Genomic DNA, 72,089 nt, shown 5'->3' on the forward strand with positions numbered 1-72,089 from the left:
ATGCCCACATGTCCGTCCTTGGCCTGCTGCATTGTTCCAGTGAAGCTCAATGCAAACTAGAGGAACGGCACCTCATCTTCCGACTAGGCATTTTACAGCCTTCCGGACTGAATATTGAGTTCAACAATTTCAGGTCGTGAACTCTCTCCTCCATCCCCACCCCCTTTTTGATCCCCTTTTTTCAAATATTTATTTTTAAATTTTTATATAAACTTTTTTTCGCCACCTATTTCTATTATCATTTTTAAAATTTATTCCCATTCATTGTTTTATCTCTGGCTTTTAGCCTATTTTGATCATTTCTTGCACACCATCCCCTCCCCCCCACCCCACCCCCACTAGGGCCATCTGTCACTTGCTCATCCTGCTGTCTACTCTTAATGTCTCCATTAGCACCTCCTTTAGCCAGTATCACCACCATCAACATCCCTTCGACCTTTTGTTTATGACATCTTTTGCCATCTCTTCTTTGCCTCTGCCTTTCGCTGGCCTTCTATCCAGCTTCACCTGTCCCACCTCCCTTAAACAGTATATATTTCATCATATTTCTACTTCTCTTTAGCTCTGAAGAAGAGTCATCTGGACTCAAAACATTAACTCTGTCTTTCTCTCCACAGATGCTGTCAGACCTGCTGAGTTTTTCCAGCAATATTTGTTTTTGTTTCAGATTTCCAGCATCCACAGTATTTTGCTTTTAGCCTGATTGATGCTCCTAGCTTGCAGTGAGTGAACAGCAGTCAAGGTGCGCTTAAAATATTGTGCCAGGACCTTCAAACACATGAGGTAATGGCAGAGACAGTGACTTCCTGCCCATCCCACTGCAAGATTTGCTGTTATCCTTCATGCATATGTAATGAGCTGCACAGTGTGTGATCATGCATGGCCAGACACCAAAAGATGAAACTCCCAAGGTGAGGTGAGAGCGATGGCCCTTGACATCAAGACAGCATTTGACCAAGTGTGGCATCATGGAGCCCTAGCAAAACTAGAGTCAATGGGAATCAGGGGGAAAACTCTCCACTGATTGGATTCATACCTAACACAAAAGAAGATAGTTGTGGGAGCTAGGGGTCAATTATCTCAATTCCAGGACATCAGTGCAGGAGTTCCTCAGACCAGCCATCTTCAGCTGCTTTATCAATGACCTTCCTTCCATCACATATCAGAAGTGGGGATGTACACTGATTATTGCAAAATGTTCAGCTCCATTTGTGACTCCTCAGATACTGAAGCAGTCCATGTCCAAACGCAGCAAGACCTGGACAATATCCAGGCTTTGGCTGACAAGTAACATTCATGCCACACAAGTGCCAGGCAACGACCATCCCCAACAAGGGAGAACCTACCAATCACCCTTTGACATTTAATGGCATTACCATGACTGAATCCCCCACTATCAACATCCTGGGTGTCACCATTGACCAGAAACTGAACTGGACTAGCTATATAAATACTGTGGCTACAAAAGTAGGTCAGAGGGATCCTATAGCGAGTAACTCACCTCCTGACTCCCCAAAGCCTGTCCACCATCGATAAGGCACAAATCAGAGTGTCATGGAATGTGCTCCACTTGCCTGGAGCTCCCACAACACTCAAGAAGCTTGACACCATCCAGGACAAAGAAACTCGCTTGATTGGCACCACATCCACAAACATTCACTCCCTCCACCACTGATGCACTGTCAGTATCGTGCAGCAGCAGCATTGTGTACCATCTACAAGATGCACTACAGGAATTCACCAAGGCTCCTTAGACAGCACCTTCCAAAGCCACAACCATTACCATCTAGAAGGACAAGGGCAGCAGATAAATGGGAACATCACCACCTGGAAGTCCCCCTCCAAACCACTCACGATCCTGACTTGGAAATATATTGCCATTCCTTCACTGTCTCTTGGTCAAAATCCTGGAACTCCCTTCCTAACAGCATTGCAGGTGTACATATGCCACATGGACTGCAGCAGTTCAAGAAGGCACCTCACCACCACCTTCTCAAGGGCAATTAGGTATGGGCAATAAAAGGCAGTGAATGGTAGGCAACCATTGCATGCAAAAACCTCGAAGTCCTGAGTGAAGTGCAATAAAAGCCAATGATGTCCACATCCTATGAATGAATTTAAAACATTAGTGTCTTCATTTGTCTTCACAAAGGAGGACACTAATAACATACCAGAAATGTTGGGGAACACAGGGTTTAGTGAGAGGGAGGAACTGAAAGAAATCAATATTAGTAGGGAAATGGTGTTGGGGAAATTGATGGGATTGAAGGCCGATAAATCCCCGGGGCCCGATAATCTACATCCCAGAGTACTTAAGGAAGCGGCCCTAGAAATAGTGGATGCATTGGTGGTCATCTTCCAAGATTCTATAGACTCTGGAAAATTTCCTACAGATTGGAGAGTAGCTAATGTAACCCCATTATTTAAAAAGGAAGGCAGAGAGAAAACAGGGAATTATAGACCAGTCAGCCTGATGTCGGTAGTGGGAATCCATTATAAAAGATTTAATAACTGAGCATGTGGGAAACAGTGGCAGAATCGGACAGAGTCAGCATGGATTTATGAAAGGGAAATAATGCTTGACAAATCTACTGGAATTTTTCAAGGATGTAACTAGTAGAGTTGATGAGGGGGAGCCAGTGGATGTGGTTTATTTGGACTTGCAGAAGGCTTCCGCCAAAGCCCCACAATAGAGATTGGCATGTAAAATTAAAGTGTATGGGATTGGGGGTAGTGTATTGAGATAGATAGAAAACTGGTTGGCAGACAAGAAACAAAGAGTAGGAATAAACGGATCTTTTTCCGAATGGCAGGCAGTGACTAGAGGGGTGCCGTAGGGATTGGTGCTGGGACCCCAGTTATTCACAATATATACTAATGCTTTAGATGAGGGAATTAAATGTAATGTCTCCAAAATTGCGGATGACACAAAGCTGGGTGGGAGGGTGAGCTGTGAGGAGGATGCAGAGATGCTTCAGGGTGATTTGGACAAGCTGAGTGAGTGGGCAAATGCATGGCAGATGCAGCATAATGTGGATAAATGTGAGGTTATCTGTTTTGGTAACAAAAAGAGGAAGGCAGATTATTATCTGAATGGCTATAAATTGAGAGAGGGGAATGTGCAAACAGACCTGGGTGTCCTTGTACACCAGTCGCTGAAGGTAAGCATGCAGGTGCAGCAGGCGGTAGAGAAGGCAAATGGTATGTTGGCCTTCATAGCCAGAGGATTCAAGTACAGGAGCAAGGATGTCTTGCTGCAATTGTACAGGGCCTTGGTGAGACCACACCTGGAATATTGTGTGCAGTTTTGGTCTCCTTATCTGAGGAAGGCTGTACTTGCTATAGAGGGAGTGCAGCGAAGGTTTACCCGACTGATTCCTGGGATGGCGGGACTGATGTATGAGGAGAGATTGAGTCGATTAGGATTATATTCGTTGGAGTTCAGAAGAATGAGGGGGGGGGATCGCATAGAAACCTGTAACATTCTAACAGGACTAGACAAGGTAGATGCAGGAAGGATGTTCCCGATGGTGAGGGGGGAGTCCAAAACCAGGGGTCACGGTCTGAGGATACGGGGTAGGCCATTTCGGACTGAGATGAGGAGAAATGTCTTCACCCAGAGATGGAGGAGCTGCATGCCATCTCCGATTAGGAGGACATCAATGGAATGAGCTCCTTTAGGGTAAGGATGCTGAAGCCCCACAGGGAGAGGCCATAGCACGGATCAGAGGTGGCAGACGTGCCTGTGAGATTGTTATAGCCACAAGGTTCCAGGACGATAAGGATGACTAGCTCATACAAGCCCCTTTTCACCTGTACCCTCCATGCAGGCTCCGCATTAAAACCTCCTTTGCTTCCTCAGCATCTCAACGAAAGGCGTCAAGCATAGAATGAGAAGTCACAAACTTGTATGGCAATGACCTCATCCTTGGAAGGCTAGCTCTATCAACATGCTGGTTGGACAATGCATACCTTAGAATTGTGTCAGAGGATCATATCATATGGCCTCATGAATTCAGATTTAGCAGTTTCGTTTATTCTCCTGGTGCTGCTGCACTGAAATCTGTTCTACGGGGGACATTATAGGTTTTACCGGAATCATTCTAACGTGGTGTGTTTTTCAATGGCCTCTATTTAATGACTGTCAGGTTTGGGTGTGGGTTACATTTCAAATAATAGTCGGGGCTGTACAGCTAGACATCACCCCTGTAGTAGTTCCCCCTTTCCATCTGCCTGATGCAGAGCTTTGGACTAGCCCTTGGTGACTGCTAAAATATCTGCTAGATAGGATCCTCAGACGAAGGTCTAGGAAGTGCATTGGCCAACCACGTTGTTAATAGAGCAACAGGCTTTGCGCGTGTCACTGCTGTGGTTAGAAAAGCAAATCACTGTACTGAGATTGTGCGAAGCACCATAGAACTGAGGCACATGGTGGGAGATAAGTGAGGAGGGGCGGGGGGAGGGGGGGAATGAGGGGTGCCTGTCACACTTGTATGACCTTAGAGCATGGCATCAAATAGAAGAGCCATTCAGTTAAGAGACATTTCAGTTAAGCAAAGTCTATACAGTGAGCGAACACCCTCACCGCCTTTGTGTTCCCAATATCTTTAATTTTTATTTTTTTTTTTTTACCCTGCTGCTGCGTCTAGGTGCTCCCCCGACATCCACAGCAGAGGCTGAGACAGCTTGCTGACTGCTATGCCCTGTTGTCTGTGACGACTTTGGCAGGCATCCTCTGGCGGTCTGAAGTCTGGAGAGCCCCAGCCTGATCCGGGTCTCCTACTTTGGGGCAGGTGCGTCCGCGTTGGCCTGAGCAGCTGGAGTTTAAGGGGTCACAGGCACGGGGGCTTGGAGTGGATGGAAAGCCCAGGAGATTACTGGGTAGATTTCCCCAGTGTGTCTGGCTGACACTTCTCCTCCCTATGGATGCCCAAGGGACCCACTCGGACTGCTTGAGGGGAAGGGGCTCCCACAGGGAGATGGTGCCCCATTCCCCACTTTCGCACAGCCACTGATGGATCTCATGGTTAGCAGGTCTGACGTATATCCAGCACAAACTGCTGGACCAAGATCTCCATGGCGGACGCCACCCTTCCAATGAAGTCCTCAAAGCAATGTCATGTTGGCATCACATCAGACAGAACGTGGATGGGCCCCTCTATCATCCGTTCTAATCTGCTGACAGCCACTGGCAACTCTGCCTGTGGTACCGCTATCTCCAACATCTCTCTGAGGACCGATTCCAGAGGCTCATCATTGGACTCGGACTCAGCAGGTGCCTAACCTCCAGCAGTCCTCTGTCACTGCCCCCGCATGTTATGGACCTGAATCTACGCTACGCTCAACGGATTGTGACCCTGAAAACTCGGTGCCACTGAAGTATGTGCCTCTGCACTAGCAGAGAGTGCAGCTCAATGCAGTGATGGGTCTACATTCAGTGAGTCCTCAGGTTCCTCATCAGAGGTGTTCTGGTGACTGGAGCTGATGGGCTGGCTGATGGGGTGTCTCCTCCTTTTCTTGCCAGTGGCTGTAATGGAGAGAAGCGGTAATTAATGATTGGTTGGATAGTCACCTACATTAAAGAGCACTCGCAGTTTCGGCAGGTGGGTGAAGACTACTGGCTGGGGCTTCACTGGCTTGTTGGACGACGCCGATCTTACCTTCAGCACTGGAACGGTCCCCATCCTTGCCAGCCAGCTCTGCTGCCTGCTCTTCAAAGGGGCTGATCGGTCTGAGCACCAGCATTTATGCCCCTCCGGTTTGGAATCTCTCCCTGTCGCTGTGGGCTATCTTGTCCTGCATAAAGACAGATTGACAGATTGTGAGCAGGATGGATGCCAAAGCAGATAATAAGCTTGCCTGCCTTCTGTGTGTGCTGAGTGGACCAAAAATCTGACTTGTACAGGACGTGACAAGAGGTGAAGATGTAAAAGTGCATGTGAGTGAATCAGTGATGATGTCCCTTATACTGCTAGTGTGTCCAATCCCTGCGGACTGTAACCTGATAGCCTTCTGAGATTGTGAATTGAGAGTGACGACAAGGTAGATTTCTAAGGACACAGGCACTGACTGCCCTGGTGACCTCCTCCCAAGCCTTGGTGGTGAGGTTGGTGGACTTCCCAGCTTCCATCAGGGGAATAAAGGACCTCCTTCTGTCCTCAACTGCTTGGAAGAATGTTGCCAATCCCTTGTCACTGAACTTTGGTCACAAAGTTTGTCTCTTCTGGGGGCCATTCTGTTGCTTGCCACAACAAGTTCTGGGTTGCAGAGAGTGAATGTGTGTGCGGGTGCAGTTTAGATGAAATATGACCCAGTGAGGTAATGGCCGGGTGTACGAATCCCAGCCTGCCCTGCTACAGATACAACCTGCAGCGTGTTTATGTACACATAATGAGGTGAAAAGCAGATTATCTAGCACAGCAACCCACCCTGCTGGCCAGTAGGAACCGGGCTGACATTGCTGCTCACCATTGCACTTAGGGTGAAATTTTCCGCTCCTGTTGGCAGCAGGTGTCATGGCGGGCATGAGCACATAATATCTCAAGAAGGTCGAAAATTGGTTTTACGCCGCCGTGAAACCAGTCAGAGATTGTCCGCCCCATCCATCGCTGGCAGGCTACAATTCCTGCTTCCGCATGTCAGGAGCCTAACTTCAAAATATTAGCATCTCCTTATAAGTCCTGCTCACTGAATCATCCCACCACACTGGATCATCTGACCGTGTTTCACAATCGTACATAAGCAACAGGCACCTGGTGAGCTGCAGGTCACTTGGGACGTGGAGGTTTGTTTGCCTACCTTGCTTCAGGCAGCACTCGTGGTCATCAGCGCCAGGCTTCACAGGCAGCACCTCATCACTTTTAATGGGGGCTCAAGGGCAGGTCTCTACCTACAAGACCAGCCATACGGTGGGGATAGCTTTTCAATGGCTGAAGGGCCAGGATACGCTTGGGGAAGGGGGGAAGCAGCCTCAGGCAAGGGAAGAGGCTGCAGTGTGAGGTCATTACTGAGCAAGGGGGTTATCCTAGGGGATGTGTGGGGCACATGTTGATCTGTACAAGTGGCTTCAAGGTGAGGGCTGAGGAAGCAGTGTTGGGAGGAGATGAAGCCAGATGGAGATGTGAGGGTGTGTGTGAGAGAGTGAGTGGTGATGTCCCTTGAGCTGTCAGTGAGTGAGATGCCAGTGAATGTGTGATGTGTGAGTTTAGAGTGATGAGATGGTTGCCTTACCCTGGCAGCACAGATGAGATCATTCATCCTCTTTCTGCACTGGATGGCCAACCACTCCTGTGCAGCATTGGCACTGATCACCTCTGCCACTGCCTCCCAACCCGGAGTGGTGAGATTGCTGGACTTCCTGTGGCCAGAGCACCCCTGGAGAACATCACGGCGGGCTTCCAAAAGGCATTCCAGTGACAGGTCACTGAAGCTTCTTGGCTTTCAGGGCCATGCCTTCACGGGAACAGCCCTGGGCTGCAAACATTGAGAAATGTGTGGCAGCTGCATTTAGATATGGCACCCGGAGTAAGGAAACAGTGAAGTAATGGTGTGGCAAGTGATGCAGAGGCTGCCCACCAGCGAGACAGCATGTTTCCTGTGGCTGAATAATTAATGACGCAGGAAGCAGATGACACCGCAGGAAAACCTGCCATTGCAGCTGACAGGTAAAATGTCTTTTTCCATGCCCATTACTGCACTTAGTGCAATTCTGGAACAATTCTGCCCCTAGTCTCTGGAGTGTAAAATCCCGCTCTACATTACAATACAGCACCTCGAGGAGCAGGCTCCACAAATGTCCCCATTCTCAGTGATGGGGGAGCCCAGCACGTCAGTGCAAAAGTTAAGGCTGAGGCATTTGCTACAATCTTCATACAGAATTGTCAAGTGTATGATCGATCTCAACCTCCTCTGGAGGTCCCCAGCATCACAGATGCCAGTCTTCAGTCAATTCAATTCACTCCATGTGATATCAAGAAATGGCAGAAGGTACTGGACATTGCAAAGGCTATGGGGCCTGACAATATTCCAGCAATAGTACTGAAGATTTGTGCTCCAGAACTTGCCAGGTCCCTTAGCCAAGCTGTTCTGGTACAGCTACAACACTGGCATCTACCTGGCAATGTGGAAAATTGCCCAGGTATGTCCTGTACACAAAAAGCAGGACAAATCCAACTCGGCCAATTAGCATCCCATCAGTCTATGCTGGGTTGTCAAGAAAATAAGAAGTTGTCATTTTTTTTTCGGGTAATAATCCTGGCATATTTTCTTATGTAATGGAAGTCAGACTGTAATTGGATGAAGAACCAGAGTGACGGCAAGAGTCTAAAGTCAACAATAAGAAGTTTTGTTGATATGTTAATGAACCAAGAGGAACTTCAATCAGAGTTTTACATAGAACAATAACAGGAGTAATATTGAATTATGTTGTTTTAGTTCAAAGGGGGATATATGCAGGTTGTAAAAGGTGTAACTAAGATAAAAATTTGGGTATGTTTTTTTTTACAAGTCTAAGAGCGAAAGTAAAGAATGAGTGTATCAGTTGTGGGGAGAAAGCAGTTCTGAAGAGACAGATTGAGACAATAGAGAGATCGATGGGAAGGAACAAATTTAAGGAAATACTGAAGCCTATGTGAGGGGCTAGTTACTTAGATCTCCCAGAAGACAGAGTGAACAAGGCCAGACTGAAAGAACCAATTGCTGTCAGCCTCAGGGAACACCCCAAGGAAAACGCACTGTGTGGTAAAATTACTGGATTTCTATAGATTTTAAAATCTAAAAGGATAGATCTTAAAAAGGATATTTGCTGAACAGAAAGGGAATAGGTTAGCTCTGAGGGTAGTTAAGTTAAGATTAAGTTAAGGATTTTGCACCAGACACTGAAGCATTGTCCAAATGCAGCAAGACCTGGATAATATCCAGGTTTGGGCTGGCAAGTGGCAAGTAAGATTCAGGCCATACAAATATCAGACAATGATCATCTCCAACAATTGAGAATCTAACCATCACCCCTTGACATTCAGTGGCACTACCATCACTGAATCTCTCACCATTCACACCCTGGGGTTACCATTGACCAGAAACTGAACTAGGTCAGCCACATAAATACTGTGGCTATAAGAACGGTTCAGAGGATAGGATTCCTGCAGCGACATCTCACCTTCTGGCTCCCCAAAGCCTGTCCACCATCTACAGGGCACAAGTCAGGAGGGTGATGAAATATTCTCCACTTACCTGGATGAGGGCAGCTCCTACAACACTCAAGAAGTTTGACACCATCCAGAGCAAAGCAGCCCACTTGACTGGCACCAAATCCACAAACATTCACTTTCTCCACCAGCAACACACATTGGCAGCAGTGTGTACCATCTATAAGATGCACTGCAGGAACTCACCAAGGCTCCTTAGACAGCACCTTCCAAACCCACGGCCACAACAATCTAGAAGTACAAGGGCAGCAGACACATGGGAATATCACCACCTGGAAGTTCCCTCTAAACCACACAACATCCTGACATAATTGTAAATAAATTTCCGTTCCTTCACTGTTGCTGGGTCAAAATCCTGGAATTCTCTTCCTAACAGCACTGTGGGTGTACCTACACCACATGGACTGCAGTGGTTCAAGAAAGCAACTCACCACCACCTACTCAAGGGCAATTAGGGAGGGGCAATAAATGCTGGCCTAGTTAGTGACGCCTACATCCCATGAATGAATTTTTAAAAGCCTAACACTGTTGTGATGATCTCGTTTATCGTTCATGTTAATATTTTAGAGGTAATGTTGAGTTCTGGGAAGATCATTGTTGTGAAGGTACGGTAATTACGATGGTCGACTTTAGTGATTGCCAGAATACCTGAAGAAATTACAGTTCAGAATGTTACCCATGTTTGTTTAATTGAGTCAGAATAGTAGAGATAGAACTATAAAACGGCAGGTAGGCTTACTTAGTTGGAGAAATTGTAAATGAGGGATAACTAGTTTAAAAGTCAGTTTGAGGATATGCCAGAGCAGACTACATCCTCATGGCAATGGATGGAGCTTGGAGAGGCTCTCTGGTTTCAATTCATCTACGTGTTTGCTGGGAGATGTTTTTAGCTGCAGCTTGGACCTCATATGGTTTTCAGCTCACTGAAAGAAGTTAGCCAAAATAAATGACAGTTAGGCATACCTGCACTATATGTAGAGTAAAACACCTAAATTCATCACTGACCATGGGGAATGTGGATGAGGCTCAGTCTCAATTTGAATTTTGCGAAGAACAGAAGCTTGAAGATTGCCTAGTTTGAAGTTCATGGGAAAATCTACATGGGGCCTCATAGTGTCTTATTTTAATACCAAGCAAATTAGCTTGGAAGCATTGAAGAAGTAACCAGAACAAGGAACTGAGGCTCCACAGTCAAGAAAGGGTAAATGAAAGTGTTACCTCTGAGAACAGTTGGAGCTGAGAAAAAATTCTCCAGAGGCCTGTGGCATATTTATGCTTGGTCCCTACAGGAGTAAATAACTTTAAGGTTGATGTATTTTATAAGAGAATTCTTGGGGGAAGTACGAAATAAACCTGAGGACGTAACATATATTCTTAACCATATATAACCATTACAATATAACCATATTGCTAAGTTCATGGTACTTGTCTTGTTTAAGTCTTTTATACACAATAAAGCTTGTTTTGTTAAAGAAAGTGAAACCTGGTGGCATAGTTCCATTTTTTAAAACAAGATATTCAGTTTTATTTTTAAATGTTAACGGTCCCTAACTGGAGCTTAATAATAGTGACAACTGATAATGTGAAAACACTTTTCACTTACTTTCCATTTTCTTCACAAACTGTCAAACCTGGCATACCTCAAATGAGCTTTCCAAACCCCGCACTACCAGACGAAAATGGCGTGTGGGAGAAAATCCAATTTATGTCCCCATTTACAACGGGGAACCCGTCCTCGGCAGAGCTGAGTGTGCGTTTCCCGCAGGAAGGCCGGAAGATAGTGGCATCAGGTCGGGAATACAGAGGAAAATCGGACTTCCTCCAAAAAAGAAATGTGACCAATCGTACACAGAAACCTGCCTCCGAACCCCACCCCCCCAAAAAAAATTTCAGCCCAAAGGGTACACTCTGATCTCGAGCTTCAGCTCATTATGACCATACATTTAAAACAAATAACAAACAATGCTTTCATTGCAGATGTGGTTCAGCATCTGGTATTGATTTTACAGCTTTCCTTAGTAATTGTATATATCTTCAAGAGAAAGCTTTACAGGTCAGAGACAAAGGCAGGCAAGCTGTTAAATTTATTTCACACAGTGTAGGCTGTTTTCCAGCAAGGCTGCCCACTCCTCTGCTTTCTCCTAAAACAGACACTATCATTTCTCATTTTTATAATCTTGAACACTTAGCTACAAATCTAAGTCTGGACAAAAGGTGTTGCATGTGCATTCTGCATTCACATTTCACCCTGCCAAATATTAGAAACTTTGGCCTCATGTCTAAAATCACAAGGGGGGAGACACATAACCTATACTTTCATGCCTTGTAGTAGAGTCTAGATTTACGACCACATATCTTAACTGCTTAAGCCTCGAGCAGAAAGGCTGTTTGCTTGGCCTGTAGGCAATTCGAACATATGCGATAAAACAATGTGTAACATCATAAATACTGCGCTAACCTTCAACTCTCTGTCATCCCCTGAGATGGAACTTTATGGTGAGTACGTGATAATGGCTTACTGTTACAGGAAAATGTTGGTGATGACTGTAGTTGTTTGGCTGAATATGTGAATTTTCCTTGGTGGAGGAGAATTCAACTTATCAGTATGTTAGAGCTAATACGTATGCTGATTGCTTATTGAGACATTTAAGTTACTATCAATGGATTGGGTGCTGCCCATGTTCCTAAATTTGCTTCCAGGTGGCAATACATGTATCCCATATTAATGCATTGGCCTGGCATTAATGTTTTCATGTGAAACACCAATTGGTGGGAACGGTATAAATTAACTCAGGATGTGCTTGATTTGTACATCACCTCAAGCTCCCACAATTTTAAATGACATTAAAGTACCAGAGGTTCCTGGGTTCAAGCCTCAATGCAGGCCTAAATGCAATAGTTTGATATTTCAATGCAGTCCTGAGGAAGCGTTGCATTGTCAGCTGTGCCACCTTTCAGATGAGGCACTAAAGAGAGCCTCAGTCATAAAAGGTCTCAAAGCATTTATTGAAGAAAAGTTCCATTAGTTGCCAAATTTTGCCTTTAATACATTGAAACTCACCCAACCCGAGTTGCCTACATCCTATCTCATGGAGCATCACAATCCATTGCTATGATTGTGAAGCTTCATAATTCTCCAATGCATCAATTTCAGAATCCTTGTCCTCATCTAATAATCTCTCTATGGCTTCATTCTGTCCAATCTCTACAACCTGTTAGAATTCAGGAGTGTTAGAATCAATTAACCCTTTCATTATCAAGTTCAGAAATTATTTGAAATGACATCTTTATTGGTGGCGTGGTTAAATTTCTATTCAGTATAAGTAAGGCCTGACACATGCTAATGTTTGAGTATCAAAGTACAAAAGCATTACTGTTACACCCTGGATAGATGCAGAATCTCTACATAAGTACTTCCTGGTGTGCCCCAGGCACCATGCCAGTAAAACATGTAACACTTACTTCTACAATCTCTGTGCTCAGGGTGCCCATTTGCTACTTACTTTATAGCAAAGGCTATGAAGACTGATATAACCCAATCAAAATATCGATATTATTTTGATGGCCCAATTACAAATTGATTCCAGTCTGTGGGGACTACAACTGTGCACCTTATGGTGGAGCATAGAATCATTGACAGCAATTCTAGATTTCTACATTTAACTGCACATGTGTGGAATCCAAAAGTTGCCATCAGCTTTAGAGGAGTAATAACAGTGAACACCAACAGTTTCACTGTCATTACTAAAGCATAATGTCAGCCATTATATCCAGCAGTGCTATTTGGTTAGTCTGTGTAAATCATACTCTTTATTAAAATTCATTTTTGGTGTCCTGGCTTATAACTGGGATTGTCACATTTCACTGCTACTTTTTCTTACATTTGAATCTTCCGTTTCATATTTTTAATAGCGTGTCACAGGCTTCAACTTTTATTTTCATTCAGTTTACATTTTGAGGCCGACATATGTGCAGTTAAATGCAGAAATACAGAATAGGTGCCAGTGATTCTATGCTCCTCCATATGGTGCAATGTTGAAGGTCCTACAGAATGTAATCAATTAGAAATTATTGAATTGACAGCAACTTCCACTTTTATGCTACTAATTTTGCTTTAAAAACCATGAAAAAGTTATACCTTGCTGAATGAGGTGTAATTGGATTTTGGCATTGTGCTAAGTTATAATTACTGTCAAACAACCTCTCTGGAAAAATAATTTTATATTTATGGAATATCAAATTTGTCCATTATGATAAGAAATTCTACTTTCTTAAAATAATGTTTTTAAAGTTTGTTTTGTCTGTACTTGTATCCCAAATGCATGAACCAATTTTTCTATGGTCCAATTTTTATATTGCTCTCTGAAAAATTATATTTTAAAGGTGAAGGATCATCTGTGCATTATACTTCCTGGTTAGCCGTATGAAAGAATTCTTCAGAAGGTAAAGTCGCACGGGATCATTGGTGAGCTGGCAGGATGGATACAGAATTGGCTTGGTCATAGAAGACAGAAAGCAGCAGTGGAATGGTGCTTTTCTGAATGGAGAGCTGTGACTAGTGGAGTTCTGCAGGGATCAGTGCGGCTATCCTTTGCTGTTTGTGGTATACATAATTGATTTGGAGGAAATTGTAACTGGGCTAATTGGTAAGTTTGCAGATTACACCAAGGTTGGAGGAGTAGCAGATAGTGAGGAGGATTGTCAAAGGATACAACGGGATATAGATCGGTTGGAGACTTGGGCGGAGAAATGGCAGATGGAGTTTAATCCGGACAAATGTGAGGTAATGCATTTTGGAATGTCTAATACAGGCAGGAATTATGCAGTAAATGTCAGAACCCTTAAGTGCATCGATGGGCAGAGGGATCTGGGTGTACAGGTCCACAGGTCACTGAAAGTGTCAACGCAGGTGGATAAGGTAGTCAGGAAGGCATATGGCATGCTTGCCTTCATTGGCAGGGGTATTGAGTATAAAAGCTGGGAAGTCATGCTGCAGCTGTATAGAACCTTGGTTAGGCCACACTTGGAATATTGCGTGCAATTCTGGTCACCACATTACCAGAAGGATATGGAGGCATTGGAGAGGGTGCATAGGAGATTTACCAGGATGCTGCCTGGTCTGGAGGTTATTAGCTATGAGGAGAGGTTGGAGAAACTCGGATTGTTATCACTAGAGCGACGGAGATTGAGGGACGACTTGATAGAAGTTTACAAAATTATGAGTGGCGTGGACAGAGTAGATAGTCAGAAGCTTTTTCCCAGGGTGGAAGAGTGAATTACTAGGGGACATAGATTTAAGATGAGAGGAGAAAACTATAAAGGTGATGTGGGGGCCAAGTTTTTTACGCAGAGGGTACTGAGTGTCTGGAACTCGCTGCCAGAGGAGGTGGTGGAGGCAGGTACGATAGTGGTGTTTAAGAGGCAGCTTGACAAATACATGAATAGGATGGGAATAGAGGGATACGGACCCGGAAGTGACAAATGTTTTAATTGACGGGCAATATGATCAGCGCAGGCTTGGAGGGCCGTAGGGCCTGTTCCTGTGCTGTACTTTTCTTTGTTCTTTGTTCTTTGTGATTGGCTGCTAACTCACTTCATACCACTGATGTTGCATGACAGGAGATCCCCTTGATTTGGTGCTAAATGCATCAGGACAAGTGAAGTCAAAGCCACTGAAATCAGTAGATCGGTGTGGATGTTACTTTCTTCTATTTGATATAAATGTACCAATCACATGACAAGGATTGGTAAAACAATAATGTGGGCTCTTAGAAGATAAAACTATATACAGATAGTGTTAACTGGGAGATTATGTATAGTGCATTTGACTCCTACTCTGTTGCAGTAGACTAAATACAACTCATGGGACTATTACATTACATTCTGTCAAGGTGGTATTGATTGGCAGCAGTTTAAGATATACCTCTTAAATGGTACATGTGCATCATATCACAACAATGAGCAGTTTACTTTGTGGTTAGCGGTGAGTGCTGTCGCTTGGCTGCTGACTGCAAAATCCAGTCCTATGTAAATCAATGGGCAGGATCTTCTGCTCTCTCTGGTGGTAAACTTGGAGGCAGAAAAGGCATTTAATTAGGAATGATGGTGACATACCTGAACTCCATGCGACATATACGGCAGTACAATGTGTGCAGCCAGCTTGTCACCTCCTGGGGCGAAGGGGGGGGGTCTCTCGATCAAAGGCACTCAGTGCCTGATCAAGGGGCTGGTCATCGGGAAGAGGTGGGGGCCACTGAGAGCCTGCCCTTGCTGTTGACTCCTCCCCCCCTCTCCTTGCTACTCCAACCCCGCCAATCCTCTGACTCACATTACTTATCTGTGACCTGGGTCAATCCACCATCCTGGGCCTCTGGGACCTGTCCTTCCAGCAGTGGCCATGACCTTCCCAGTGGTGTTGCTGAGTACAAGAGCTGGCAGTCTCTGATTGGTTGGCAGCTCGCGGTAAGCATGACTTCCATCTCCGGGGGCCTTGATTCCAGGGGAAGGCCACTGCTACCTGATTGGCATGTGGTTCAGCGGGCCTTCCCAAATTGATGCAGCGCGGGTCTCTCGCCAGCTCTCCAGCCAGCAGGAGAGAACTCCAGTACCTCAACAAGTTTTCACCCTATGTTAAAGTTCTTGTTCCTATTCATGAAATATTCTATGAAGCATCAATTAATGTTAGTTGTAGTTTCTAGAAGCAATAATAGTCACCAATGTTCTTCGGATTACTCGAGCGATTTGTTTAAGCGTGTGGCTCCTTTAAACTTTTTTCATGCGGCCCACGCATGCTTGATAACTTAAAGGGGCCACCTTGTGCACAGCCCATGTGGGAACGTTTGGATTCCTGCAAGCATACAGTTTCCAAAGAACATGGGTAGCCATTGCCCTTTCACCCAACGCACCCCAAATATCCTCAGCCCAAATGTGGGCCCCTCAATTGAAAGATCAATGCTTTTTATTCAGACTGACTGAAAAAGGATCGTTTCAGAGATTTCATACCTACAAAGGAATTATGTCTTCCAGTGTTCTTCACCAGAACACTACCAAAACATCGACATTTCTTATTGTCCTTTCACTACATGCTCACAGCATCAAGAGGAATTATTTCAATAGAATAATTCACAGTCTAGTTAAAATTCTTCTGTTCATAAGTCAAGAAGTAGAAATCCAAAGTGAGCATCAGCTGTTCTGTCTCTGTAGGTATGTTTCACAGGCCATTCATTTGATTTAACTTAGTAAAGTGTCAAAATACCACTTAAATATTAGAATTTTATTCACATGCCATTCATAATCAACAGTATTATTTGCTCTGTTATTGAGAGTGGTTTTGGTTAGACAAGTTTATTGCAATGTTACATAAAGCTATGTAGTTAGAGATAATTTATGGAATATATGAAAGGGTGTACTATTGGCTCCAGGCAGAAAGTATTATCTTTACATTTTGCCTTAGAGACATTTTGTTCAAACGGTTTAGGATTTTTAAATAATTTATAAAATACACTTTCTGTTCCATTCCTGAACACCTGCCACCTGAATTATGTAACCTATGAGGGTAAAGGTCATGAATTTTCAATTCATGAGATAGATGATCTGAGTTAAGCTCGAATTGTCACTGGATTAATTTGGGTTTGACTGGGGGATCTCAAAATTGGGTTGTTCCTGACATTTTTATCAGTTAAGTGTCCAGGAAGAAGACAGAAATTCAGCACATTTAGCATACCGACAGGACTCTTACAGTCAAGAAGAAAGTCTCATCCCTGTGTCTATATGACTGTCCACTTAATTCTGCTAAATATTTGTGGCATACTTAATGGAATCATAGGGATGAATTTTACAGAGATGGCAGAAGTCCCACTGCCTGAGCCAAAAGTGGGAGGTAACCCTACTTCAACTGGCAGTGGGACCCTGGGAGGCATATTCCCAGTGGCAGCCAATCAGAGGGATGGCAGCTCAACAGACTCCCAAACCCCACCAGGACAGGTGGGTCATCCCTGAGTCTGCAGCGTCATGAAGAGGTTGTCTCTATGTGTGTGCACCCTTGTAGAGGGATATGTGGGGTTGGAGAATGCTGGAGCCCGGCAGGCAGGCTCCACCAATCAGTAGGGTGGTGGTAGAGGTTGTGGTGCCATTGCTGCAACACCAACTATTGATGCTGAGGCAGAGCCCCTCCATGGGTCATGGCGTGGCCAAGAGACAACATGTAAAGGTAATAATTTTTTCCTGGAGACAATAGTACAAATTTCATTTATTCCATAAAGAGGAAGGGCCTCTCCCTGGGCACCATTTGGAGGTCACCAGGTTTCCTTGGGCAGTCTCCCCATGTGATAGAAGGCATGCCTGATACGGAAAGTATGCCCTTAATTGTCCGTGAATGTGGTTTAATTGGGCCTCTGAGTGGGTGGCAAGTCTAACAACTTTCCCGACATTGTCAAAATGGCCTTTCATTCCCAAGGGGCTGGTAAAATTCTATCCATGGATCTTAGAACAGTTACAGGATGTAAGGAGACCATTCCGTCCATTGAATAATAAATGCGATAGCCTCACAACAGATATAGCAGATCAAAACTAAACATCCATGAGATGTTGTGGGCCATCAACAGCGGGAGAATTTTATTCAACCACAATCTGAAACCTGGTGGCCCAACATGTCCCCCCACTCTACTATTACCATGGGGCCGACTCTAGTTCAATGAAGAGCACAATAGAGTTTGCCAGGAGATTCACCAGATATACCTAAATATGAGATTGCAACCAGTGAAGGTACAACACAGAGCTCCCTGCATGGTAAACAGCAGAAGTAATATGTTATGGACAGAGATAAGCCATTCCAGAACCATTACAACAGATAAAAAAAAAAAAATCTGCTGTCCTGCAACATCCAGAATGATGGTGGACAATTAAATAACAAACCAGAGGATGAGACTCCAAAAACACCACCACCCTCAATAATGGCAGAGCCCAGTACATCCATGCAAAAGACAAGCCTGAAGCATTTGCAACATCTTCAGCCAGAAGTGCCAAGTGGATGAAGCATTTCAGTCCCCTTCTGATGTTTTCAGCATCATCAAAGCCAGTCTTCAGTTTAATTCACTGCATATGATGTCAAGAAATAACCAAAGGCACTGGATATAGCAAAGGCTAAGGGCCCTAACAGCACCCAGCTGTAGTGTTGCAGACTTGTGCTCAGAACGGCCCATGCCCTTAGCCAAGCTGTTCCTGTACAGCTACAGCACTGGCTACAATCATGTGGAACATCATCCAGGTAGGTTCTGTCCAGAAAAAGCAGGACAAATTTAATCTGGTCAATTGCCAGTCCATTAATCTTCATTCAATCATTGGCAAAGTGATGATGCGATCGAGCTGTACTTATTCAACAATAACCTGCCCACTGATGCTCATTTTGGGTTCTGCTAGAGCCATTCAGTTCCTGACCTGATTACAGCCTTAGCCCAAACATGGACAAAAGAGCTGAATTTCAGAGGTGAAGTGAGACTGACTGCCCTTGACATCAAGGCACGATTTGAATGAGTGTGGCATCAAAAGCCGCAAGCAAAATTGAAGACAATGGGAATCCAGGGAAAAGCTCTCCACTGGCTAGAGTCATACCTACCACAAAGCAAAATGGTTGTAGTTCACGACAGAAGTTCTTCAGCTGCTTCATCAATGACTTTCCATCCATCATAAGGTTGGAAGTAGAAATGTTTGCTAATAATTGTACAGTGTTCAGTGCTATTCATAACTCCTCAGATGCTGAAGCGTCCAGCAAGGCATAGAAATTTTTCAAACTTGGGTTGGTAAGTGGAGGTAAAATTTGTGTCATGCAAGTGTCAGGCAATAACCATCTCTAACAAGTGGGAATCTATTTATCATTCCACTTGATGCTCAAAAGCATTAGCGTTGCCAAATTCCCCACCACCAACATCCTGGGCATCGCCATGGACCAGAATCTTAACTGGACCAGCCATATAAATACTGTGGCTACAAGAGCAGGTTAGAGGCTGGAAATTCTATGGCATGTAACTCACCTCCTAACTCTCCAAATCCTGCCTGCTATCTACAAAGCAGAAGTCAGGAGTGTGTTGAAATATTCTCCACTTGCCTGGATGAATGCAGCTCCAATGACACTCAAGAGGCTTAATATCACCCAAGACAAAACAGCATGCTTGATTGGCGCTCAATTCACCTTACATATTCACCCTCTTCACCACTACCGCACAGTGGCATGATTGTGTACCATCCACAAGATGCACTACAATAACATGGCAAGGATCCTTTGCCAACATCTTATAAACCCACGACAAAAACAAAAACAGAATTACCTGGAAAAACTCAGCAGGTCTGGCAGCATCGGCGGAGAAGAAAAGAGTTGACATTCCGAGTCCTCATGACCCTTCGACAGAACTTGAGTTCGAGTCCAAGAAAAAGTTGAAATATAAGCCCCCCACACACACACCTTAAACCAGCTTATATTTCAACTCTTTCTTGGACTCGAACTCAAGTTCTGTCGAAGGGTCATGAGGACTCGGAATGTCAACTCTTTTCTTCTCCGCCGATGCTGCCAGACCTGCTGAGTTTTTCCAGGTAATTCTGTTTTTGTTTTTGTTTTGGATTTCCAGCATCCGCAGTTTTTTTGTTTTTATCTTATAAACCCACGACCTGTACCGTCCAGAAGAACAAGGGTAGCAGATGTATGGGAATGCCACTATCTCCAAGTTCGCCTTCAAGCACACACTTTCCTGACTCAGAACTGTGTAGCCATTTCTTCACTGTCGCTGGGTCAAAATTCTGCAATTTCCTTGTTAATCGCACTAAGAGTGCACATACACCACAAGGATTGCAACAATTCAAGAAAGTGACACCTGCTCAAGGGCAACTAGAGAAGGACAATAAATGCTGCCCTTCTCAGCAACACTCACATTCTGAGAATGAAAGAGAAAAAGAGACCATGCAGACTTTCTACAAAAGCAATTTAACAAACCTCACTCCCTGGCCCTCTTTCCCATAGCCCTGGAAATTTGTTTCCCTGTAGATGCTTATCCAATTCCCTTTTGAAAGTCATGATTGAATCTGCCTCCACCACAATTTCAGGCAGTTCATTCCATATCATACACAACTGGCTGTTTAAAAATTTTTCTTCATGTCAATTTTGTGTCATTGCCAATCACCTTAAATCTGTGTTTTATGGTACTCAACCATTTTGTCAAGTGGAATGGTCTCCCCCTATCTACTCTGTCTAGACCCCTTTATCAAATCTCGTCTCATCCTTCTCTTCCTAAGGAGAACAGCCCAAGCCTCTCCAATTTATCCATGGAACCGAAGTCCCTCGCCCATGGAACAATTTTCTTTTCTGCACTTTGTCTAAAGCTTTCACTTTTTAAAGCCTAGAATTAGACACAATACTCCAGCTGAGGTTGAACCAGTGTTTTATCAATTTCATCATGGCTTCAGAGCAGGCAAAAAGAGGACCCAGAGACAGTAACCACCACCGAGAAGAGCTATCCAATCCAGTCCAATCTGTGGCTGCGTTGTGGGAGAAATCAAGGTGTGTCATCACAAGAAAATGGATAAATGATTTATTGGTGAATATTTTGCTCAATTATCTTTAAAACGTGTGTAATTTATTAGTAATTGTAAGGTTTTATTAGCCGTAGTTAGGCTTCCTAGCCATAGTAAAGAGTGTTGGGAGTATCAGTGTTTATTAATTACAAATATTAATTAACAATAAGTTTATTAATAATAAAGATGGTGGGGCAGGTGGTGTGTTGAAACTGCAGAATGTGGGGTTTCCTGGACACCAGGGTGATCTGGGACAAACACGTCTGCAGTATGCATCTGTGGCTTGAGGAGCTTCTGCTCAGATTCATTGAGCTGGAAGCCAATCTGCAATTACTGCGAAGCATCAAGGAGGGGGAAACTTACCTGGACACATTGGAACAGGAAGCAGTCACACTCCTTAGGATGGTGTTTTCGGATTCGCTCAGTGGTCAGGGACAGGAGGATGTGACTGTGAGTGAGGCAGGTATGGGGACCCAGAATGTAGAAGTGGAGGAGCCTCAGCCTTTGCAATTGTTCAACAAGTTTGAGGTTCTTGTAGCCTGTATGGATGAAAGCAGTGGCTGCAGGCTGGATGAGCAAACTGACAATGGCACCATGGTACAGGAAGCCATTCAAGTTGGGGGAGTTAATAGGAATGTGGTGGTAGTTGGGGAAAGTATAATCAGGGGGTTAGATACAGTTATCTGCAGCTGAGAGCTGGAGTCCAGGCGGCTGTGTTGCCTGCCCGCTGCCAGGGTTCAAGACGTTTGCTCTGGGCTGGAGAGGAACTTGCAGTGGGAGGAGGACGGTCCAGTGTTCATGGTCCACATAGGTACCAACAACATTGATAGAACTAGGAAAAAAGGTTCTGCCAAAGGAGTATAAGCAGCTAGGGGCTACATTAAAAAGCAGAACCTCCAGGGTAATAATCTCTGGATTACTACCTGAGCCATGAGCAAATTGTCATAGGGTGTATCAGATTAGAGTTAAATACATGGCTCAAAGATTGGTGTGGGAGAAAAGGGTTTCAATTCATGGGACCTACACAGGCACCAGTACTAGGGAAAGCGGGAACTGTACCATTGGAACAGTCTTCACCTGAACCGTGCTGGGATGAGTGTTCTGGCGAGTCATACAACTAGGGCAGTAGGGAGGGCTTTAAACTTAATAGTGGGGGCAAGGGATTAAGTTTGGGAAGACGTGATAAATTAAATAGAGAAGACAAGATAAGAGAGCAAGGTAGGAATAAGGGAAATGATGATCAGAGTGTGGCAGGAAGGGGCAGAAGATATAAACCTAAGGGTGCTTCAAGAGGCAAGGCTAGAAGTTGCAACAAAAGTAAAAAGACAGAACTAAAGGCTCTGTATCTGACTGCATGTGGCATTCATAACAAAACAGATGAATTGACAGCGCAACTATACATAAATATGTCTGATCTCATAGCCATTACTGAGACATGGCTGCAGGATGACAAAGACTGGGGCTTGAATATTCAAGGGTGCGTTTAGGAAGGACAAGGCACTCGGAAAAGCTGGAGGGGTAGCCCTGTTAATTCAGGATGACATTGGTGCAATAGAGAGAGATGATCTTAGTGCTGGAGGTCAAGATGTAGAATCAGTTTGGGTAGAGATGAGAAATATTAAAAGTAAGAAGTCATTTGTGGGAGTGGTTTATAGACCCCATAAAAGTTGCCATATTGTAGGATAGGATATACAGGAAAAAAATTGAGGGCTTTTGATAAAGATATTGTAATAATCATGGGTGATTTTAATCTACCTATGGATTAGGCAAATCAGATTGGCAAAGGTAGCCTGGATGGTAAGTGTTTTTGGGACAGTTTCTTGGAGCAGCATATTCTAGGACCAACCAGAGAGCAGGTTACACTTGATTTGGTAATGTACAGTGAGATAGGGTTAATTAGTGGCCTGATAGTGAAGGTACCCCTAGGTAGCAGTGATCATAATACTGAATTTCACATTCAGTTTGAGGAAGAGAGGAGTGAATCTAAGACTCAAATTTAAATAAAGGTAATTATGAGGGCATGAAGACAGAGCCGACTAAAGAGAACTGGGAAGTTAGGTTAAGGGATAAATCAGTAGAGATGTAGTGGCAGACATTTAAGGAGATATTTCAGAATACTCAGAAAAGATCATTCTAGTAAGAATGAAAGACTCTAAGGGAAGGACACACCATCTGTGGCTAACTAAAAAAGTTAGAGGCAGTATCAAACTGAAGGAAAAGTGTATAATTCCACAAAAATGAGTGGCATGTTAGAAGATGGCACAAGATATAAAGATTAATAAGGAGGGAGAAATTGGAGTAAGACAGAAAGCTAGCTAGATTAAAAAAAAATAAAAACAGCCAGTATGACCTCCTACAGGTATTAAAAAAGGAAAAGAGTAAGTAAAGTGAGCATTGGCCACCTAGAGGGTGAGAATGGGGAATTAATAATGGAAAATAAGGAATTGGCGGATGAACTGAACAGATATTTTGGCCAGCAATTTCCGTGAAGTACAGTAAGTGCATTAGTGGGTGTAAACAACGGCATTCAGCCCATTGGCCGCAATGATGGGTTTTTGTGCCATATCGTGCACTTCAGACTGCATTAATTATTCACCCACGGAGAACATGGCATTGTGCTGGTGGGTGGCATCTGATTCGCCTGCCCTGCCATGACCTCAGCACTTCCTAACTCCAGGCACCATATTTAAATGGTGCTTCTGAACAGCATTCACACTGTCTGCAGCCTATGGCACCTCCAATGAAGACATGGCTTCCAGAGGCAGAAAGCATGCTTCACCCAAATTCAGTGACACCTCACTGGTGCGCCTGCTGGACATAGTCACGGACCACCCCAATATCCTCTACTCCCGCTCTGGCCACAGGACTTCCACCGAGCTGACCAATCCGGCTTGGGAGTCGGTCACAGAGGTGGTCAGTGCAAATGCCCTGAAGAAGAGGTCAGCCACCCAATGCAGGAGGAGGATGAGTGATCTCTTCTGTTCCATCAGGGTAAGTCAACCATCTCGTCACTCTCAACTCACATGCACACAAGCCCATCACACCTTCGCAAGGAGCTCAGTTGCTGCCACCTCAAATGACATCACCACTCGCTCTCACATACCCTGACATCTCTATCTGGCCTCGCCTCCCATGGAATTTGCATCCAAATCCTGTCCAGGACTCCACTCACCACCCATACATGCCAAGCATCCTTATCATCTGCCCTCATATATGTCTTACTCACACTCTCCATCTGTCTTCATGCAGAACAAGCTGGCTCAAAATAAGAAGGAGAGGTCCCAGGCTGGTGGGTGGGTGGGGGGGGGGGTGCTGGAGTACCTGAGATCAAGGTTTTCACAGACTTCAAGGACAGAGTCATGGAGCTGCCTAGAGAGGACGTAGACTGTGCCTGTGTTGACAGTGAGGTTGGCGGCGTACACCCAACTGAGGATCCTGCACTGCAACATCCATCAGACAACCACACTGCTTGATTTCTCCTGTTTCAGAGGCACCTGCCATGCACTAATTTCTTTCTTTCGTAGGCTCCTCAGGGGACCTGCTGAGGGCATCCATGAGCCAGGCCCTCAACCCCAGCTCCAACAACACTTCAGATGTAGACCCTGAGGACAACACCTTTGAAGACCCATCACAGCTCTCACCAACACCCTCCACCAGCACAGCAACACTCATCTTGGTCAGACCTGGCTCTAGACTAGCTTCAGGGACACAATCTGGTAAGCACAGCACACCACCTGGTCCATAGCTGGCAGAGGCAGAGACGTCAGAGATCGCCGAAACTCAAAAGACTGCCGGAGGCCACAATTCTGCTGAGTCTGAATCCAATGATGAGTCTCCAGACTCGGTCCTAAATCAGTTGCAGGAGCTGCGAAGACAATCATAGGAACATCAGGAAGGGATTTCAGCTATGCTCCTCAGGTTGCAACACACGATGGAGGAGTCCATCCGCCTTCAGTCTTAAGTGATAGTACCAAGGTCAACACTGGTAGGATGGTGATCACCATGGAGACCTTGCTTCAGGGGACCAGTCCTGCACTGTTGCAGGAGCTGCACTCCATCACTGTAGCATCCATCAGTGTCAACGCAAATGGGCTGTGGGACACCTTGATCTCACTCCAGCTGCCCCTTCTCAAGGAGTCAGAGAGGGGCCCTCATGCGCCCATAGGGAGGAGGACCAGCAGCTCAACATCCTGGGGCCATCCACCCCAATGACTCTGGGAGTGTCCAGCTGATCCAAATCCCCTCTTCCTGTGACCCTATCGGCTCCAGCTCCACAGGCTGAGGAGGGTGCGCCTGCCCCATTGTAGGGCACTCAAAGCAGGCCAGGGCCCTCCAGGTCTCAGCCCTCCAGAGGACACCCATCAAGGTCATCACAGACATCAGGTGTAGCAGTCAGCAGCCTGCCTCCACCTCCGCTGTAGATATCGGCAGTGATGAAGTGGCAGGGTAAGGAAAGTGAACAAAATGTAATTGCGCAATGTTGGCATGGGTGTTAACCATATGTATATAATATTCACAAATGTAAATAGACTCACAATCATTTCATATCTCCTCCTGTCTATGCCTCCAACTTATGATGAACTGTGTTACTGTCAGTCACGTGTGATACCTTGGTTCCTGCATTGACTTATGAGAATGGTCCCTATCCTGGGTCTCTCTTCTGTGCAGTGTGCCATCACCTCACCACAGTGAGTGTCCCATTTCAACACAATGCTCCATATCAGTAATGCCTATACCTTCATGTTAAGTGTACTTGTGGAGCAAACCTCATTCCCATGCCTCATAGGGTCCTGTCATGTGCATTCTTGGTTCTGTACAATTAAGGCAGATGTGTGCCCCGATCTCATCTGGACTCTTGAAAGGTGGAGGTGTGGCTTTAAGGAGAGATGTGCTCACGCATGGAGATGGCTGATGTCCTGTCCAACTCCATCTGCTGCTGTCTCTCAGCAGGGTTTTGATGATATACTCGAAGCTTATGAGCACTGCCCTCAGCCAAACAGGTTTCTGATGTTCCCAGTGTCAATGCGCTGAGCCCAGCATCACCTCAAGGGGATGAAACAATGGCACGTTTGTGTGCAGGCACTGAGGTATCCAACCTTAAGCGGTTCTTGCCCTGTGGTTGTGACTATTGCGGGGAGAAGGACCTGGTCGCAAAGTTGGTAGACAGCGCTGTGTCCCATCGCCTTAACACTCCAGGAGGTTACTGATGCTACTTCCAAACAGTGATTTCTGGAGGCCAAAATTAGACGAGGGAAGTGAATGTAACATCGCCAAGTTTGCGGATGACACAAATACGTGGGAAGGCAAGTGGTGAGGATGACACAAAGGGTCTACAGAGGGATATAGTAGGCTAAGTGACTGGGCAAAAACTTGGCAGATGGAATAAAATATGAGATTATGCACTTTGGCAGGAAGAACAGAGGGGCTGAATATTATTTAAATAGAGAAAGACTGCAGAAAGCTGCAGCACAGAGGGATTTGGGTGTCCTCATGCATGAATCCCAAAAAGCTAACATACAAGTTCAGCAGATAATAGGGAAGGCAAATGGAATGTTGGCCTTTATTTCAAAGGGAATGGAGTATAAAAATAGGGAAGTCTTGCTAAAACTATACAAGAAACTAATTAGATCACACCTAGAATGCTGTGAAAAATTTTGGTCCCCTTATCTAAGGAAAGATATACTGGCTTTGGAAGCAGTCTAGAGAATGTTCACGAGGTTGATCCTGGGGATGGAGGGATTTTTTTATGAGGAGAGGTTGAGTAGGTTGGGCATGTACTCATTGGAGTTTAGAAGAATGAGAGGTGTTCTTATTGAAACATGTAAGATTCTTAGGGAGCTTGACAGGGTAGATGCTGAGATGTTGTTTCCCCTTGTGGGGGAGTTTAGGACCAGAGGGCATAATCTCAGAGTAAGGGGTTGCCCATTTATGACAGAGATGAGGAGGAATTTCTTCTCTCAGAGGGTAGTCAATCTGTGGAATTCTTTATCGCAGTGGGCTGTAGAGGCTGGGTTGTTAAGCATATTCAAGGCGGAGATGGACAGGTTCTTAATCAGTAAGGGAATCAAGGATTATGGGAAAAAGGCAGAAAAGTGGAGTTGAGGCTTATCAGATCAGCCATGATTTCATTGAATGGCGAACCAGACTCGATGGGCCAAATGGCCTACTTCTGCTCCTACGTCTTAAGCATGCTCTGGAATTGCACATCATTGCTTCAAGCAATGTGGAGGGGAGCAATGGGATAAGAGCGAGTATGTGATGAAGCAGAACAGTGCTCCTCATTAGCAATGACACGTGCCCTTGGGGGCTTCATATTGTCTGATCACCTTGGGCCTCGCAAGGGCACTGGTTATGTGTAAGAAGAGGCATCTCAAGATCAGACATCCAAGTATCTGACCTTGTCATGCTCAGGTATGCCGCCTACATTGTAAGGTTAGGATAAATGCAGCTCAGGTTCCCTAACTTAAACTGCTGGATATCACTTTCACAGCCGACTGAGTCACCTCTAAGTGCAGCCACAGTAGTGGTACTTCATCAGATACATTATCCCAAGTGTTATGTTTCTGCTTCACCATCAAATGTAACACATTGTGTGTGGCTGTGTTGGTTCTAATGGATCTTCTTGAGGAACCTTGCCAGATTGAAGTTCTGCAGGCACTGGGCCACTGAAGATTGTCCAAGTGCCCCTGCATCTTGTAGGGTGCTGCTGTGACTGAGATGCTGGATGGGTGTGTGGAGAGGCAGCACTTTCTGATGTCAGATGGCAGGACACCCTCCTCCAGCTAGCACCTCATCTCACCACAGACACGTACCCTCGAGGCTTGATCATCCTTCAAAGTATCAGGGTAATGCGAGTGTGCTGTGCAATGATGCATTGTCATCTGGAAGTTCCTGGGTGAAATTAAAAAAGTCGCAATGCTGGTGGTCATGCTGACCCTTGATGAAGGCGAGTTGTCCAGGAGGGTACTCAGTGCACTTTATCATCTTCCTCCTGGAATCTGTTGGCAATGAGGGTCTCACAAGCACATCTGCCTTGTCTAGGCCGTGCAATGGCCTCTTTGCCTGCATCCTCTGCTTCCACAACCTCATCGTCTTCATCCCCTTCAAGATCCTCCTCATCGGAGGAGACGTGCAACTCCTCTAACTCATCATCTGCCAAGTCCTCCTCACTTTGCAGCATCAGGTTGTGCAGCGCACAGCATGCCACGATGATGTGTGAGAACCTCTGGCAAGTGTACTGGAGCACTCTGCCAGATCTGTCCAGGCATCGGAATCGCATTTTCAGGATCATGGTGTGTTCCAATAGTTGTCTGGATTGCAGCAGGAACCTCGTTGTACCTTCTCTCAGCAGAAGTCTGAGGCCACTGCATGGTCATCATCAACCATGTCCCTTGTGGGTAACACTTGCCTTCAAGGAGCCAAACCTGCATCCTGTGTGGTCCTTCGAAGATGTCATGGACCTGATACCTACTCGTGTACGCTTTCTGGGTATCTGGAGCAAACTTGCACACCACCTGCATATTGAGTGAGTGATAGCCTTTTCCAGGTGATGTACTGGACTGCCTGTTGCCAGGGAGCTTTTATAGCCACTTGAGTGCAGTTGATGGCACCCTGCACCTGTGGGATACCAGCAATCTCAGCAAAGCTCAGTGTTCTAGCGCCCTGGCTTGCTTGATCTCTGTTGACGTTAACAAAACTGTGGGCCTTTACAAAAATGGTGTCTGACCTCCTGGATGCATTTGTGGGTGGACACTCGGAAGATCCTGCACAGATCCCCAGCGGAGCCCTGGAAGGAGCCCCTGGCATAGACGTTTAGTGTGGTGGCTATTTTCACAGCCATTGGCAGTGGATGCCCTCTAAGTCCGTGTGGCGGCAAATCCTCCAGAACGTGGAAAATGTGAATCATCAGATCCCTTGACATGTGGAGGTGCCTAAAACACTGGTTCTTACTCATCCGCAAATAATACATGCGACATCTAAACACATTGTGTCTAGCGAGGCACCTATGAATGACGGTTCTTTGAGGGTCAGGCTCTGCGTCCAGAAGAGGACCTGCTGCCTTTTGGTCTTGAAGGTTCTGCTCACCCCATTGACAAGCCAGGCACCTCTGTCACCTTCTTCTCATTCTTCTCTCTCGCCTATAAGCAATAATGCAGACAGCAATAACACCAGGCCCCACCTTCCTGATGGTGTCCTCGTTACAGTATCAATGAGAAACACGCAAGAGTCAGCATTTGTTTCCAAAAGTTCACTGTCTGTGATTATGGGCTTAAGGTTGTTTTATGCATGCCGGAGACTACTGGCCACTGAAATGATGCCCAGTGCAGGCTGTGTATGAACGTTCACCACAGCCCTATTCCCCCCGCCCACCCACTCCCAGCCCACATGACCAACTGCCAACAGCTTCAGCCAGGCAACAGGCTGTTCTACTTTCAGCCCAGAGGCTGGGATCATCCCCATCTGCACCCCAAGACTGCACTGTTTGGATTTAACATGACGGTGAATGTTCAGTGGTGACATGAGATTAATTAAGGGGCTCTGGAGGCTTCTCCTCTGTGAGTGGTCCATGACCACATTTCCCAGGGGGTTCTCAAGCTTGTCCATTTGCCCAATAGTTCTGCAGTTCCATAAAACTTTGATGAATTTTAAGGCTGCAAACAAGAGGTTAAACCACTTTGAGGAATCAGTGTTGCAAGAATAAGCCTCATTGCTTCACTTTCCTCACTCCCTGCATGTCAATTGTACAGCTGCTAACCTACCTCAGCGGTGCCTCTGTCCTTATTTTGGGACTATTGTTTCAGTTGGGTGGCCGTTTATTCCCCCCACCCCCACCCCCCCCAACCCCACCCTCCCAGTCATGTGTCTCAGTGCAAGTTTCCCCGCTCTTTGCCCACAGTGGAGCCCTTGCCCTGCAGCCCCCTCCCTTCCCTCAGTCTTGTCTGGCCCCTTCCCCAATGGAGCCATTGCCCTGCAGCACAGTAAAAGCCACCCCTGCCTTAACCCTGGTGTGGTGGTAGCAGAGAGTTGTCTGTGACACCCCACTTTGGGGGCAATTAGGGACGGGCAATAAATGCTGGCCTAGCCAGCAATGCTCACATCCCATGAACTAATTATTTTAAAAGCCCAAATATCATTCTGGTAAATCTAAACTGTTATTCAAGTGAAATAAATCCTTTGTAACATGGGGCACCTAAAACTTCTCACAATATCCCAGGTGCAGTCTAGTCAGGGTTCTTAGCTGAAGCAAGACTTCCAACACCATTTATTCTCATCCTCTAGATATAAAGAGCAGCAACACATTATTCATTTTGATTATATTCTGTCCTTTTCATCATATCTTAATAATCCATGTACCTGGACTCCCAAGTCTCTTAGCTTCCAGCTTTGCACAATTTAGAAACCACTTTGTTTTAATTATTACTTTTATGAGTAGTGGGTCTTCTGTAAAGTATTATTTTACGGGCCAGATAATGCGTGTCTGTCGTTTGACACATAGGGAGTGCAGAGAGCCGCACCATGCAAAAATTTATGATACTGTATACCCGAGGCTAGATTACATGGCTAAAATTTTAGAATACTAAGAAAGATTTATGCAGTGGTGTTAGCAGATCCTTTGTTTTTGTTCCCTGCCTTTAAAAAAAATGTTCACTCTGTCAAAAACGAAGCACGGGATTTTCTGGCCCCACCAGCCGCTGTTATCGGACCGTCCCACTGCAAGTCAATGGAGTATTGGCTGGGGCGCACCATCCTCCACAGAGGGTCCCACCATGACGGGGTCAGAAAATCCCGGCCTGGATCAAATATAAAGTTATTGACGTTTGTTCCTTAGCTTTTCTGCAAACAATTTTGAAAATTCAAATGGTCAAAAACTGCTAGAAGCTCAAAATGGATATTCCAGTCGTTCAGCTGTTGAATGGCACTGATGCATCCTGTGAAGTTCTACACACTGCTGAAGTAGACTGTAAGGCTGGAATTTTCCAGCTCCATTGGCGTTGGGCATCATGGTGGTTGGGGGGTTAGGGGTGGAGGGTGGGGTGATGGGGTTGGTCGAGGGACAGACAATATGGCAATAAGACCAAAAATTGGTTCTACACCGGCCTGAAAGTACAGCGGGATCTCTGATGTGTCCACTATGGCAGAACGCCAATCCCCCTAGAGGCTGGAATGAGCCCAATTTGCATCCTGGTAATTGGGTGCAAAGTAAAATCTCAGCAGAAGTCTGAGGCCACTGCATGGTCATCATCAGCCATGTCCTTTGTGGGTAACACTTGTCCTCAAGGAGCCGACCCTGCATCCTGTGTGGTCCTTCGAAGATGTCATGGACCTGATACCTACTCGTGTACGCTTTCTGGGTATCTGAATCGTTCCCCCATGCCAGCGGGAAAACACGCCAGCCCAGAATATGTCTCAACAAATGTGACATGCAGAAGTCAGTTCTTACTGTTAGAGCCTTGCTTAGACCGTGGACATCCGAGGAGCAGCAGACACTGCAGCCTTATAGTTATTGGATCCTGGAGGAACATGTGCATCACATGCTGGGTGGATTCCCATGGGTATGGCTCTGCTGCAAAGCAGTTCACGGAAGGTGGGAGGTCAGCTTTGGAACAATCAGCGGTGAGTGGAAGAGGAAGCTCTAGGTTTGACTGGGAGAGGAAGGTGTACCATTGGTGGGGGGGAGAGGTGAGGGGTGCGGGTGGGAAAGGATGGGTGAGGCTGGAAAGTGGGGTGGGTGGTGAAGGCGTCAGGTGGGGATGAGGTTGGGAGGGGAGAACAAAGTTGCCGGAGGGGATGAGGTTGGGAGGGGAGAACAAAGTTGCCGGAGGGGATGAGGTTGGGAGGGGAGAACAAAGTTGCCGAAGGGGGTGAGGTTGGAAGGGGGGGGCGGGGTACGATGGTGTTGTGGGATGACCTAGGGAGAGGGGAGGAGGGAGTACGGGGAGAGGAGGGTGTAATGGGGGAGAATGCGGCAAGTGGTGAGGTAGGGGTAAGGGGAAGGAAGGTGTAAAGAGAGGAGTTTTGAGAGGGGAAGTAGTTCGGAGGGGTGGGGGGATGTCCAGGTGAACGTGCAAGGGAGGGGAATGTGGAGTTAATGACTGACTCCTGAGGAGCGAATGGAGGGTAGGTGTGGTAGAAGGAAATGGTGAGTATGAGAGGGGGCAGAGGGAGCTGGAAGGGTGTCAGGGTCAGGGTGTGTCGGGAGCAGTAGAAGAGATGGCAAGGGTGGTTGATGGGGACTCGGAGGGAGACGGACTCTGGGGGTGGGAAGGAGGAGGTCGGGGAAGTCAATGTGGATGGGGATGGGATCCACAGGAAGGTAGGGAATGTGCACATTCACCTGGATATCCAGGAAAGGCAAGGGTTCATTGGTAGGTGATGGTGGGGAAGTGGACTGTGGTGCCTGGGGGGGTCAATGGTATTATGAAAAGGACATGGGTGACTGGGGAGGGAAAGGACGGGGAGCTGATCAGAAACTTAACGACTACTGTGACTGTAGAAATTGAAAGTGAGCAGAGCCTGGTATTGGACGGTCATGGGGGCTGCATGGGAGAGCAACCAGTGGGTGGGTGGGGGTGCAGGTCAGCTCAGATGGGCAACTGAAAGAGAACCCCAGCAGGCACCATTGAAAATGCTCAGGAAGATGATTGTGTTGGATGAAGGCTCCATGTGTGTGGGAGATTGCTTGAACAAGGCTCAGAAAGGCCCTGCCACACACACATTTCTCCCTCCAGAACCACCAGTGGTCCAGCTGTGTGCTGAACTGCTAGTGGGGGGGTGGGGGGGTGCAGTGGGAGGACTCGCAAAGCCTGTCAATGAAGCTGAAATACACCATTACACATAGTTCAGTGAAAGTGAATATATTTCCAGATTGTAAAGTGACAAAATGTGTTATCGGTGCTTGTGATCAGAATTTCTTAACTTTTCTAGGCCTACCAATTCTTCTAGCTGCTACCCTGACATCCACAGCAGGGGTGGGGACAGCCTATGCAACGGTTCACCCTGTTGCCTCTGATGACTTTGGTGTGCGTCCACTGGAGAGCTGAGGCCTTGAGGGACCCGTCTTGCTTTGGCTGTACTCCTGTGGGCCAGCTGCTCCCTCTGCGGTGACAGAGGATGAGTTTGAGGGGGGTCACAGGCAAAGTGGACTCAGAGGGAGAGGGCAGCCTCTGAGATTCCTGAATGATGAAGGATGACCCAGGGGTGTCCAGCTGTTGCTATTCCTCCCTTCGCTTGCCCGAGAGCCCTGACCCTTGAGGGGAAGGTGCACCTGGAGAGATGTTGAGGTACTCCGCTTCCCTCTCATGTTGCCACTGCAGGAACTTACCCATGGATACCACGATGGGGAGCAGGTCTGTGCAAATCTCTGCGTTCTGCTGGACCAGGGTCTTCATGGTGTCCCCCACCCTTCCCATGAAGACCTCCATGCATACACATGTGGGGACCACCTCAACAGAGAGCAGGCGGATGCACTCCTCTGACTTGCATGCCACTCTGTTGAGTTGAGGACCTGGCTCACGAATCCCCTTGGCTGCTTCCCAGATGTTCTTGCGAAAGCAAGGATAGATAATTAGTGCATGGGAGGGGACCATGGAGCAGAGGAACTCACTCACAGCATGGTTGTCTGATGGATATTGCACTGTTGGATCCTCACTTGGTTGAGCACTGCCAACCTTACCACCAGCACAGGAACGGTCCAAATTGTCATCAGACAGCTTGATAACTCTTTTTTCATAGTCTGTGAGGACCTTGAAGTCAGGCATTCCTCCACCAGTCTGCAACCTCTCACTTCTGTTGTGTGCCAGCTTGTCCTGCATGAAGTCAGATGGAGAAAGTGCAAGCAGGATGTCTACCAGGTCAAATGAGAAGGGTGCCTGGCACATGTAGATGGTGAGTGGTGCCATGGACAGGATGAGGATGCAATCTCAGGTGTGGGCAAGAGAGTGAATGGCGATGCCTCTTGAGCTGGCACTGAGTGAGGTCCCTGTGGATGTGTAATGGGTCTGTGAGTTGAGGATGATGAGAAGAGTGACTCACCTTGGCAGAACAGAGGAGGTCATTTACCCTCCTTCAGCACTGGGTGGTTGTCCTCTTATGCAGGTCATTGATGCTGACCACCATTGCCACCACTTCCCATGCTGGATTGGTGACCTAACTTGCTGGTCTTCACCCAGGGCAGGGGTAGAGGACTTCATGGCGGGCCTTATTATGACCCAGCAGTTGGTAAAGCTGTTAGTTAAAAATCCAAGGGGGAAACATGAAACAACTGTCTTAGCCTATATTATAAGTGGTATGTTTGAGATGAAGTTATAAGTTCAAGAATCAGTTCTCGAGAGGTTTTTGTATTAAACTAAATGAAACATTTTATTAAGTTACAACACATTAAACGCATACACATGGCTACAAATTACAACTATCATAACTTTTAACAAATTCCCAGACTAACATCCATTAAGTCAACAGCAACCCATAAACTTTCAGCAGAGACCAGGCAAAACGTTTCCACCTTACAAATTCAAAATGAGTTTCCTTTCACTTTGGTTCCTGTGGGGACAGTTGTACTTACAGCTACTTTGATCTTACATTGCCTCTGCCCTGCACACACAAAACCGCTGTCTGATATACCCAACATAGCTCATTAAGTGTAAATTCTCATTGCATCACCAGCCTCTTTGAACTCTACCTCTTCTCACAATAAAATCCCTTTCATAGTTTATTCGTAATATAAATGTATTGCTTGGTCTCTGCTAGCTAGGTGCCAGATTTCGCCCCCCCCCCCCACCACTTCTTGAATGATCTATTCAAAGAAATGCAAATCCACTCTACCTGTCTTACATCTCAAAACTAGTACACGTCAAAGCATCCAGAGTAGCTGGCTTTAATCCAATTAAGACACACCCATAGACTAAACCTCTATTTTAGAAGAAAAATATTTTCCAATAATATTATATACATCAATAGCTTCATGACAGGCCTCTACTATGCCCAGTATGTGCCCGAGGATGGCATCACTAAATTTGAGAGCAGCATATTTCCCCCCTTTGGCAGCCATGACTTTGCAGCAGCTTCTGATCCCTAGCTCAGTGAAGGGACACCCTTTAAATATGGAGTCCGGAATATTGAAGGCCTGAGGTGATGGCGGGGTGAGCAACTAAGAGGCTGCCCCACCGGTAACGCAGCATGTTTCCCAGGAATGCTTTATTAATGAGGCGGGATGGGCCGGGAATGGGACGATATGGCACAAGAAACCGCCATTGCAGCCGGCCAATAAAATGCCCTTTTTCCCACCGGCTACCGCACATTGTGCAAACCTGGGATGATTCCACCCTAAAGCAGAGTCATAGATGTGGTCAAAAGTAAGCCCAGGCTTACCTGAAAGCCCAGTGCATCAAGCCACAACTTGAAGATACCAAAGGACGCACAGAAACATTGCAATGGGTAAATTTAGTGGCACATATAATCTTTTGGAATTTCTGTTTGAAACTTTATTTGGGTATTAGAAATTTCATTTATTTCATCAGAAAATTTGCAGGTGATTTTTTTTTTTAGAAAGCGCTTTCAGTATTTTGTGGAGAAAAGATGACACATGCCAGCTGGCTATGTGATGGGCAATCACAAAAGAATATTTGAAACTCCTATTGGGAGTCACAGAGAAATGTGACAGCAAAGTGAAAACATTTTAACATGGCAATGTTAAGATAACAGTTTTCAATGAACTGAGCCAAAGACGTATTGATTTTAACACAGAGATTGCACCATATCTAAGGGCAGATTTTACAAATTCATTTCCCGGTGCTAAGTTTCATTCGCTGTGAAAATAGAACAGGTCAGCACATCCCAGAAGATGTTCAGTCAATCACTTTAATGGTTGGAATGTCCTGCAAGAATTGCTGCAGAACTGCTGCACCTGTATTCCTGATACCTGCTCCTGGTGCAGGAATTTCCATGTCTGGAATACAAATTGGTAAATCTATCTTATAGTGTTCAGCGTTTCATAAAATAAATTGACTGTAATATTGCATGTGCCATCTTTCAGATGAGATGTTAAACTGAAGAAACATTGCTAGTTCAGCAAAATGTTTGGATCCCATGGCATTATTTCAATAACAGCAGGAAGTCTTGGAGTTCTTTTAATGTCCTGACCAACACTATTGCCTCAATCTTCACCACCAAAAACAAATCATCTCCTTGCTGTTTATGGGATATTACTGTGAGCATTGAGTCTTGCTTCCAAGCAATTAATTGTGGATGGTTCTGAGACATATCATAATCTATATAAACATATTTTTTTTCTTTCTAAATACTAAGGCAGAAAAAGAGGCTTCCAGGGACCACACCTGAAAGTTATGTAAATAAGGTGCCTAATGCATGTTTGAGACCCCCCTTCACAAAGTTGATCTGCCCTGAAAACAGCCAATGCCAGGTTGACTACATTCAGGAAAAGCTGGTCTACTTGTGGCCTGACCTAGATGGTTACTGGTGGCTGACGCTAAAAAGGTGTTTGTTAAAAATACTTACCTGATATGGAACTGCCTCCACTGCAGTGCTGGCAGCCATTGGCGGCCCCTGTTCTCTCCCTCTCCCAATTGTTCCCTTCCCTCCAGATTGTTCACAGCATCTTTACAGTGCAGAAGGAGGCTATTCCCCCTCCCTACTCCACTTTAGGAAAACTCTGGCATGTGGTCTATCCATTAATTCGAATGATAGAATCACCCTGTGAGCTGTTCTCCCTGAAAAAACTGCTTTCTTCTGCGAGCACCAGATCGCAGAATCACTCTGAATCACACACTATGCAGCTTGTTCTAAGAAAATAACATATCCTCAAGGAGCTGACATTGATAATTTGAGAGGACAATGTTGTCTCAATCCCTTTAGCTTAAGACACACCAGCCTTCAATCTTATAAATATTCCAGCGCCATGCGGAACCACTGAACAACAATAATAGTGGATCGAGGCAAGAGAAATGTTAGTATAATGGGACTGCTGCTGCACTTTAGCAGCATTTGACCTGTCTATGGAGAAGATATCAAATGGCAGAGGAGCTTTTAGCATTTTGATAAAAATGGGAGGCATTGATGGGGGTGTTTGCTTCATTTCAAATCCTGTCATTATTTATTTCCTTTAGACAGACCTGTCAAAGGAATTCAAGCAGGAATGAATGGTCCATCCCACACCCCTCACTTCATTGCCAAAACTGTTACTGGATTTATACAAAATGGGCTGTAATGTTTTGAGCTTTCTTCCAACCTTTTCAGCCTTACCACTATTTGACATTATTCCTATTATATCATTTCTCCCTACTATTTGTCTTTCTTTATCACAATTCAAAATGCAACTAAAAAATAAATGATAAATGCAAAATGAAGATGCAAATAATATTCAGTTCTGTTGAAGGGTCATGAGGACTCGAAACGTCAACTCTTATCTTCTCCGCCGATGCTGCCAGACCTGCTGAGATTTTCCAGGTAATTCTGTTTTTGTTATGCAAATAGTATTGTTGGGTGAAGGTTTTAACAACAGGTCACAGGAAAACCAATTTTGCAGCAGATAATTCATTTGGATAACACTCTGTGGAAAATGGAACAGCATCCACGATCTAGGTCTTTTTATAATAAAAATTAAATATGCAGTATTTGTTACTATTCATTTAAACAGATAAAGGTACATGTAAAACGCCTTCAACATTGCCTGACAGTATTAAATGATGAGTGATCCTGCTGTAGATAAATTTCATGTTAGCATTAACCCTCTTAAATCAGTTGGAATAGATAAGTCAGATAGTTGTGACAGGAGATGTCTTTAATATCAGGCCAAGATGGGAGAGCACTAAAGCTCTTACTACACAATTATTTTTTTTTTAGATGAGGAAGGAAAAGACACAGGAAAAGACACATTTTAAAATGGACACAAATGACCTCCACACTTAAATTAAAAACTTATTTTTAGTTGTTTCAATGCCAATGCCAGCTATGAATCCTCACTCTCTTTGGAGGTGATGTGACCTGATGATTGCTGTTATTGTGGCGGATTTAAATGAAATCCTTATTGAACAAATAACCTACAGTTTTTTCAGTCAAGTGAATGGGAATGAGGGACAAAGCGCTCCACAGTAGGTCATAGGATAACTTCTGCTGCAGTTATTTTATTATTACAGGAGCAACTGTAAATGAATGACTGATGTTGTAAAAAAAAAATGGCACAATTGATTTATTTCTTTTTAAAATCAAATGCTCTGCACTTGCCATTAATCACCTGGACTAACAGTGACAGCTAAAAATGCTCTTAAATATGGCATAGTAATGATGGAATGATGATTACTTGCGAATATTACATTCAAATTGAGATCTTGCTTATAAGGATAGGCAGTGTCCAGTCTGCCGGACAAGTAACTCTGAGGGTCGAACAAAGTACTCAACCTTAGATAATGGCTATGGAAAAATCCTGTAACATTAACTTTGCTGTTATAGCACTCCAGAGAAAATTTGAAAGAATGATTGTTGGTGTGTAAAACATGCATTGACTCAGCATCCTTTTGGAGTGAAGTAAACTGCACTGGTCACTTGGACAAATGTTGGAAAGATATGTCATGGTGCTGGATTGAAAGCAAAGTTGAAATGATATGATGAATAAGGAGCTGTACTCTGATAAGAACTCCTGGTATACACACGCACACACGCACACGCATGTGCACACACGCGCACGCACGCACGCACACACAAATACACACACTCATGACAAAGATGTGAACAACCAGCAGCAGATGCGGTATATTACGCTGCTTACGTGTAAACATAAATGTGAATAGCTCTTAAAAGCTGACACGCTGTAGCCTCACTTGCAGTTAACCCTACAAATATTAATTTGTTTTGTTATCTGTATTTTAAAATTGTCCTGTTAAACAAACATCTTTTAAAAAATCACCCAGGTTTCCAGTCATTCATTCATTACTGGTTTGTGCACTCAATATTCTCAGTCACCAAATCCGCAGACCCAGTTCCCACACAATTATTCAAACAGGGTCCACCGGAGTCTCCTCAAAATGCCCAGCAAATTTTCAGTTCTTATTCCTTTGTGCCCAGGAGAGGTAGGTGCGCTGATGGCATGTTTGAGCCCTGTCCCTCCCTGCTTCCTGGGATTGCATCTCTCTACCGACTGGTTAAAAGCCAGCTAGTACTTAAACAGTGGGGAATCCCTTCTGTGCCTACAGGTCATCAGCAGAGTTTAATTGAGAAAAGGCAGAGCTTGGCTTGAGCCTTAGGCTGGCATGGACTGGCACACAAAATTATAAATCTGCCAACTTTGTGTTCATTCTAAGTGTAAATCAAATCCCCCCCCCCCCCCCCCCCCCCCCCCCCCCACCCCCACCCCCCCAACCTATATCCTTTCTGCTAGATTTGGGAATAATTTTTCTAAACTAAACATTCTTAGTAATGTTTAAGTATTTGGGTAAGATGTAAGCCTCTTTTTTTTTCATTTGTTCCTGAAATGGGGACGTTGTTGGCTAGGCCAGCATTTAATGCCCATCCCTAATTGCTCTTGAGAACTGAGTGGCTTGCTAGGCCATTTGAGAGGGGATTTAAGAGTCAGTCACATTGCTGTGGGTCTGGAGTCACATGTAGGACAGACCAGATAAGGATGGCAAATTTCCTTCTTGTGATAACTCTATGGAGCAAATTGGCTTTGTCAAGAAACAGGTAAACTTTATTACAGAGACATTTTCAATAATTTTATGGAAAAGCTTCACCCCCATGAATTGCCTGCGCTAACAGCTCACTGATCGGAGCTCCCAGAGTACATCACATGACCCATGTTTGGCAGGAGGGAGTGACTATACATCCAGTTACCACATTTCCTCCCCCTTTAGTTTTTTATAATTACTCTTTACAGAAAAATATTTAAACAACCCAACAAACATGTTTAAAATTTCAGGTGATTATCAATAAAGTCTTTGAGGTCCTCTTTGTATAAGGCTAAAGGGGCGTAGCTCTACCACTGGAGATCCCCGAACAGGATCGACAGGATCTGGACCTGCATGATTAGACACATCTATGGAGTTAGGCAGTTCAGGATTTGGCAACTCCTCTGAAACATCTGGAATGTCTGTTCTAGGTCAATCACAGGTTGCTCAGTTAATTGTTGGAATGCCTCTCTGGCACAGCTGTGATCTATGTGCTTACAGACGATTCTATCTCCCAGTTGTACTCGGAAAGATAAGGAACCAGTCTCTGAAACAAGGGGTCCCGGAGCCCAGCAGGGTCCACTGTCAAAATGTTGCACGTGTACTGTGTCACCTACGCTGTGCAAACTTTACTGCGTACGTTATGGTTAAATTTCTGATTACTCTGGTTCTGCTACCTTCCCCTCTTAAATCAGAAACATCAAGTGTAAACGCATATGCAGATAGTGCTTCATTAATAACTGACTGTGTTGAACCTGCAGTCGAATTTGGCGTTGTACGATAACTGAAGAGAAACTGGCAAAGTCAAGATTCCAGAATGCCTTCTGATAATTTTTTCATACCAGACTTAAAAGTTTGTACTGCCCTCTCAGCTAGATCATTCAATAAGGGATGCCAAGGGGCTGCTTTAATATGTCGGATTCCATTCAGCTCCATAAATTCCTGAAACTTGGTGCTGGTAAAGACTGTACCATTATAGAAACGACAATTTCAAGTAGACCATGCATGCTGAAACAACGCTGTAGCTTCTTGGTTGTTGCATTCGATTTAACTTCATATATATCCATCCATCTTGAATCTGATTCTACAATTAACAAGAACGTAATACCTAAGAGTGGTCCTATATAACCGATATGTAGTCAAACCCAGAGTCGATCAGGCCACTCCCACAGATGCAGGGGAGCTGAAACAGGCAACTTCTGTTCTTGCTGACAGTGGAGACATGCTTTCAATGTCACTGTTAATGCCTGGCCACCAGACATAGCTTCATGCTAGCATATTCACCTTTTATATGCCTGGATGCACACAGTGGAGTTCTATCAAGAGCGGCTCTCTATCTTGTGATGGTACGACAACTCTTGAACCCCAGGACACAATTCCATCCTGACAGCTTAGTTCCCTGTTTCTGACATGAAATGGTCTCAATTCTTCAGATACAGGCGAGTTTGGTCACCCTTGCAAAGTAAGGTCTCTGACTTTCGACAATACTAGATCTCTGTTGGTCCAATTTCACACACACAAGTGAAGAATCTAAGAAATTCAGTAATAGCACTAATTATTGTGGAACAGGAGTATTTATAATGCTATCTGGTAACGGGAGGCGACTGAGTGCATCTGCATTTACAATGCTTAAGCCAGGTTAGTGCATAAAAGTATATTCATACACAGATAATGTCAGAGCCCAGCATTGTATTCTTGCTGATGCTATTGACAGAATGGCCTTTTCCTCGATGAATAATCCCGTTAATGGTTTATGGTCCGTCACAATGGTAAAATGTCATCCATGTCGGTACTGGTGAAACTTTTACACCAAACACTACTGCTAATACTTCTTTTTCTAACTGAGAATAACCTTTCTTGGCTTGGGAATGGGTCCTCAAGACATAGCCAATGAGCCTTTCTGATCCATTTTCCATTTTGTGATAACACATCTCCTGCACCGTAAGGAGAGACATCACATGTTAATACCAGCTCTTTTGATGGGTCATAGTCTACCAATAAATGCAACGAATGCAGCAATTTATTTGCTTTCACAAAGGCTTCTTCCTGTTGTGAACTCCATGACCAATGGTGGTACTTTCTTAGCAACGAGTGTAATGGTGCCAAAACAGTTGATAGATTGGGTAAGATGCGGCTATAGTAGCTGATTATCCCCAGGAAGGACTTGAGTTCTGTTACATTGGACGGTGATGGCACATCTTTTATTGCCTGAACTTTATCTTCTACCAGATGCAAACCCATGGCGTCCACCCTGTGACCTTGTGACCTAGGTAAATAACTCCCAGTGCTTGAAATATGCATTTTTCCTTCTTTAACCTTACGCCAGCTTCCATGAACCTTCTTAGCTCCTCCTCCAGGTTGGTTAAGTGTTCAGTCTCAGTTGGTCAATGATGATAACATCAACCAAATATACTACCACTAGTGGGAGTCCTTGCAAAAGACTCTCCATTGTTCTCTGGAAAATAGCGCATACTGACGAGACTCCAAAAGGTAGACAAGTGTTCTGATAAAGACGCTTGTGTGTGTTAATAGTCATGTATTCTCTCGACACACTATCCAGTTCTAATTGTTGGTAGGCATGGCTCATACCCAATTTTTGTTTTGGACTTGCCTCCAGCCAGCTTGAACGTAAGTCGTCTATCCTTGAAATGGGGTACTTATCTAGTTTTGCTGCCTTATTTACAGTCAATTTGTAGTTTCCACAGATGAGTATGGTGTGGTCATACTTAACCACTGGAACTGTGGGTGCGACCCCTCTCCAATAATTGGACAGGTTGGATGATGCTCAGCTTTTCTAACCTGCACAGCTCTGCATCCACCCTTTCTTTCAATGTATAAGGCACAGGCCTGGCCTTGAAGAAACCTGGTGTTGCCTGAAGATCAACATGTATTTTGGCATGCACGCCTTTTAACTTTCCTAATTCATCCTGAGAAACCATGCTGTATTTCCTTAGAAGTCTTGGGAGTCCAACTGATTTTAGGTGAAACATCTCAGACCAGTCGAGTTTGATTTTCTGTAGCCCATCCCTACCTAAAAGACTGGGTCCCTCTCCTTTCACTATTATTATAGGCAGCTGGGTGTCTGTTGCTTGTAAGAGACTGGGACAGTGGGTGATTCCCCTTACTTGAATAGATCTCATATGTAACTACTTATTTCAGTGCTAGGCCATTCATGGCTTATTGGCTGTCTTCCTCCATTAAAGTACCTGAAAGTGTGCTCTGCTACCCCGTAGTTGAGGCACCAGTATCCACTTCCATTGTCAGTGGCTTCTCATTCACTCGTACTGTCACCGTAATATGCTCAGTCTTCACAGCAATCACGTTATATAAAAAGTAAACATCAAGAGCAGCAGCTTTAACCTTTGCTGTGTCCGTCACTTCCATCATGTTTGTTTGCTGTTTCACAGACTGCTTCAGCTTTGTCTGGCATTGCCTAACCATGTGACCCTTCTTATAACAGCAATGGCATTCTGCATTTACAAGTATCTGCTCCATGGTCATCTCCACATCTATAGCAATTTTGCCTTGAAACTGATGATGAAGCATTTCTGCTAGGCTTCTTAATGTTTCTCACACTGGCCATTGAATCATGCTTTAATTCTGCAGATCTGGCTTTCATGCCACATGCGGTGACAGGTTCCCGCCCATCGTGAAGTGGGGCGCCATTATCTGTGGGCAGAGTTTTCTTGGTGGGCCCCACTCGCCGACGCATAAAATGACGTGCGGTGACATCAGGAGTGCGTCCTGACATCACCGTGTGTCATTCTGACCCTCAGTTCGGCGGACGCGCAGCAGAATCAGCTGTGCGCCCGCCGAACTGTCAAAGGCCTATTAAGGCCATTTAAAAACTAATTAAAGTAATTAATTGAGGTGTCCGCCCAACCTTAAGGTTGGCGGGCAGGTGAAGAGCCCAGGCGGCCTTCGCATTTATTATGAGACCTCATCTAGGGGCGGGATGAAGTTTCATGAAGGGTTTGTAAATTAAATACATTTTTTTAATTAAAGTTCATTAACATGTCCCAGCTCATGTGACACAGCAGGCCCCGACTCTCCCTCCCACCAACCGCACCCCCCCCGCCCCCCAACCTGCACAGGGAGCGCTCAGCACTTCCGGGTGCGCGTCACGCTGGGTGGGCCTTAATTGGCCCACCGATGCAAAATGGCAGCGTCCAGCTGAGCACTGGTGATGATCGCAGAAAATTATCCCCCCTATGTTTCAAAGTCTGTGAGTCTCTCGCAGCAATTTCTGTGGCGAGGGAGATTTCTAGGGCATGTTTAAAATTGACCTCGGCAAGCAGTCGGTGCTGTGTCATGTTGTCCCTGACTCCACGCACCAGTTGGTTCCGTAACATACCATTTAAAACGTCTCTGAAGTTGCGCAGTTTCCAACTTTCTTTTGAAAGTTAGTATTGAATTTGCTTTCACCAGCCTTTTAGGCATTATATTCCAGATTATGTCAATTGCCTAATAAATCTTCTTGTGGGGGAAATATTTGTTCATGTGCCAACACTTCAAGCAGCAGTACACAACCTATGTCAATTTGATGCAGATGGGTGTGCCACACGGGCTACATAGGTAACAGCCCAAGATGCTGCCTGCACCTAGGGAATAGGTTTGTACCGTGCTGCTTTAAATGGCACTATGCAAACTTTTTTTTCCCCCTCTGGTTCTTTTCCAAATGGCTTTAAGTCTGTGTCTTCTGACCATGCTGACAATAGAAATAGTTCTTCTGTATTTACTGTATAAAAATCCTTCATAATTTTGAACAGCTCTTTGATATCTCCCCGTAACTTTCTTTGCACTGAAGAGAACAATCTCAGCTTCTCTAGTCTTTGCACTGAAGAGAACAATCTCAGCTTCTCTAGTCTTTGCCCTGAAGAGAACAATCTCAGCTTCTCTAGTCTTGCTATTATAGCAGGGCCTCTGCCAGAAGGTGATGATGATGGGGAAGAGAACTGAACAGGGGAACTGGTCAGCCCCTGTAGGCCTCTCTATGCAGGAGCACTGTCTTTGGAAGGCTAGGGAGTGGAGCCAGAGGCCATGAGAAGAGAGTGAAGGCTATAGCAAGAAGCAGGAGCAGGTGTCCAGGACTTGTGAGTTGCAACATGGAGGAGCCAGGGCCATGAATAGGGCAGCTCAAAGCCTCTAACTGTGGCTAAAGGGCTGGGAAGTGGAAGTGGAGTGGGCATTCAGCTGCTGGAGACCTAGCGGACCAAGTGGGCAGCACCTGAGCCCAAGAAGTCCTAAGGAGAGGCAAATTCCCCTCATGTCTTGGAGACAAGGTAATAGGGATCATGCGGTCACAGGAAATTAACAATAAGAGCTCCACCAATTGAACTCTGCTACCTGATTGATTAAAGAGCAGGAGTTGAGCTCTCGATGGTATCCTGGTGGATCTGGAATGTTGGCCATTAATGTCAAATAAAAACAGTTTTACTCTTGAAACTAAGCTCTTCCATTAATGCTTACGAAGATTTGATGCCAGTGGGATAACAGATCCCTGTTTTATAATTGTTGTGCAGTCTGTGTGCTTGAATTGCATGCTACACTACATAAATGAAATCCCTTACATCTGTACTATTGTGATAAATCTCCTCTGCATCTTTTCCAAGGCCTTGAAATCCTTCTTAAGGTGTGTCAGTTAGAATTGGCTGCAGCACTGCAGCTGTGGTCTAACCAGTGAGTTATAAAGCTTTACCTATTGTACTTTATTCCTCTACTTATGAAGCCAAGCATCCCACTTTTTGTAAAACAGCCTTAACAATCTGTCCTGCCAACTTTAAAGATTTGCGTATGAGAACCCCAGATCTCTCAATTCATGCACCCCCTTCAAAATTGTACCTGAAGAATATGGGTCAGAGTGGGCAATATGGATTGTCTGCTTCATCATTCAATAAGATCATGGCTGACCTTCGGAGAGGTTCCTCTCCGCCGATGCTGCCAGACTTGCTGAGTTTTTCCAGGTATTTTTGGCTTTGTTTTGGATTTCCAGCATCCACAGTTTTTTGCTTTTATCATGGCTGATCTTCGACCTCCATATTTCTGGATTCCCTCTGTGTCCAAAATTATATTGACCTCTGCCTTTAATATAGTCTAAGCATCCACTGCCCTTTGTGATAGAGAATTCTGGTGATTCACAACCCTGAAAGAAGTAATTTCTCCTCATCTCACTCCTAAAGCTTGATACCACAGCCTGGATTTTCATCCTTGAGGTGGATAAGGGGGAGTTGAAAAAATTCCCAGTTTGTCCCGCCCACCTCAGGAGAAAGTTCCCGCAAAGGCAGGATCTTCTTTGCTGGAGGCTGGGTGTGGGCTGGAAGTCAGACCAGCCAACAATCAAGTGATTTCAAGCATTTGTGGTTTTTGAAACTTCAAAGGTCCTGGATGATTGACAAATGTATAAGCTTGCAGTACAGACATCTATTTCCAAGCATAGGGGAAAAAAAGTCAATGGATTAAATATTTCCATAACATTTTTTTTTACATATAAAACTATACACTATGTTGTTCATTTGTACAGTGTAAAAAGTGTACAGCTGGTCAAGCGGCATTGAAGTGCCAGAGCTCTGTTTAACAAGTCAACCCATTTAGTAGATTCTTCCCAGCTCAGTGGACATAGCTGAGTCTTGAATCAGAATGCAACCACTCAGTGTGATAGTATGCTGAACATTGGTACTGTTCAACACAGCATCACTAGTCAGTAGCCATCTACAAAACTCTAAGAATATAATTCTGCAGTAAGTATAGTCCTGGAAGCTGCAGATAAATTTTGAGAGCTCATGGTAGAATGCCTGAAAAAATAATAAGCCTGACAGCAGTGGAGCAGAAATTTAATTGAATATGGGCAGAATTTTTAGGTCAGATGGGAAATGGCGCAAGATAATGTCGGGCAAGCGTACCAACATCATATGGCGCTGGCGCAGTATTTCGACCAGCAGGCGCGCACAAAGGACAGAAGCACGCCCCTGACAATTAGGAGGCCAATCAAAGGGATTGAAGTTGCAATTGTCTTTAATTTTACGTTGCCCATCCAACCTTATGATTGGCAGATGGACGAATCAGTTGGGTGGATTCAACATTTTTCATGAAACTTCATCCAGGGCAGGATGAGGTTCCCGTTATTAAATTTTTTTTAAAATTCTATGGACAGCACTTTTATCATTTGTATATTCAGGTGACTGATTGGACATTTTTCTCACAGACTCACAGAATCACACAGTGCAGAAGTGGCCCTTCGGCCCATCAAGTCTGCACATACATGTGAGAAACACCTGACCTACCTACCTAATCCCATTTACCAGCACTTGGCCCAAAGCCTTGAATATTATGACATGCCAAGTGCTCATCCAGGTACTTTTTAAAGGATGTGAGGCAACCCGCCTCCACCACCCTCCCAGGCAGCGCATTCCAGACTGTCACCACCCTCTGGGTAAAAAACCTTTTCCTCACATCCCTTCTAAACCTCTTGCCCATCACCTTGAACTTGTGTCCCCTCGTGACTGACCCTTCAATTAAGGGGAACAGCTGCTCCCTATCCACCCTGTTCATGTCCCTCATAATCTTGTACACCTCGATCAGGTCGCCCTTCAGTCCACTCTGCTCCAACGAAAACAATCCAAGTCTATCCAACCTCTCTTCATAACTTAAATGTTTCATCCCAGGCAACATCCTGGTGAATCTCCTCTGCACCCCCTCCAGTCCAATCACATCCTTCCTATAATGTGGCGACCAGAACTGCACACAGTATTCCAGCTGTGGCCTCACCAAGGTTCTATACAATTCCACCACAACCTCCCTACTTTTGTAATCTATGCCTGGATTGATAAAGGCAAGTGTCCCATATGCCTTTTTCACCACCCCACTAACATGCCTCTCCACCTTCAGAGAGCTATGGACACACATGCCAAGGTCCCTTTGTTCCTCAGAACTTCCTAGTGTCATGTCATGGATTGAATACTTCCTTGTCAAGTTACTCCTTCCAAAGTGTATCACCTCACACTTTTCAGGGTTAAATTCCATCTGCCTTTTATCTGCCCATTTGACCATCCCGTCTATATCTTTCTGTAGCCCAAGACACTCAACCTCACCGTTAACCAACCGGCCAATCTTTGTGTCATCCGCAAACTTACTAATCTTACCCCCCACATAGTCATCTATGTCATTTATATAAATGATGAATAATGGGGGACCCAACACAGATCCCTGTAGTACGCCACTGGACACTGGCTTCCAGTCACTAAAGCAGCCTTCAGTCATCACCCTCTGTCTTCTACAACTAAGCCAGTTTTGAATCCACCTTATCAAATTACCCTGTATCCCATGTGCATTTGCCTTCTTTATAAGTCTCCCATGTGGGAGCCTGTCAAAGGCTTTGCTGAAATCCATATAAACTACATCAACTGCACTACCCTCATCTACACACAAGGTCACCTCCTCAAAAAATTCAATCAAATTTGTTAGGCATGACTTCCCTCTGACAAAGCCATGCTGACTATCCCTGATCAAACCTTGCCTCTCCAAGTGGAGATAGATTCTCTCCTTCAGAATTTTCTCCAGTAATTTCCCTACCACTGACGTGAGACTCACTGGCCTGTAGTTCCCTGGTTAATCTCTACAACCCTTCTTAAATAGCGGAACCACATTAGCTGTTCTCCAGTTCTCTGATTTTAAGAACTTTGTTTAATTGTTTTTCAGTCTTCAGCTGCCTGAGGTTTTCATTCAGTGCAGCCCGCTCCTGCTCTTACGTCAGCGCCCACCCCCACCCCGACAGGACTTAGCTTCTCAGTGTGTGCTTCACACTGGCTGACCATTAATTAGCCAGCCAGCGTGAAATTGTGGTCAGGGGCCAATCGTGGTCGGTAGTCCACACCCCCCCACCAGCCAATTCCGGACCAGCCAGTTGCGCCCACCTGCCAACCAAAAAATTCTGCCCATCGAGAAGTTGGGTATTTAGTAATCATTTTAAAAACATTATTAATAATGAGTTTTTTGTGGTATTATGCTGGATCTTGATGCATATGGAAACCAACACGCTACATAGTCTTCTCTTGTGATACATGATTGCTCAGGTTAATGAAAGGTAATTGCATGTAGCTTCTAACTCATGGCCGAAGCAGCTTCTATTGGATCTTTGGAAATCCTCAATTGGGCAACAATAAACTTTAATCCATGGAAGTAATAAAACAAAATGAATGAGCATGCTTTGGCTTAGCCTTGTGTGCTCTCTCCTGATCTTGAAAAATACAAAAGAGAATCTTAGCATTTCCACTCTATTAGATATGCACATTTTTTTGAACTAATAAAAAAAGTCAGATCATGAGAATTAACTGCAATAAATTTGCTTTCAGCTCCTACATCCGGTACAAAATTCGTATCTAGTAGTCATTACTTCAATATCAAAGTTTCCTTGCATGCTTCCAGTATACATATGTAAGCTAATGAGAACTGATACAGTTTTCTTCTCCTCAAAAGCAACATGTATCAGAAAATCTTTAAAATAGCACAACTGATCATTTTATTATATTAAACTTAAGTTTGCTCTCAAAATAATGGCGAGGCAAATGGCACTCACTGTTACTTATGAGCAAATAGTACATCAACTTCAGGGGAGTTGAAGATGTGCAGTTAAATAGGAATATTTAAAAGTCCCTGGCCCAGTTGCACTTCTCTGTCATTAACATCACGAAAACAGCATCTTGTTGACTGTCACACCATGAAAATGCGTTGAACAGGCAATATTTGTTCTTTCAACATGAACTAACCTTGCCACAGAAAGTAAAGTAAAGCCATTTCAAGTCTATGCACACCTTTAATGATGTGATGTGTTAATTATTGCCAAGCAACCTTTCTGCCACTAAAGATTAATTAATGCAATTGTGGAGACTCATTGCTTCATGCTTTAATTGTTGTTGGAGATTTATAAAATAAGATATTTAATTTTTTTACTTTTTATTTTTCCTTTCCATTTCTTTTTTCTTTCTCTCAATTCAATCTCTCTCTCTGTTTCTTTATTTCACAATCCTTCAAACTAATTGTTTAATGAGATACACAGTTGTGTGCCCTGCTCAGGCAGGTGCAGATCTATAGTTTCCCTTACAGTGACATTATCAGCAATTTTCCATGCAAAAAAGTTTAATTTAAAACCTACAAGGACAAGGGAACAGAATGTTCAAGGGTTGTCAACATTTAGGAATGAAAGGCAAAAAGAATAATGAGGTGGGATAGTGCTGTTAATAAAGGATGAGATCAGTACATTAGTGAGAGAGGATCTTAGATTGGAAGGTCAAGATGTAGAATCAGTTTGGCTGGAGCTAAGAAACAGCAAAGAGCAGTAATGATTAGTAGGAATTTATTCTCAGCCATCAAACAGTAATGGCAAAATAGGGGATGGCATAAATCAGGAAATTAGAGGCACATACAACAAGGGAATACAGTAAGCAAGGGGAAATTTAATTTACATATAGTCTTTGTAAACCTAATTAGCAAGACAGCACATACTGAAGGAATTAAACAAGCACATGCCCAGGGGGGTGGGGCTGTGAGGGAAGCGACCAAACACCTGCAAAAGCTTCCCAAAAGTGAGCGTTCTTCCGCAGCTGAGACTGTTCAGCAGCAGCTCCATTGACCTGCTTGGAGTTGGACCTCTGAAGGTTTTCTGCACACTCCAGCAATGCAAAGCATGAAAGTGCTGCCAGAACTTTTCATACCTTGGGCACAGACTGCAAATTAATGTGCATTTTAGGGGGGAGCAGAGCAATTGGATGACAGGGCAAGTTGTAAAATCCCCTTGCTAAAGCTGATCATGCGCAGGCACTGGTGGAGGCACTCACAGACCCTTGCAATGTCCTTATTAAGGTTTGTACCGGTTTCCCTCATGGTTCAAGCTAACAGCGCAGGCTTGCAGCGCAGGTTAGGAGAATGCTGCTCCTGAGCTGAGAGTGCAGCATGCAGTGCAGAGCCAAAGCTGCTGCCCATTGGTCAAGTGGAGTGGGGCAGAGGTAGGTGGGGTTTCAGACAGCCAATGAGCGCACTACACACTGGCCATCCAAATTGTGGCCAGCACTCTCCTACCTGCATGAAGGGGCCTTCAGACTTAACCAAGAGAGGTTCTTAACACACCTATGCTAACCCACAGGTCTCTGTCTTTGAGTCTTCAGGGGGAGAACATCAGGATCATGGAACCTGGTGATTTAGAGGAATGCCTCATGGCTTACAGAGACCAGAGAAGAAGAGGAAAGGAGCAGCGGAGGCATATAGCTCAGCAAAGGGAGGAGCACTTCCTCAAGATGGCAGCCTCCAATGGCAATCTCAGCCCTGTCCATCCTGTGAAGTCCTCCTTACTAACACCTGGGGGCTAGTGCAAAAATTGGGAGAGCTGTCTCACAGGCTAGTCAAGCAACAGCCTGATATACTCATCCTCATGGAATCATACCTTACAGATAATGTCCCAGACACCACCATCACCATCCCTGGGTATGTCCTGTCCCACCGGCAGGACAAACCCAGCTCAGGTGGCAGCACAGTGGGATACAGTCTCATGGCATCAGGTCAAACATGGACGAGGAAACCTCTGCTGATTATTATGTACTGCCCTCCCTCAGCTGATGAACCAGTGCTCCTCCATGTTCAACACCACTTGAAGGAAGCTCTGAGGGTAGAAAGAGTGCAGAATGTACTCTCGGTAGGGGACATCAATGTCCACCACCAGAAGTGGCTCAGTAGCACCACCACAGACCAAGCTGGCCGAATTCTAAAGGACATAGCTACTAGACTGGGTCTGCAACAGTTGGTGAGGGAACCAACAAGAGGGAAAACATACTTGACCTCATCCTCACCAATCTGCCTGCCGCAGATGCATCTGTCCATCACAGTATCAGTTAAGTAATCACCACACAGTCCTAGTGGAGACAGAGTCCTGTGTTCATATTGAGGATACCCTCCATTGTGTTGTGTGGCACTACCACCGTGTTAAATGGGATAGATTTCAAACAGATCCAGCAAATCAAGACTGGGTATCCATGAGGCGCTGTGGGCCATCAGCAGCAGCAGAATTATACTCGAACACAATCTGTAACCTCATGGCCCAACATATTCCCCACTCTTCCATTACCATCAAGCCAGGGGATCAACCCTGGTTCAATGAAGAGTGGAGGGGGGCATGCCAGGAGCAGCACCAGGCATACCTAAAAATGAGATGTCAACCCAGTGAAGCCATGAAACAGGACTACTTGTGTGCCAATCGGCATAAGCAGCAAGTGATAGACAGAGCTAAGCGATTCCACAACCATTGGATCAGATCTAAGCTCTGCAGTCCTGCCACATCCAGTCGTGAATGGTGGTGACAATTAAACAACTCACTGGTGAAGGAAGCTCCATAGATATCCACATCCTCAATGATGGAGGAGCCCACCACGTCAGTGCAAAAGATAAGGCTGAAGCGTTTGTAACAATCTTCAGCCAGAAGTGCCGAGTGTATGATTCACCTCGGTCTCCTCTGGAGGTCTCCAGTTTCACAGGTGCCAGTCTTCAGCCAATTTGATTCACTCCAATTGATATCAAGAAATGGCTGAAGGCACTGGGTACTGAAAAGGCTATGGACCTGACAACATTTCGGCAATAGTATCGAAGACTTGTGCTCCAGAACTTGCTGCGTCCCTCGGCAAGCTGTTCCAGTACTGCTACAACACTGTTATCTACCCGGCTATGTAGAAAATTGCCCAGGTATGTCCAGTACACAAAAAGCAGGACAAATCCAACCTGGCCAATTACCACTCCATCAGTCTACTCTCAATCATCAGTAAAGTGATGGAAGGGGTCATCAACAATGCTATCAAGTGGAACTTGCTTACCAATAATCTGTTCACTGACACTCAGATTGGATTCCACCAGGGCCACTCAGCTCCTGACCTCATTGCAGCCTTGGTTCAAACATGGACAAAAGAGCTGAACTCTAGCGCTGAGCTGAGAGTGACTGCTCTTGACATCAAGGCAGCATTTGAGCGAGTATGGCATCAAGACCCAGGCAAAATTGGAGTCAATGGGAATCAGGGGGGAAACTCTCCACTGATTGAAGTTATACCTAGCACAAAGGAAGATGGTTGTCGTTGTTGGAGGTCAGTCATCTCAGCTGAAGAAATTCTGCAGGATAGTCTCCTAGACCCAACTATCTTCAGCCACTTCATCAATGACCTTCCTTCCATCATAAGGTCAGAAGTGGGCAGATGAAGGTGTGTGAGGGAGTGAGCTGGTAGTGAGTGAGATCCCTGTAGATGTGTGAATGGGTTTGTGAGTGTGTGAGTTGAGACATTCTCTGGTGGAATGGAGGTCATCATTCATCCTCTTTTGGCACTGGATAGCAGTCCTCTTTTGCAGGGCTTTGGCGTTGACCACCGCTGCCACCATGCTGGATTGGTGAACTTGCTTGCTGTTCTTCACCCAGAGTGGGGGGTAGAGGACTTCATGGCGGGCCTCCACTGTGTCCAGTAGTGGCCTGAGGGAGGCGTCACTAAATTTGGGGGCAGCATGTTTCCTCATTTTAGCAACCATGGGCAGGATGTTCAGGTCGCCGGGCGGGCAAGGCAGACAAGCCCAGGAGTAGCTGAGAAACGGTCCGCCGCTTGCGATTTCACACTGGCTGGCCAATTAACGGACAGCCAGCATGAAAGGCACGCGGAGAAGCTCAGTGCTGCCGGGGTGGGGGCGAGTGGAGTGCAGGCACAAAAGATCTACACAGTGGGGAGCCCGCACTGAGAGCTCCCGGATGGCATGGGAGGTGTCTCAGGGAGCTGAAGAATTTTAAAATCAAGATTATAGATTTTGAAAATGTGGAAAGCATGTTCCCACATAGGACTCACTCACATGATCAAAGACATGGTAAAAATTCGGTGAAAACATGTTTTTGTTAATTAATGTTGGAAACCTTATCCCCCCCGCCCCCAACCCCACTCCCCGCCACTGGATGAGGTTTCCTCATAAATGCAAAGGCCACTTGGTCAATTTGCCCACCCTCCAGCCAGTAAGGTTGGACGGGCAGTGAAAAATAGCTTTTAATTAATTGATTAACGGCCTTAATAGGCCTCAACTTTTGGCAGGCGCGCTGCCGACTCTCATGCATGTCCGGCGACTGAAATATTGTGAGTGCGCGATGACGTCAGGAAGCTGGCTCATCGATTGCTATTTTACGCCCGATTGGGTCAGGTGCGCGCCCACCGCGCACCCCCCCAACCCCCCCCCCCCCCCACCCCCCCCACCCCAAACGTAAAATTCTGCCCCATGACTTTGCAGCAGCTTCCGATCCCTTAGAGAGTGCTAGTAGCTCTGTGCAGGAGCACCCTTTAAACAGGGCAGCCGGATTACTGAAGGCCTGAAGTGACAGCAAGGCAGGTGAATAAGTGGCTGATCCAGCGTGTTTCGGGGAGTACCTTATTAATGAGGCAGAATGCGCCGGGAATGTGACGATATGGCGTGAAAACCTGCCATTGTGGCTGGCACAACAACCGTCTTTCTCCCCGCCCCTTACCACGCTAAGTGCGGATTCTGGGTCAATCCCGCCCTAATTCTAACTTATAGCATCTGGCATTGATGCCTTTCCACAGCAAATTCTGGCCCTGTTTCTTTGGGATTTTATTGTGCAAGGCGCTTCGCAGGATTTTCCCTGAAAGTAAAACGTGACCATTTCTAATCACAATTACAATTTTGAAATCAAATAATGGAACAACCTGTGTTCTCTTTCCTTTCTGCATTTTTGTGACTCTTCCTGTCCACCGAGGTAAGATGAATGATACGTGGCAACCCATTGGACTGAATTTTTACAGCCTCATCCAATTATTTCTGATAAAACCTCATTAACCTGAAATGATACCTTTGTTTCTTTCTCCACAGGTTCTGTCTGATCTGCTGAATATTTCCAGCATTTTCTGTTTTCATTTCAGATTTCCAGCATCCACATTATTTTGCTTTGGGTTTATGTCTGATGAAGATTTTCCCAGGCTTTAATTTCTGATGACCATGCTGCTTTAGTTAGGTTAGGTTTGTTCTAAGTCACTGCCGTGTATAATCTAAATTGGAGAAACTTCCTTCTCCTTTCCTTTTCTTACAGAAGAAAAACAACAATGATCTACTTTTAAACAATCACTTTAACTGGTCTAGCATAACTAGTTGGTATAAATGATGCAGATTCTGTTGGCAGAATTAATACGGTCACATAGATAATTAACAACATCCATTCTGTTCTCTTTAACTACAATAACTTCCAATAATCATTATTTATAGAGTGGTTTGATGGATTCATAGTCTAAGAAGCAATCTAACTAATGGAGATTGCAATAAGCGCACTGGAAAGTTAAAAGAAAATTAGTTCTGGAAGCACAACCTTTCCTAGTGCTGCAAGTATAAGTATTCAAGCTGAACATTAAATCATGAAAAAAATTACATTCAACTGTGAACAAATTTATAGTCGAGCTTTGCTACCTTATTGGAATAAAACTATCTCTAATTGTGAGTTCTCTGGTGAGGATGTGCAGCAGGAAGAGATGCAGTGGAGGGTATATTGAGTACACCCACATTTTTTATTTTTGCAGGCTAAATCTTAAATGAGGAATAAAATAAAGAACATTATTTTAGTCTCAGACCAGTCTCTCAGTGTAAATCAGGTGATGTGCAATTTTCATGTGCCTACCTTGAGCATTGTTCAATGTGGTTGCAACTCCTTTTTCAGCTAATTTGCCGGAAGCGGCTAACTGTCAGATATGACTCATGTCTCCTTTTAGAATATGCCCATTGAGGCTAAAAACTCATGTGCTGCTGCAGGCCTAAAGACCTGAAGCACCTTAAAGAGACAAGCACTTGTATTTTTCATTTTGCTGCTGTTATAAGCACAGAGGGGAAAAAATAGCGAGGAGCAGACAGTCACCAAAGTTCAAGGAGAATATCATAGAAATCTTGCTGCAGCTATTGTAGAAGAATGTCTTCATTCATACCTTTGTTACTTTGGGACTTGAATACTTCAATGTTCTAACCTCCTTAAACTTGAGATCACCCAAACCTCTGCTGCCCCTTCACCCATGATCCCTGTGCTCGCTGACCTAATGGGCACCCAGCCAAGCAACAGGTTACAGATCATGCCAATGCCAGCAGCATTGTGCAAAGGGCCTGAATTCAGAGCTGAAAGAAGCCAATAGCTTCACAAGGTTCGACAGGGTAGGAGACCATGCTGTTACTTCATTGTAATGCTTTGCAGAAAGAATTGTAGCATGAAGTGTCCCCTCCTAATGAAATATTATTCCAGCATTTGACTAATTTCACATGGTCATCTGTCAGGCAGCCTGATACATTTTCCATCCTCTCTTGTAATAGCAGCCTCAACTATACAACCCTAACCTTCCATATTCAATACCTGCGTGATTCATGTTTCTATCTTTTGAACTTTTATCTAGAACAGCCAGATGTATGACACTAATACATTTACTTAGTGTGTACTAGAACAGAAGAACACACAATAAGACAGAGAACAAGAGTTAAAGAAGGATCAAGAAACCTGCATTCACTCTCTACTTTTGAACAGCAGATTTTCCAAATACAGGGGCACAACTTTGAACAAGATACAGGAATTGGGAAGGTGGGAAGCCCAGATAAAGTTTGACATAATTATCCTTGGGGTAGTTTGTAGAATAGAACTGAGTTCTTTCGAGTCTAAGTTAACCTTACATGTTATTTATTAACATCACAGAATTATAGAAACTTGCAGTAGAGAAGAAGACCATTCAGCCCTTCATGCCTGTGTTAGATCATTGAATGAGTAACCAGCTCCATTCACTCGCTTTTTATCTATAACCCTGTAAGTTCCTCATCCTCAAGTACCTGTTTAACAACCCTTTGATTTTTTTTTTTATCCTGGAATTAGCTTCCATCATCTTTTCAGGAAGAATATTCTTGATCCCAACAACTGAGTGAAAAAAACTCAGCTTTCCTCCAGATTTTTTGTCAATAATTTTCAGTGAGTGACCTCTGCTTATTGGCCCACTGACCAGAGGAAACAGCCTTTATCTACCCCATCAAAACCCCAGATCATCTTGAAAACATATATTAGGTCATGTCTTAACCTTCTCTGTTCCAAGGATAGCAGTCCAGACTTTTCTAACTTCTCCTCATTGTAGTAGTCAATTGATCAATTGTTCGGTGTTTTACTGTGGCTGGAATCGACCACTTCTGTTGGCGGTGGATGTCATGGTGAGTGTTGGGGGTAGGGCTTGTGGAGCAGAATTTGGTGGGAGGGGTAGAAACTGTTTCACACCGGATCATCTGATGTTGGGTGCCATGATGGATTGCGAATCCCGCTGGAGGCTGGCATGAGCCTGCTTTGCATCCTGATTATGGGATGCAAAATAAAGCCTGACAGGAATCATGTCCCCCCCCAACCATGCCCAATTTATCGTCATGCAGGCAGGAAAACATGCCAGCCCAGAACAACTCTGGACAAGTGTGACGTGCAGAAGTCAGGACTTATTTTTAGGGCCTTGCTTAGATCTCAGGCATCTGGGGAGAAGAAGATGCTGGAACCCTACAACTACTGAACCCTGGAAGAATACATGGATCACATGCTAGGTGGATCCTCATGCACATGGTTCCGCTGTGAAGCAGCTCACGGAAGGTATGAGGTCTCCACGCAGCAGTTTCAACTTCACTGAGGATTTGGAACCTCATGGACTTCACCATGGGGCTTGCACCATCTTCCATGGTCTCCGCTGATGCTTTGGAACTGCTTCAGAACTTCATGGACTTCGCCATGGGCTGGAATGGATGATTGGTGATGGGGCCAGGGAGAGAAAGGTCAAGGTGTGAGTGGGAGAGGAAGGTGTACTGGGAGTGGGGGAGGGGTACGTTCTCCTGGACACCCGGAAAGAAAAGGGTACGGGTTGGTAAGTGACCCTGGAGCATGATGCTGAGGGGTGGACTATGATGGGAGAAAGGACGTGGGTGACTGGGGGATGGGAAAGGTTGGGGGAATTAATCAAAAACCTAATGACTGCCATGCTGCATAAACTGAAAGTGAGAGGAACCTCATGCTGGGTGGGCACATGGGAGTGTGATCAATGGGCGGGCGGAGATGCAGCTCAGCTCAGATGGACAACTGAAAGAGAACCCCAGCAGGCAGCATTGAAAATGCTCAGGACAGTGACATGAGTGTGCGACAGGCTTGCACGAGGCTCTGAAAGGCCCTGCCACACACACACACACACACACATTCCCTCCAGAATCACTCGTGGTCTGGCTGCGTGCAGCTGAACTGCTAGTGGTGGGGGGATGAATGGGGAGGACTCGCAAAGCCTGCCAATGAAGCTGTAAAACAACATTATGCATTATTCAGTGCAAGTGAATAATTTCAAATTATAAATAAGAAAATGTGTTCACCTGTACAGCCACTTGTGATCAGGAATTCTTAATTTTTCTAGGCCTACCACTTCGAGGTGCTTCCCTGATATCCGCAGCAAGGGTGGAGACAGCCTGTGCAATGATTGGACCTGCTGCCTCTGATGGTTTCAGCATGCATCCTTAGAGAGCCCCGGCTTGCTTTGGCTCTGCAACTGTGGGCCAGCTGCTCCCTCTGCGGTGACAGAGGATGAGTTTGAGGGGGTCACGTGCAAAGGGGACTCGGAGGGAGAGTACAGCCTCTGAGATTCCTGAGTGGATGACCCAGGGGTGTCCAGCTGCCGCTCCTCCTCCTTTTGGGTGCCCAAGGGCCCTGGTCTGACCCCTTGAGGAGGAGAAGCACCTGGAGGCTTGCTGAGGTGCCCCGTTTCCCTCTCGCATTGCACTGTAGGAACTCACCGATGGTTACCGCGATGGAGTTCAGGTCTCTGCACATCTCTGCGTTCTGCTGGACCAGGGCATCCATGGAATCTGCCATCCTACCCATGGAGACCCCCATATGCACATATGTAGGCACCATTTCCTCGGAGAGCAGGCGGATGAACTCCTCTGACTCACATGTCACTGTTGAGGGCTTCCAACAGCTCCGCCTGATATTCCCCCACCTCTTGCTGACTCTCCAGCATGAGTCAGAAGGCTGAATCCAGAGGCTTCTCATCTGACTCAGACCTGACAGATGCCTCTTCCTCAGCAATCCTCCGGGTGCCGGGGAGCGCAGCTGAACCTGCCTCCTCTTGCTGCTGACACGTGTCCGTGTGGTGATCACTGGATTTTGAGTCCGAACCTGCTCTTGATCTAGGTCCCACTGAGGTGTGTGTCACTGTGCTGGTGAAGGGTGTGGGTAAGCGCTGTGACAGGTCTTCCAGGCTGCGTATTTCTAGCTCTTCAATGGAGGAGGTTTCCTCTTGGCAGGAGGTGAGGACATAGATGAAGCTGAGGGACTGGCTGGTTGAGGGTGTTGGTTGCTTGGCAGAGCTCCCTGTGAACCAAAGTAGAGATAATTAGTGCATGGCAGCAGAGTCAAAAGCAGGAGAGAGAGCGCTCACAGTTATGTTGAGAGAGGGATGATGTGGTGCAGGATCCTCAGGTGCGTGCTCACTGCCAACCTCACCGTCGCCACAGGCACAATCCATGCCCTCACCAGTCAGAGCGATGGCACGCTCCTCAAAGTGAATTAGGGGCCTAATGTGGGCCACTCCACCCCCGGTCTGGGACCTCTCTCTGCTGTCTTGAGCCAACTTCTCCTGCATGAAAACAGGTAGAGAGAGAGCGAGCAAGGCACATGTCACTGCATGGAATGTTTGTGTGGTGAGCGGAGCCATGGACAGGATGAGGACGCGAGCTCCAGAAGATATAAGCCTGTTGGAGATGTGAGGGTGTGGGTGAGAGTTGGTGGTGTTGTCCCTCGAGGTGTGAGATCCCTGTGGAAGTGTGATGGGTTTGTGAGTGTGTGAGCTGAGAGTGATGGGGTGGTTGACCTACCCCGGCGAAACAGATGAGAGCATTCATCCTCTTCCTGCACTGGGTGGCTGGCCTCCTCTGTGCTCCATTGGTACTGACTGCCACTGCCACTGTCTCCCAGGCCGAAATGGTGACTCTGGTGGACCTCCTGCAGCTTGAGCAAGGGTACAGGAGTCCACGGCAGCCTTCCGCTGTATCCAGCAGGGGCCCCCAGAGAGAGCGTTGCCATCATCTTTGCTTTTGGGGCCATCTTTCATGCCCATAGACATGAAGTAGGCTGCGCTCTGGTGCACTTTAATTCTGGCCCTCGGAGCGAGGAAGCACTGAGGTTACGGTGTGGTAGGCAAATCCAAGCCCCACCCACCAGCGATCTGGCATATTTCCCGTGGAATGCGTTATTAATGAGGCAGGGCGAGTGGGAAAGGCGCGAGAATCCGCCATTGTGGCTGGCAGGTAAAATGTCATTTTTTATGTCCGCTACCACACCTGGTGCAAATCTGGGGTGATTTTGCCCTATGTGTGCCTGTTAACTCTTCACTGTGTGCAACTATTCAAGCCTGTGCATGGTTACAGAGAGAAACAGAAAATAAAAACTGACAGAAGAAGCTGGAAGCGTGGGAGTGCAGACATTTTAAAAGCACAGTAAACAAAGGTCCTATTTTGACATAGAAACTGGCCATCTCTTGCATATCTTCTAGGTATAAAACACAACGCTCATAAATTAAATTTCTCAACCCTGACAACATCCTGATAAATCTGCTCAGCACCCTTTCTAAGGTTTTTACATCTTCCTTTGTGGTGCCTAGAATGGTTCATAAATTGATCAATAAAAATCTAACATGGTCCCTTTGTATCTATATTCTATGCCTCTATTCATAAACTCAAATAACCACCTTATCAACTTGACCTGCCACCTTTGAGGATTTGTGTAAATGGACACCAAGTTCTCACTGCTCACCTACACTTTTCAGAATTGTTATTTATGGTATACTGTCTTTCCATATTATTCCTCCCAAAGTGCACCAATTCACTTGCTTAGTGTGTCAAACATCATTCAGTAGCACTCTCACCTCTGACCCAAAAGGTTGTGAGTTCAAGTTCCACTCCAGGACTTGAGCACAATAATCTAGGCTGACACACCAGTGCAGTACTGTGGGAGTGCTGCACTGTCAGAGGTGATGACTTTCTGATGTGATGTTAAATGAGGCCCTGTCTGCTCTCTCAGGTGGACCTGAGATAGCTGGTGGACCATAAGGGACCCTCAGGCACTATATTGAAGAAGAGCACCGGAGTTATCCCTAGTGTTCTGGCCAATAGTTATCCCTCAATCCCTCAAATGTCACAAAAAACAGATTACCTGGTCATTATCGCAATACTGTTTGTGGGAACTTGCTGTGTGAAATTGGCTGTTGTGCTTCCTATATTACAACAGTGATCACACTTCAAACGTATTTCATTGGCTGTAAAATGCTTTTGGGGGGCTGGTGGTCATAAAAGGTGCTAGATAAATACAAGTCTTTTTTTCTTTCACACTTCTCTACATTGAATTCCATCTGCCAGGTTTCTGCCCATTTCACCACCTGGCTATAGTATTCTGAAGTTTACAACTATCTTCATCACTACCATGCTGCCAACTTGATAATGTTGCTTGTAATGGCAGGTGGATGGTAAATGCCAAGCTGCCCAAATGCCAAAGGGAAGCTTAAAGCAGCTGCCACAACCATTTGCAATTCGTACTTATTTTGAGATGCGGCTTTCAATTCAGTAAAAGAAGGCCACCAAGTCTTATAGGTTTCTTACAAAACTAAATTAAACCTTTATCAATAGAAGAAATTATTTTGAGTACATACATAGATACAGACCCCATTATTACACTGCTTTACAAGAAATTCCAACATTATGAAAATTATTATATCTTCTTAAATCCCCCTCCTTATTAAAAATTGAACCATGCAATTTAAAAAGACGGCTTCATTTTCTGAACCCATCTTATATTATCTCCTATAATGATTACACTATTACATTACCAGATGCATATATTAACATAACAATATACATACAAATCCTTGGTATCAACAGAAATCACTCCAGCCCCGTGTCCAGGTTTCAAATGTCTAATTTTCCCTTTAATCTTCAAACCCTTGACAACGCAACTGCAACCAGACTTTCTCATCCCACCACATATATAATCTGTAGATTAAATGGTTGCAATAATAAATTCCATCGGAATAGCCTTACACTTCTGTCTCAAAATTTGTCCATAAACTTTAAAGGATTGTGGTCTGTATAAACAACTCTTTCTGATGAATTGTTTGTAACGTAAATCTTAAAATGCTGACATCAACCCTAAAGACTCTTTTTCGATCATTGATTGTCGTCTCTGTTGTACATTCAACGTTCATGAAAAAAGATCCTATTGGTTTTTCAGTTCCAGGGTCATCTTCTTGTAGCAGGTACAGCCCCAATGTCTATATCACTTGCTTCAATGGCCAACTTAAATTGCCCGGTAAAATTGGGTGCTGCCAAAACTGGTGTTGTAGCTAATACAGTTTTCAAACTGTCAAATGCTTTCTGAAGCTCATGTGTCCATTGAAGCTTCTTGTTTTTTTAATAGTTCAGTCAATAGAGCAACCACACTGCTAAAATTTGGAACAAATTTCCAATAAAACCCACTCATGCCCAAAGATCTCAAAATATCCTGCTTTGTTGTAGGCACAAGGAAATCCATGAAAGTCTTGACTTGCACATTTCTCAAAGCCACCTTACTATGTCCAATGGTATGGCCTAGATACGAATCTTGCACTATTGAAAATTCACTTTTAGCCGAGTTCACCACCAAATTAGCTTCTTGTAATTGGGTAAATAATTCTTCCAGATGTTGTAAATGCTCCTCCCATGTCTGACTGAAAACTATCAAGTTGTCAATATTCACAGCACAATTGCTCAGACCTGCCATTACTTTATTTGTCAGTCTTTGAGATGTTGCAGGCACATTTTTCATACCAAATGGCATGTCTTTAAACTGATATAGTCCATCTGGCATCACAATAGCTGATATCTCCTTTGCTCTCTCTGATAACAGTACTTCCCAATATCCTCTTAGCAACTCAATCCTTGTGAAATGTTTTGATTGTCCCACTTTCTCAATACAATCTTCCAACCATGGTATAGGCTGTGAATCCACTTTTGTCACTGCGTTCATCTTTCAGTAGTCCATACACACTCTTTGTGTCCCATCCAGTTTCGGTACCATCACAATAGGTGAACTCCAGTTACTGCAACTAGACTCAATGATGTCATTTTGAAGCATGAATTCATGAATTCAATTTCTTTCTGTACTTGCGATAACTTTGCTGGATTTAATCTTTAATGATGTTGCCCTATCAAGGATACAATTTCTACACATACATCATGTATAGCTAAATTTGTCCTTCCCGGCTTATTCTCACAAATATCTTTGTGTGACTGTAATAGCTTTCCCAAGCACTTTGACACTTGTCTGGAAGGTAACTTGATATTACATTTAAATTTTCAAGTACCACCTCATTAGCCAATTTGATTACAGCAAAATCAGTTTCAGAACCCTGAATTTCTACTTCTTTCTCATTATCTACCATCACCACCATCTCCTTTTGGTCCTCTTCCCTGTCAAAGTTCTTTTTAAGCATATTTACATGACACTCCCTCTGCTTTTTTCTTCTATCTAGAGCATTTATTAAATAATTTACTTCACCCAGTTTCCTTTTAATCCTGTGAGGCCCACTAAACCCTGCCTTTAATGAATCACTCAGTACTGGTGAGAGATCTAATGCTTTCTCCCTGGCAACAAAACTACGACCTGTAGCTTTCCTGTCTGCCTTTACTTCCATCACTTGCTGTGATATCTTTAAATGTTCCCTGGCTAACTCATGTGCTCTGTCCAGTCTCTCTCTGAAGTTTGATATATAATACAGGAGAGTAGTTTCTGAATTTTGACCAATCAATTTCTCATGAATCAATTTCAGTGGTCCCCTTACCTCATGACCATAAACTAGTTCAAAAGTAGTAAAAGCAGTTGATGTATAAGTACCGGCACTAATCGCAAATAACAAGAATTGTATTCCTGTATCCCAATCCTGTGGATAATCCTGACTATACACCCTCATCATAGTTTTCAAAGTTTGATGCCATCTTTGCAAAGCCCCTTGTGACTCAGGGTGGTAAGTTGTTGACTTATATTTCTTTTATCCCCAAACTGTTCATTACTTCATTAAACAGCTGTGACATGGGGCAGAATTTTCTGCCTTTCGGGCTGGCGGGCATGACCCAATCTCCGGCGGGCGGGGACCCGATCCATGCCGGAGATATGGGCCACTATGCGCTTCCTGTGTGGGTGCTCTTTCACGCATGCACACGAAAGAACACATATTTCCCTGAGGCTAAGTGCAGCCTCAGGGAGATCGCTTCCACTTTGAAAAAGATTAAACAATAGAAAAAAAAATTCCCTAACATGTCCCCCCACTCACGTGACAACGTCACATGAGATGGGACATATTCATAATTTACATTATAACTTTATTAAACTTTTTAAAACCCTGCATGAAACCTCATCCCGCTGGTGGATGAAGTTTCATGTTTTCTCTACTTCCCGCCAGGGTTCCAGGCCGACTCGCCAACCTTAAGGTTGGATGGGCAGCTCTTTTAATTGTTTAAATGATCCTGTCAATGGCCTGAATTGGCCATTGAGAGATTGACGGGCCCACAGCTGATTTTGCTGTGCCCCCGCCTTCCTGAAAATTTAAATGGGGCGGGATGACATTGGGAGTTCCGCCCGATGTCGTCCTGCATCATTTTACATGTCAGCGAGCGGGTCCCACCCCCTGCTCGCCGACGGCAAAATTCTGCCCGTGAAATTTGAACCCTGATCAAATTGTATTTCTTTAGGTAAACCATATCTTGTAAAAAATTTAGTCAACTCTGCCACAATTTTCTTTGTTGTAATATTTCTCAAAGGTATTGCTTCAGGAAACCTGGTTGACACATCCATTATTGTCAGTAAGTACTGATTTCCACTTTTAGTCTTAGGGAGGGATCCCACGCAATCAATTATGACCTTAGTAAAAGGGTCTTCAAATGCTGGAATGGGAATTAACGTGCTGGCTTAATCACTGCTTGTGATTTCCCTATCACCTGACTTGTGACATGTTCTATAGAATTTGACTACATCCCTATGAAATCCAGGCCAATAAAAATGTTTTTTGTATTTTTGCCTGTGTCTTTCTAATTTTTAAATGTCCTCTCATTAGAATTTCATGAGATATCCTCAGAATCTCAGTTCTATATCCGAATAGTATTACAATCTGATGCACCCCCCCTCCAGCTTTCATCTGTTGAAGCATGATAAGGCTTTCATTTTCTCATTATAACATTACCCTTAAGGTAATAATATTCTGGAATACATTTTGCTTCTGTTTCTGAGTAAGCTGTCTGATATAACTATCTTATTTGTGAATCATTTTTCTGTAACTCCACTAACTGCATTAATCACTTCAGCTGCATTCTCTTCCAGTCTTTCTCGCTGAACAACCTTATCAAAACTAGTGTCAGCTAATTGGATTTCCACACCTTCTCTCTGCCTTTGAACTTCCTGTTCTTCTTGTTTCAATCTATCAGCCTGTGATCTTGTTATCATGCAATCCGGAAACAACACAGGATGCTCTCTCTGCAACACTTCTGTTGAAAACATTTCTACAGGCTGCTCAATTACCATAGGCATCACCCATAACTCTGTTCCAGCTATATCATTACCCAACATCAATTGAACCCCACTCCCCGGAATGGGAAATTTTTACACCACTCCAACAATTACCTCACCTGTGTTCCACTTACTCTTTAAATTTTCCTTCCACAATGAAGTAGGTTTAACATCTCCAAGAACCCCAGTTTATTATCACCTGCTCCTGCAATACTCCCTTTGAACAACAAATGTCACTATCCCACAACATTAAGGATTGACTAGTCCTACAGTTACTCCACCCTATACACATGGAAAGACTTTCCCTTCATGGGCAAAATCACAACATTTCTGCAGCCTGCTCCTCAGAATTCTCTTGTGTAAATTATGAATACAATCCCACTTCTTGACCTATCACTGATCCTTCCTGTTTTACCTGTACACAAACCATTGGTTTGTCCTGTGCCTGAACCTTAGAACCCACAGTGCTTTAACTTCTAGAACTTTTCTATATTCCAATAATTCCAACAGATTTTCCCTGCAATTTCCAACAGAGTAACTTTGGGTGTCCAACTTTATTAAAATGAAAACACCTCAATTTCTGAGTGTCACTTCTGCCCTCAGCATCTTCAATGTTATTCTGAAAAAAAGCTTCCAGGGAATTTCTACCTTTCCACCTTCCTTTCACCTTCCCATTTTCTACCTCTCTCTGATTTAAATGGGTGATGAAAAGAAGTTTAGCTCTATGAACTAACTCATAATTATCAGCTATCTGCTGCTTATCTTACTGTTTGAACCCTCTTGCTTCCACATGAGATCTCATTACCAATGGAATTGAATCTTTAAATTCTTCCAAAAGAATTACCTCTCTAAGAGTTGCATATGTCATCTCTATCTGTAATGCCCATATCCACCGGTCAAAATTACTTTGTTTTACTATTTCAAACTCAATATAAATTTGTTCAGGCTGTTTTCTTATATTCCTAAGTTTCTGCCTGTATGTCTCAGGAACCAACTCATGTGCACCCAAAATAACTTTTTTTTTACCACATCTTAGTTCAGCAGCATTTCTTCTGACACTAAAGCATAAAACTCATGTGCTCTACCCACCAACCTGGATTGTAACAACAACGTCCAGTTTTCCTTTTGCCATTTCATCTGATTTGCTATTTTCTCAAATGAAATAAAGAACGCTTCAACATCTTCTTCCTCAAACTTTGGAAGAGCTTGTACAAATTTAAACATCTCCCCAGTAGGGTTCAGGTTATAGGTTTTTTCATCCTCAAAACTTTCCTCAGAATCGGGGATCTCTTTTTTTTCATTTCCAGCCTTTTAAGCTGGTATTCCCTTTCTCATTCCTTCTCTCTTTCCCTTGCCTCTCTTTCTTTATCCTTCCCCCTTGCCTGGAATTCCAGTTCCAGCTTCCTTTCTTACTCCTGCCTTTCCACTTGCTCCTTTTGAAAAGCCCTTTCTCTTTCTTTTTCTGCTGCCCCTAATTCCAAATTTTTTCATTTCCTTTTCTTGTTCAAGTACAAGCTTCTTCATTTCTAACTGAAGTCTCACTACCTCCAGCTGTCTCTCTCTCGTGTCAGGTAACAGTTCCAACTTTAAATGCTGTGCTATACCTTCAATTATGTCTGATTTCCTTACCCCTGCAGGTAATCCCAATTGTAATTTATCCATTATCCAATTCCATTAACTTAACTTTATTTACCTTTCGTAAACCAGCCAAGATTATAACTTCAACTCCCAGACAAGTCTTAGCAACTACCAAAGCCATACTGCAGTGTCATCCCTTTAATAAAACCTCACACCAACTCCTGAATTCAAAGTGCTTCTTGTACTCATAACCTTAAGATTCACCAAGTCCAAACCAATAAAGGAATTTCAAATATGTCCCACAAAGAGCTCCATATGGCAAGCTGCCCAAATGCCAGAGGGAAGCTTGAAGCAGCCGCCACAACTATTTGCAATTTGTACTTATTTTGAGATACAGCTTCAAATTCAGTAAAAGAAGACCACCAAGCCTTATAGGTTTCTTACAAAACTAAATTAAACCTTTATTAATAAAGTAAATGATTTTGAGCACATATATAGACACCAACCCCACTATTACTCTGATTTATAATAAATTCCAATAACATTATGAAATTTATTATATCTTCCTGTCATTGTTCCCTACATCCAAATTTCAGGCATTTCTTTTTAAATTATAAAGAGAAATCGGTCTAAAATTGATTCTTGGGGCAGAATTCGCTGCCTGTCAGGGGGGTTGTGTGGGCTCATTTGCAGGTGGGCAGGTTTTTGATCAGCGCCCCATTTTATGCGGGTGGGCCAATTACATCCGCCCTGAAGTGCTGTGCGCTCCCTGTGTGGGGGGTTGGTGGTGGGGGGGAGGATTTCCTGAGCATGTCAATTACTTGAATGGTAAAACTTAATAAACATTTTTTAAAACCCTCATGAAACCTCACCACTGCAAACTACCTCCCAGACAAAAGAACATTCATCCACCACCATACCTTGCTTTCTGTCACTGAGCCAATTCCATATCCATACTGCTACTTTCTCCTTAATACTATGGGCTTCCATCTTCTTAATAAGCCCCTGGCAAGTAACTTTTTAAATGCTTTCTGAAAGTTCATACATACAACAGCTACCACATTACCTCTCTGTTACTTCATCAAAGAATTCAATCAATTTAGTCAGACATGATTTGTTTTTACCAATCCATGCTGGTTCTATTTGATTAACACATCCTATTCCAAATGGAAGTTTATTTTGTTTCCTAATAATGGTCTCCAATATCTTCCTCACTATTGATGTTATTCTCACTGCCTTGCAGTTTCCTGGGCTGGAATATTGCCGTCGGCATGCAGGGATGGGCCCGACACGCCGATGTGTAAAATTATGCAAGGTGACATTGGGTGTGTGTCCCGATGTCATTGTGCATCATTTCGATCTTTATTTCAGCGGGTGCACACCACAGTTAGCTGCGCACTCACCGAAGTGTCAGCGGCCTACTAAGGCCATTAAAAAAGTAATTAAGCTCATCAACAATGCTGCCCATTCAACCTTAGGGTTGGCGGGCAGGCAAAGAGCCCAGGCAGCCTTCACTTTTTCCAGGAAACCTCATCCACGGGTGGGATGAGGCTTCCTGCAGGTTTAATAACATAATTTAATAAAATTTTTCCACATTCACAAACATGTCCCAGCTTATGTCCCACCTACACCAATAACCTGCAATAACCTTTGATGTGGCACCTTATCAAATGTCTTCTGGAAATCTAAGTATACTACAAATATGGACAAAAGAACTGAACCCAAGAGATGAGGTGTGAGTACCTGCCCTGGACACCAAGGTAGCATTTGACTGAGTGTGGCATCAAGCTACGCAAGCAAAATTGGTGTCAATGGAAATCAGGAGGAAAAGTCTCCATTGGTTGGAGTCATACCTACCAGAAGGGAAGATGTTTGTGGTGGTTGGGGATAAATCCATCTCAGTTTCAGCACATCACTGCAGGAGTCACTCAGGGCAGTCTTAGGCCCAACCAACCACTTCAAAACACTTTTGTACCTTCATCAATGACCTTCCTTCAATCATAAGGTCAGAGGTGGGGATGTTCACAGATTACTGCACAATGTTCAGCACCATTTGCGATTCCTCAGATACTGAAGCAGTCATGTCCAAATGCTGGACAATATTCAGGCATGGGCTGTCACATGGCAAGTAAAATTTTTGCCACACAAGTTTTTTTAAAGCCATTCACAGGGTGTGGGCATCACAGGCTAGGCCAGCATTTATTGCCCATCCCAAATTGCCCTTCTACAGAGGGCATTTAAGAGTCAACCACATTGCTGTGGGTCTGGAGTCACATGTAGGCCAGACCAGGTAAGGACAGCAGATTTCTTTCCCTAAAGGGCATTGGTGAACCAGATGGGTTTTTACAACATCAACAACAGACAATGGTGTCATGGTCATCATTAGACTTTTAATTCCAGATCTTTATTGTTTCATCTGCCATGGCGAGATACAAACCCAAGCCCCCAGAGCATTACCCCGGGTCTCTGGGTTACTAGTCCAACAACAATAACTCTACACCGTTGCCTCCCCAGTGCTGTGCAATGACCATCTCCAACAAGAGAGAATCTAACCATCACTCCTGAAAGGCCTTGCTCTAGTTTTATGTCCATTCCCCTTGGTCCTAGATGATCCAACCAGCAGAATTTGTTCTCATCATCTACCCTTTCTCTTCCTCTTAATATATTGAAAATGTTGTCAAATAGTGCCTTAACCTTCCAAAATTTCAAGGAGTACAACCATAGTTTATGTATTATATCCTCATAATTTAAGTCTTGAAGTCCTGGGGCTGAATTCTACACCCCACAGGCGAGTGTGCACCCAACCCAATCGGGCGATCGGGCAGTTCTGCTGAAGGGTCATGAGGACTCGAAATGTCAACTCTTTTTTTCTCCGCCGATGCTGCCAGACCCGCTGAGTTTTTGCAGGTAATTCTGTTTATGTCCTTTCTAAGTTGTGGTGCCAAAACTGCTCGCAGTTCTCCAGATGTGGTCAAATCAGGGATTTATATAGCTGAAGCATTCCTACCTACTTGTATTCTCATTCTCTACATCCTTTTTGATTATTTTCTGTATTCGTTTATAACACTTTAACGATCCATATCACTGGACCCTGAAGTTTCTTCAGGCTTCTATCATCCCCTAGCTTTTCGCCATTTAGAAAACACCCTGTTCATTTTAAGTGTAAAATGGATGACTTCACATCTTCCACCATTGGAATCCATTTGGCACGGTTTTACCCATTCACTTCATCTAGCAATATCTCTTCCAACTACACTGTTTACAATGCTGCCTATCTTTGTGTTTTTGACAATCTTGGGTATTTGGCTTTCACTCAGTCCTCTGATCTTTTGACTGCTCCTTTTTGATTTCTTCAACCATATGTTTACCTGCACTATCTTCTTGTTTCTATACTCACCAACATGGGCAATCTTGAGGTTACGAGCTTTGAGCTCATTGTTTTCAATAATTGTCCTAGCTCTTGTAAATCTACTTGAAAGAATAAACACTTCCTCTCCTTAAGTCATTGGCCAAAATTTTCCGCCTGTCAGGTGGGCAGAGCAGGAGTGGACGCAGGCAGGTGTGGACCCAATCGGCGCCCGCGATCAGGGCCGCGCCGCCATTTTGCCTGGGGGGCCAATTAAGCCCGCCCAGCGCATTTCCGACTCCCGTGGATAGCGGGAGTGTGCAGGCTGCAGTGGGCGTGCACAGACCACCAGGTGCAATGGCGATCCGGCAGCCTGTTTAAAGGAAGGCCCGGCTGCCTTTTGTAGGCTGCTCACAATGGCCACCTGGAGATCCAACCACAGGGGCTCTGCTCAGCAAGGCACTCTGGAGGGAAGGGGCAGAGGAGCGGGGATGGAACGGCCAGGTATTTGAGGTCAACAATCCCATCCGCTCTGCCTTCCCACCGTCCTTAGCACTGATGATTGTTTGAATCGTTATTGTTGTAACATTGCTCAAACAGAGGCTGATAGAGTCAGACGTGTGGATAAATAGACAAAGGTCCCTCGGCCCTTTGAAGATGCATGTGTCAACCACCTTCCAAAGTCGCCTTATCCCATTTCTGAACCCTATCCCCATGGTCTTGTACGCCATGGCATCGCAACTGCACATTCAAGTACTTATTACATGTTAGGAGGGTTTCTGCCTCCACCACCCTTTCAGCCAGTGCGTCCCACATTACTGTGTGCAAAAGTTGCTCATCACCTCACCTCATGCCCCTTACCTTAAATCAATGCCACCAGGTTACTCGTCCCTCCGCCAAGGGGAAAGGTTCCTTTCTGTCGACCCTATCTATGCTCCTCATAATGTTATAAAGCTCAATAATGTCCCCCCTCAATCTCCACTGCTCCAGGGGAACTAACCCCAGTCTATGCTGTGTCTCCTCATAACTCCAACTCTCCAGCCCAGCCAACATCCTGGTCAGTGACCTCTGCACTCCCACCACTCCAATCACATCCCTCCCACAAAGCACATATCACAACTGCAAGTAGAACTACAGCTGTGGCCTGGGCAGTGTTTTCTGCACTTGGAACATGGCCTCGCTGTTCCTATATTCTATTCCTCAGCTAATAAAGGCAAGTATGGCATTTACCTTCTTAAACACCTTGTGTACCTGTCCTGCTACCTGTCGACATGCCCAGCAAGGTCCCTCTGATCCTCCTTACTTTCCATGGTCCTACCATTGCTCGTGTATTCCAGTACCTTGTTTCTCCTGCCCAAGTGCATCACCTCACACTTATCCACATAACATTCCATTTGGCATTCCTTAGGCCATGTGACCAGCCCATCTGTATCTGCCTGTAATGTAAGGGTATCCTCCTCACTATTTGCCACCCCACCAATATTCGCCTCCATAGTTTCTGGAAAGTTGAGCGCATAATGAGCCAGGGGGAAAGGGATGAAGTGTGTCATTGTGTGCACGCTAACTGATCCACTGTCCTTGTTGTTCATTTCAGCATCATCTGGGCGTGTCCGCCTGGAGCAATTCCAGGTGCCCCCTCTCACACCTGAGGGCCCTCAAGTGTCACCTGCGTCACACCATTTCTGCGAGACAAGCACCAGCGCAGATACTAGCACCTTGGTGGGAATTGCAACATCAGCTAGTGTACCAGGGCACAATGGAGAGGGCACTTCACAATCGCTGAAGGAGCTGGCAGAGACAGAGTGTGCCGATGGCGCCAGCAGTCAGAGGACTGCAGGGGATCAGGCACATGTTGAGTTGGGGCGTGATGATGTGCCTCTGGTGTCATCCGCCATGCAGCAGCTGCAGGAAATGTGGCCGTGTGTGCGGGAGCATCTGGGAGTGTTACATGAGACTATACTTCACTTGGTGTCTGTGGTGGAGGAATCCACACAGAGCATGAGTGATGCCATGAGCCTCATGTCAAAGCGTCATGTTTCAAGGGTTCTCAAAATTCCCACATTTTTCATATCATCAACAAGGATATGACTTTTTGGACTTTTGTG

This window comes from Carcharodon carcharias, chromosome 4, assembly GCF_017639515.1.
Source record: "Carcharodon carcharias isolate sCarCar2 chromosome 4, sCarCar2.pri, whole genome shotgun sequence".
Classification (NCBI taxonomy): Eukaryota; Metazoa; Chordata; class Chondrichthyes; order Lamniformes; family Lamnidae; genus Carcharodon; species Carcharodon carcharias.